The sequence below is a fragment of the Phytophthora cinnamomi genome, assembly GCF_018691715.1.
Source record: "Phytophthora cinnamomi strain GKB4 chromosome Unknown Contig92, whole genome shotgun sequence".
NCBI classification, from domain to species: domain Eukaryota; phylum Oomycota; class Peronosporomycetes; order Peronosporales; family Peronosporaceae; genus Phytophthora; species Phytophthora cinnamomi.
In genome coordinates, this window is record NW_027151025.1 from 1,161,633 (window position 1) to 1,220,726 (window position 59,094).

Genomic DNA, 59,094 nt, shown 5'->3' on the forward strand with positions numbered 1-59,094 from the left:
ACTTCGTGTTGTACGAGTCCTCGAGCACCTGCCGTTCGATCACGACTGGAGTGCACAATCTTGGTCCGACGAAGAGATAGAGACAATTCCGACAAAGTTCAAGTCAGACAGGGTGGTTGTGTGCACATGGCTTAGCAAGCTTGTGTCTCGCAGATGGTCTGGATTTATCAGTTATGTTACGGGGTCTACCGGCGCGAACCAGCTGGGTGTCCCCGAAAAAAGACCAAGTTCCATAATCGGGATCCTGCACGAAAGTCTCAGTTTACTGTCGATACACTGATTAAACGACTCGTTGAAAAGCGTGCTAGCGTGATTAACGGGAGCGTGTTAAATGCATGGGTATACACTAACGAAGAAAGACAGAATGTTGAATGAAACTTCGTCGGTAAAATCAAACTGCCTTTCATGAGGGGAGGAATGCGATTTTGGGAAATGGGGTACGAAGAACACGAGGAGATTTCCACGTGGGTGGCCGATGTGTTGGCGAGGGACATCAACTATTCAGTTCGCACGGGGCACACCATTGTTCCCAACTAGCACGTCGACTAGAGCTGTAGTACTAAAGCCTTGTCCAGCTCGCACCTTGCCACTTAACTTTTGGATGTTTGTCGAAGCGTATCGTTTTGTGCATCCAATTGCACGTAATCACAAGAAGAAGAAGAAGACACTAAAGACAAAGACACATGGAGTGTCATAACAAACTAAAAAGGGGGGAAGTAAGAAAAAAAGAATGCACGGTACTTATAGGGTAGTACTAACTATTTTCTAATACATGTCCCACTTCATCTCAAAAACGTTGCTTACATTACATCCAACAAATATTAATCGAAGTCATCAGATGGATAAATTCAAGTCAAAAGTGCCATAGAATTGATCGTAAAAATATAAATTACCCGACCCCATAGTACCTAATTCCCCTGTGAATTTGCTAATGAATTCAAAATTGTAAGCATGTGTCGCACTTTTCCAACTCACTAGTAGTGAGCTGGAAGAGTGGATGTGGTAGCACTTAGGCAAAAGAAGTCTTGTTGTTGTTCGTGGAGGTGCCCGAGCTCACGTCTTGAAAGCACTCCGATGTGTCACTTAGGTATCCGGGATTTGTTTCCCGAGATCACCAGGTGCTTGGTCAGAGCAGGGTGACTTTATTTTCCTCAGTTGATTCCAGAATGAGCGCTGCCGCTCATTCACTGTTTTCCTATTCAACTCTGCCTTTACATGCATCCCTAGATATCGATGGGTTCACTCCAGTGGCTGGTTCACCTTGAGGTTGCTCGTCAAGAGCCCCGCCCCTTCACAGGACTGCTGCTAATGTTGCTCTAAACGAACTTACCATCACCTTGGCGCTACTGCAATATTCACCGTAGCTAGCCGCAAATACACAATTTCATTCATCTCGCGAGATTTTACGAGAATCTCGTGACAGCATGTTTAATGCGGCCTGGACGTGTCAGGTTAAGCGATATCTTCAGGTATGAAGCTATTTATCCAGCCTCTTTGAAAGTCTCCCAAATTAAAGCACGAACACTCACCAAAGCAAAATCAAAGAAATGATTGCAGGGTCCAAGGAGCTGGTTTGATCGCAGAAGCTTTCTACAGTACTCAGTCATTGACTTGTATCGCGTTACAGTGAAGTATTCTGGAAGGTGACGAGGCTACATGTATTGGCGCGATACTCTAACGGTTTGTCTGATGTTTCGCACTTGCGATTACTTTTGGCGTCGTTCGATGTTGGCCTAGCTACGTAGAAACGCTTGTAGCTATTTTTCCTGTTGTTGCGGTCAAAGTTAACGGAACAGACGAGCCGCCTCGAGGCTTGCGTTGAAGTTCACGTCGATGAAAGGGACCTTGGCCTTTTCCCCGAAATTTGTTTGGCTCAAAGCGTTGCGTGCCTCGTCAGTCATTTGTTCCCACATAATGAGATCCTGGAACTCGCCTTTGCTCCTGTCTGTATTCAGAGTTACCGAGTTACCATCGCCGTCGTAGTCCTCTTCGTATGCGAGCATGACACTGCTGCCGTTGATGACGTCAGTGAAGAGTGGGGTGCACGACCAGCGATCACACACTTGTGGGCCGTTCTTCAAAAAACGATATCTCCCGTTCGGTTTTGAAGCCGACACGGCGAGAATCTTCGGCGTCTCGACAGCAGGGTTGTCAAGCCACACAACGGCGCTTGCCCAATTGTGTCGGTGACCGTTCTTGGACCAGACCCCGTAGTAGACGACCTTGGGGAAGTACCAGGCATACATGATGGCCCAGAGATCCTTGAACCAAACAGCTCGACCGTACACTTGCGAGCCTAGAGGTGACTCCTTGCAGTCTCCATCGCGTTCTCCGGACCCCTTCAGACCCCCACTCGTCTCCCCCGCGGCATTGACAGCAGGGTATGGATGGCACGCTTTTTTGATATGAAGACTTGGTTTGAACTTGACGGCGGCCTTTTCAGATATGGTGGTGGGTTCAGGCTGTGCAAACGGCTGCACTTTATCGTGACCGATAGGGTCGGCGACTACGACAACGCTGAGCGTAGCGGCGGTAATGGTGATGAAAAGCAGCGAATGCAGGTTCATGGTGTGCAGTTCACAGGAGGATTGAAACTGAAATGGTCTCCGAATCGGAGTCTGATGGCTGTGCTAGCCAGGACCAGAAGAGAATCGGTTGTACTGTACACCCGCGACACTTTGCCAGTTGGAAAGGTACGGGAAGGATCTTCCTTAGGATGGGACCTTGGTAAGTTCTATTTCTGCCAAGCTCCGTAGCGAAGTCAGTCTTGCAGCAAGACTGACTTCGCTTTGAGCAAGATTATTGTTCAAGCGCGGTACTAACTATTTTAATGTGTTACACACTTGTATTTCGTCGAGTCGTAGTAATGTTGTACTGTGGTAACGACTACGCGTGCCAACACGGCGAGGCACAATCAACAACATCAAGCTTATACTGGCTGAAACACAACGATCAAGAGAACCCTTCGGGGCTCGCGGCCTCGACACTTTAACATCTATGGGCAGCTCTGGTTAATAAACGCCGGAGCACAAGGACGGATGTCAGAGACGTCTGTCGTCAAGGTCATCACCAGTCGTTAGCTCAAAGTAGTTTAAGTGACACTAATGTACCTCAGTTCGAAACGAAACAAGTAGACTTCGAGATGCGATGCAAAAAATATGTTGCAGCAACTATTATACAAATGTGACCACTGATACCATCATGATAATCAGTGATTATTACCGAATAACCTGTGGTATCACATTCTACTATATATGTTCTGGTATACACCAATGATACAGCCAATCAGAGTTTGCGCGGGAAGGACCTCCGTGCACCACATACAGGCCTCGAACTGTATGTTTCCGAGTTCATTTTGTCATCCGATGGCTCGCAAGCAGCCCCGACGTTCACAAGACGACCTTGTCTGCCAGGCGGCGAAGGTCGTAAGGCGTGGACGCACACTGTTTCATCCTTCCCCGCGTCACACAGATAAACCTCTTAGACCATTTGGTTGCCTACAAGGATATTGAGAAGACTAGCAACTACTTCTATCCTGAGCAGCCAGCGGCTAAATTGGACGAAGTCCTCAGTGCAGGATGTCTAGATAAGACTGTACGTGCTTTCAGCCTAGGCGATGATTTTGACCTTATGTTCCGAGATTTATTGTGGTTTGCAGATATTTTGTCGCTCGGATTTAGGGCTTAGATCGATCTCTGAGATAAAATAATTCGAAGACATAAACATGCGACATGGTAGTAAATCGACCTCCAGATGTAGGTAAGTCGCACCACCTCTTCCTACTAAATATAACGGGCGCATCGTTGGTTCTCAGGACACCGAGGTAACGTCGCCGGCCACTGCTACTCCGATACGGCTCTGTTGGACGTGTTTAACGGCTCGTTAGCTTCGTCTGTGAGTGCACTAGCGGCTCCTGTATCGCTGGGCTTTCCGCTTGTCTGTCGCGCGAGCTGCACTCCGCCATGTAAGACCGCATGTCGATGCTACGCTACCATACTGAAACTTAGTGCGTCTCCGGCCCTTGCGACTCTAATACTAATCTGTTGAACGTGTTTGATGGCTCGTTAGCTTCGTTTGTGAGTGCACTAGCGGCTTCTGTATCGCTGGGCTTTCCGCTTGTCTGTCGCGCGAGCAGCTCCCCGCCGTGTAAGACCACATGTTGACACTACGCTACCATTTTACTTTAGGAAAAGCGTTTCGTATGAACTGCTGTAGCTTCTCTAAATAAAATGTAGGGTGGGCTTTCACGTACTTTCGAAAACGGGTGACCACGTCGTTCGGCCAACGCGACGAGCGGTTAGTTCGATCTCCTTCATCAACCACACCATCGGTCAAAAACAACTTGTACCAACGTTGCAGTGCTCGCACGTTAGGCTCAAATATATCGATAACATACTGCATACATATTCCATACACATGCATAAGAAAAACGGCTCGCCAACGGTAGTCGAGAGAGTACATGCTGCACTTGTGCACGATGAAGGTTTTCGGAAACTGCGGTGCTTCGACAGATCAGCAGCGCGATCTGCCGACCACTCGTCAGGTGTCCAGATGTAAGTGTCCAATTGCATATGTTATATATATAAAGCGCGGCATTATAATCCGTACACAGACATCGCGATTTAAACCAAATCGGCCCGAATTTCGTTTTTGGATCGGCAATTCGACCACAGATAGCGTAAAGCGAGATCGATATCGAGGCTGGCGATTATAACTTGGAGGATTTAATGGCCATCTGTTTTTATATCGGGCGCCAGATATGATAACTCGGGCAAAACAATAGGTGAAAACGACAAACGCATTGCAAAGCATAATAACAGAGCTTAACATTCAATAGATTCCATTTGATTCCTCCCTGCATTCAATCGTACGGTTTCGATAGACAAGACATCAAATATCTGGTCTATGTTGGTACGCTAAAGTATATGTGATAACACAGGTTCTTCGGTAATCACTAAGGGCATCTCCGCCCGTCTCGTCGTCATTTGATAAGTCCCGTGGTCACATGCTCACTTGGGCTTATAATATAATATTCTACTTGTGTCCGACATCGCTGGCAGCATGGTTGAAAATCTTGTCCCATCCCAGTTGTTTACTGGTTGGTTGAGTACTCTAGGTGTGCAGTAATCGTGATAAAATAAAACATCGTGGATTGGCGAACATGCGCCAGTCCAAACAATGGCCGACAACATACCGTATTTCCGTAGTCCTAGACGACAACACACCGACAAGAATTGCCCTCATATGGTTAACAAAAGCTAGGAATTACAGTAACCTGCTTAATTATATTAGTCTTCGCTATCGCTGCAGCTGCATTCACTTCCGATGTCGTCGTCAGAGTCGTCTTCCTTTTCAGCCAGTTTGTAGCTCTTCAGCAACTGGATTAGACCCTCCGTATCCGGTTCAACGGCTTCGTCAGCAGCCACAACGCGATCGTCCATTAGCAATCCCGCCCTTGCAAATCCATTCAGTGTGGTTGAAGTTGACAGTGCAAACAAACTTGATGTGATCCACTCTGTGACATCGGTTCGAGAAGGACCCGCCACCTTCAATGACTTTTCGTCGTTTTGCTCACGGAGCCCGGCGACTTTTTTTTTTTATCAACACGCCCAGTGGTCAATGGGCGACCCATGGCGCACGTCAATTTACCAGCACCGAAACGCAAAAATAGACGATGCCATATGGTACAAATCCAGCAGTGTTGTTGGATAGACCTTAAGAAATAAACGTCCCCTAGGTCTACGAAGATACGGCTATTACCATGATGGTACCGGTTGTCAAGTTGCTGCAACATAATATTTCCAACGGTGCCGATAGAGTGTGCCATGTACATGTATTCCAATCCTACTACAATTATACATGTACCATGTGGCTCAGAAAATTAGTGGCAACGGATTTGAGCAAGTTTGCTGCTTGGAGTAAATCGTTGGACAACGTTCAGCGAGTACATATTGGATTCCCACCTCACTCACTCAAGCTACATCTCTTCGCAATTTGCATTCGCAGCTTCACCTGCTCCATCAACCTCTGCTTCTGCCCCAACCTGTCTGCATCTAGGCCCGACGCTGACGCTGCAGCAGACCCTTGTAATCTGTAGCGAGCAGAGGGAGCTTTCAGTTTTACTCACTTGCCTGTCCGACCACCGGTGCAGACTCTGCACTGCAAAGCTACCCCGGTTTTTACACGGTCGCAGCGTTGCCAGCATTCATTTTGAGTAGATCTACCATACGGCTAATATGGTATAATATTTTACGTTTAGTTTTATGCACACCCAGTGTACATAGATGCCCTTAGGGTCGTGATGGCGCATGTTTGCCAATCCATGATGTTTTATTTTATCACGATTACGACATGCTAGCGTGCTGTACAAACAAGTAAACTTCGAGATGCCACGTGATGACATCGAAGTAAGCCTCGTTGAGTTGGTTCTGGCGGGTTTGCGCGCTAAGCCGGAACGATCATTCATCACGAAAAGGAGAAGCTGCTTGATGCAGCCTTCGGTCAGTGACGCAACCGTAGGCTGCAATCGAGCAATTCATTTACTTCGAAGGTATATGTAGGAATATGAACCGAGATTTACTGGTCGGGGGAAATCCGCTAAAGAATGGGATTATTTTCGAAGAAATCATTTGTATCTTCGCGTAGCGGTGGCGCCCGGCTAGTGGATTCAATTTGTAGGAAGACTTTGATATGTAAATGTAGGTCCGTGTTTGAGCTGGTAAAATCGCTATCATGTAAGACAACTGTGCTTATCAAAGGTATTCGCTCACTCTGATCTCGCCCAGGCTTCAGAGCTGTATCCTACATGTAAGGCTACTTTCATTCATCCATTCCATGGTCTTGTATAATAAGCCGACAACAAACACAGGCTTTGGGTGGCAATTATGATTCCCCCGAATGCGCGGTTTCTTACGCCCACGAATCCAGGATTTCCGCTGCAAGTTTTCATTTTCATGATCGAACACCTCCACAGCGATTCCAGGGAAGTTGCTATCGATAAGCGCCTTCAGCTGCGGGAGATCCTCCTTTGATGGTGTGTATGTGCGTTGTCGATAATGAGATTGGGCTCGCCAAATAGGTAGTTGTCGTCGCGGAACTCGCCAGCGTACTTGCGCACGGATTAACAGTGGCAGTTCACGAAAAAGACAGCAAAGAATAGACGTCCAGCGAGAACATTCGTACGGAGAACATGTACAGAACCGAAAATGCGGCACCCGAGAAATGAACCAGCTTCTCTTTCACGTGCGTATCTTCAGTCTCATGACTCCAGATGATAAAATTGATTGCGTCAAAATGCGCATGGAAGCTGAAGCGGAGGCGGGCATGTGTGGCGATGGAGGAAATGACTGCGGAGCTTTGTACATTGCTCACGCTGGTATTGCCTTGAGCGACGCGGATGCATCAGTAGTGTCGCCATTTAATAGCAACCCCAGACCGTTAAATCCGTGGTGGATACTTGTCGTGAGGGAAGATGCAGCCTAGCCACGTCGTCTGCCTCTGCCAAATTCCTCATCATGTACGGCGTCATCGCATCCACACTACGCCTGTTCCGTTGGTAAAACGCCACCATTTTGTCCGAGTGGAGCTTCATCCTGGCCGATGGTTTCACGCTCAGGGCTGCTCGATATGCAATTTTGCGTGTATGTCCTCGTTCAAATGGCGGTGAAATAGTTATTGTATTATTCTACAGGCTAACTGCGCATCTTGCGCCTAATGGCCTGGACACTCCCAACATCCCAGAAGTCTATATTGTAAGCAAGGAACATCAACACCTCCAGCGTGTTGACATCCATGCTCTTGCGCATGTCGGTGTAGACCATCTTTGCCCGCGAAAAAAAAAAAACTCTCGCACTCATTTGACGTCGGTGGCACACAAGCCACTTGCATATAGCTCGTGCGTGCGGTAGTCACCTTCTAAAAGACCGGCGCCAAAAAGGAGCGAGTCGTTTCCTCCGTAGGCGGGGCAATAGCTGCACACCTGAAGGTCTCGCACGCATCTTGTTCGCGAGTTGTCAAGCGGGCGCCAGTAATGATTTTCGTGATGCCGGTCTCCAGTGCTGGGTAGTTCACGATGGGCGTCCGGTGCCACTCTTCCCTTCATCGCTGGAAATTGACGCACCACCCAGTCGAACGCGGCAAGTTTGCGTGGAGATCGCCGAGTCGTAGCGAATTCGATCATGGCCATAGCTCGGCCAACCACTTTCCCCATGAATCGTAGCACGCAACGCAACCCAATCGAGTTATCGACTCCAACTTGCTTCGGGAGGATATTCACTCCTATGCAGCTAGTGACGTGGATCACTGGCTGGAGCGCAACAGTGATGAGAACTCTTCGGGGTTCGAGGCCTCCCCACCTTGACGGCTGGGGACAGCACTGGGTGTAACAACTCAGGGCATCGACGTAGGGAGGTTGGTTAGAGACGACCATCGACTAGGTCATCGCTGTCGTTAGCCAAGAAGTTAAGTGGCATCAATATACAGTACCTCAATGACAAAAACAAAAACTTTCCCCATGAATGCAAGGAGGCAGGAGAGACGGAGAATCTCGCCAGGCACAATCCCAACACAAGATCATTGTAGGGAGAAGGGGACTAGTCGACGTCATGACATAAAACTGTGTGACATTGATCCAGAGGACAAGCAATTGTTGTCGTGGAAAGTCGATGAGGCCTTAGCCATAAAGCTAGAGGTGTATTACTTTCCACCGTAACCTCATATTGTACATACTGTGCACGGACGTAAGCCTGTAGCAGATACAACACCACAGCGGCGGAAGGGGCTTCGTAGTGTCGGCAACAAACTTATTAAGTTCCTGGGGGAGGTGATTCAAGAACAACAGCTGGTCCACATAGTATGGACGACTAATCACTAGACAATCTTATTATAATAATGATCGACATCCGTTGCAGCAGCTTGCGTGAGTGCATCCGGTCACCGGCGTTCAAACAACTGCACACCGTAATCCGGTGTGCAGTTGTTTGGACAAAACAGCTCAGTCGAGTCCACGGTTCCCCCAAAGCTTGCGCCAAGCAGGTTACCGAAGCCGACCTCGGGATCATTTTCAGTCTGCAATTTTCCTGCTTCCAGCGAATACTCTCCAAGCCGACACAAGTCCAAGATTCCGAAGCATGTCGCTCATCAACGTCGACCTTCACGCTCTTGCAACCGGCGGCGCCGACTACCTCGCCTCGATTTACGCCGGAAACGCCACCAACCCGGCCCTCTCGTTGCTGTCATATGATACATCCTTCGCGGAAGTAATTGGCACCAACACCTCAGCCCAATTGGTCGCCAACGTGGACTGGAAGGCCTTTCACGAGGGTGGTGTGTACAATAAGAAGGACAACACCCTCTACATCTCGTCCAACTATGTCTCGCTCGCTGACAACATCAACATCACGGCCGTCTCGCTCGACGATTTATCCGTTAGAAGTACTCAGTTCGCGGGTCTCACGATGGCCAATGGAGGCTCATCGTACTACCCGCCCGGCGCCGACCTGAAATGTACGCCACCACAGCATGTTTGGTGCGACCAGGGTGACCTCGAGTCGTATGCCCAGCTTGTTGCTGTGGACGTTAACGCCAACACGTCTGAACCGCTGGTCATCGGCTACAATGGCCGTAACTTCACAAGCGTGAACGATGTTCGACAACATCCCGTGACGGGCGATCTCTGGTTCACGGACCCAGAGTACGGTTACATCCAGAACTTCCGCTCAGAGCCTCAACTACCCAGGCAGGTCTACCGTTTTGAGCCGTCGACAGGTGTTGTCCAGGTCGTCGCTGACGGTTTCCGAGAACCGAATGGTCTAGAGTTCTCCCCAGACTTCAGTACCCTCTATGTGTCTGACACTGGCGCTCGGGAATCGGACCTGGACCTCACTCGCCCAGCCACCATTTACGCTTACGACGTCATAAATAATAAGAGACTCGGAAGTAAGCGCATGTTCGCAGTGGCAGACAGCGGGATCCCCGACGGTGTGCACACGGACACAGACGGTAACGTCTGGGCTGGCTGTGGCGACGGTGTACACGTGTGGAACTCTGACGGAGTTTTGCTCGGCAAGATTTACATTGGTGAGGCGTCAAGCAACTTTGCGTTCGCCCCGGGCAAGGTTTTCGTGTTCGCCGATTACCGACTTTGGGTCGTCGAAGGTATTAACGCGCTGGGGCGGGAAGTGTGCAAGGACTTTGGCACCGACAGCGATCCGCGATGCTCCAAGCACTAAGTTGTGCAGTTTTGAGTCCCTATTACACTCAGCGCGTGGGTGGTCAGGGTTTTACAGTAATCCGACTGGGCAGTACAAAACAGTACTACAGTAGCAGTACTATTAGTATTGTAATCAGTAGTTTGCGCAATGTCGTACCATCTACTACGATAGTGCAGATAGTACTAAACTTTTGAACACCCAATACCCTTCCGATATGTTGGAAATATATAATCAATTGGCAGAGGGTTCTACAGAACAAAACCCGCGCTGTAATACCACATAACTTTTATACAAATGATAACCCTTCTAACCAAAGAGTGGTACTTTTCAAAAGCTTAGTACTATCTGTTCTTAGTAGTTCACCCCGCCGTCGGTACAGCACTATTTTGTACTGCTGAGAACCACGGGGAGTGGATGATTTGTGTATTTGTGAGGCTCACTCACTCATTCGTCAATTTTCCTCGCAACACCCAGACAGCCTTCTTACGTTCTCAACGCCCAAGTCTAGCTTCCAAGCGATATCCATGACCCTCATCTTCCGCCTGAGGTTGCGCCGTCACGTGCTCACCAGTGTTCATATGGATGAATATAGTGGTCTTCCGACTGATGCGTGCGCAGCGGCCGACTCTACGCAAATATTTGCCTATCATACTCCTCAGGTTGCAAATTCAGCCTATCAATTAAATTAGGGTTAGGGGTGCAGCTTCCTACACTTCCCTACAAATATTTGTCGGGAAAATATGGATATCGTCATACTGAAATCAAGTGTAGAAAATATTATGAAAATACTTTTGTGATTCTGACAGTCAGGCACGTTCCTAGTCTATGCGTAAGTTAATCTAGGTTGCACGACACTGGCAGACAACCACCAGTACCACTATAGCATTCGATAAAGAGCGTCGCGATAAGCATGAGCCTCTCTGTGTTTGTTCCCACGAACACCCAAAAGGCGCGACGGCGATCAGCGCGTTCGCCAGAATGCTGGAGGTCGAGGGTGTTAGCATGGAGTTGTTCCGTGCTAGCATGCTCGCGGACCCCTCCACCAAACGGTCGGCCGCCACAATGGACCGCTTCGGCTACTATCTCGCCACTAATGACGGCAAGAAAGGTAAGCTAGCTCGTAATACTGCGACATCGTATTATCGAAACGTTAAACTGTGGCTCTTTGTCGAGTTCCCACACCTGTGTTTGCCAACGGAGATGAACTTGTTAAAACAAGGAAATACTCTAGATAAGCATTGCTTAAAACGAGTGAAAGGAGGTATCGTTAACAAAACGCCACCACGTACTAAAGAGGACTTAGGTTCTCTAATTCGCTATGTTTATAGCACTGCCCATGTCAGTTCTGACTACCAAGACGCCGCGTTGGCATGCCTCATGTGGCACTGCTTTGGTCGCTCATCGGATGTAGGCTACCTACGCATGCAACATGTGTCAGTATCAGTGGACGGCGTATTCTACCTGCGGCTTCTCAGGGTTATGACGGCCGAAGAACAAGGGCTCACGCTAGTACCTGACAAGGAAGACTTCCTCACGTACCAGCTACACTCGCTCGCCGTAGCTCTCGTGATGCAGGCGGCGCCCTGTGCAGCACTGCTCAACCAGCTTCCTGAGCTTGTGGAGCCAGGCGAGGAGCCAATACAGTTTGGTGGGCCGCTGCAGGACTTGCTGACTGCGGACCCTTCTTCGCTCAGGTCCGCCGCGATGGTGCCCGCATCTGCTGTCACCACACCCGCCGATAGCCGCAGCACCCAACCTACAAGCACATAAGCACAAGTGAGCAGCACTGTGAGGTCCAACACAGGAAAGAAGGCGCGTGGCGAGGACGGAGTTCAGGCGTACGTCAACCGCCTCCTCAAGCGCGTAGCAGAGCCGGCAGGAGCCATGTCTAATTTGACCTCACACTCCTTCAGACGCGGCGGAGCCCAGCACGCCAACGGAGACGATAGCCTTGCCGCTCAGTGGATCTTCGCCCCGGCGGGTGGGACATGAGCAAAGTTAACAATGGCTTCGCCTACGTGTTCAACACGGCACAGGAGGGCCGGAAGGTTGCGCGAGTGCTGAGCGGGTGGGACGCTGACGCAGCTCCTGTCGTTCTTGTCGTTGCGGCGCCGGACCATGGAGCTCAGGAACGGCTGATGCGCTTGCGAGAATTCCTGCTTAGCATCTGCGCCGGACTCAAGGAACATAGCCTCAACGTTAGTAGCAAGGTCCTCACCGTCCCCACCGCGTACCTCGTTCGATACTACCCGCAGCTCAAGGCCCTTGCTCCTGAGCGCGTCGAGGAATGTTTGAGCTCGGCGGGGATCTCGACGGCTGATGCGCTGGCTTTGGCTGTGGTACTGAATGAACAAGGTTCGTCTGCTGGACCTGTTGAACAACGTGGGCGAAAAGACAAGACGCACGAATGCCAAGAATACCGTCACCTTCTGGCTGTCATTGATGAGCTTATAGCCTCGAACAGGGCCCTGTCCGCACGCCTTACTATCGTCAAGGCCACGCAGCTACATCTATGAGATCACAAGTAGCCGAGGAAGAACCACAAGCAAACGACACATTAGATCAAGAACCGAAGCCCTAGCGCAGGAAGAATGCAGCTACAAACCTGTCCGACGCGTGGTTCGTATGGTACACACGTGTACCTCGCGTCTGAGACTCCGTTGACCACCAGAAGAAGTCAGTGTTTCGCCATATCACCGCTTTCATGGAGCTTTTCTTGACAGAAGGTTTCGCACTTTACGGTGAGGCAGAGGCCTTCAAAGATCAAGTCCTTGAGCCGGACCACCGCGCGGAGAACGCAGTCCTCGCCTTCCCGAAGTCGCGCAGCGTCAGCGCGAAGGAAGCTGGAAGCGTCTTGCATGCGTTGCACCCACTCCACATCACTGACGACTCAGACGAGCGCATCGCCGCATACAAGGCGGTGCTCGCGGTCGGAAGAATCGCTGATCCCGCACCTGCTGACACCCAAGACATCCTATCCATCGTAGGCCACGTGTAAGACGGTTAGATCACATGCATAATACCCATTAGTCAAGTATCCAAACAATCAGCCAAAATGAAGAGGCACCGGAGCGACACGATCGTGTCACGCACGCTGCAACAGCCGTCACAGGCAGCACCGCCCAGCAGTGACACTTGCGCATCACCCCGAGTGACGACGCAGCAGCCAGGAACACGGTGCAGAAGCCAGGAGCACGACACAACCCAGCGCAGCACCGGATGAAGCACCATCTAGGGGTATAGCACAGCACGACGCAGCACAATGGATGGGGTAACCGCGGCGCCAACAACCCCCGATCATGAACACAATAACACCGGCCCGAATTGAACGGTCACCTCAAGACCGAATCCTTGCGCTCTTGCCATTGAACTACGGTGTGTGTGTGGGGGGGGGGATCCGGCCCGCGGTCGTTGTGTCTGCCGAGCTGAAGATGGCCGGAGACTTGATCGGAAGCTTAGGAAAAGTGTTACCCAGACCCGTGTCGGCGACTGACATCGCTCGGCAGACACCAAATTCTAATTCAGACAGGTGGCGAATGCTTATTGGCTGCTGACTGTACCAATCAACACTCTTACCAGTATACATGCCTCGGATTGGTCAATGGATTAACCAATAACAGACCGTGAAGGATGTTGTTGTCCCTGGAGTGCTTTTAATTGTGGCCCCTCTGCCCGCTTGGGGGCCTCATTAACGAATTTACCGGCTGCGGTGCACATTGCTCTGGGGCTAAAATGGTTGTGTGCACAAAATGCCGTTTTTCTCGGCCCACAGGCCTCTAGTAGCGATTTCCTTGCGCCTGTAAGCCCTGTATGAAAGCTGACTGGAACCTCCAAAGGGGCCCCTAGACCTAATTTACCGAATGTATCGTTTAATATCCGAATTACGCTACTATTTCCGATTTGGCCCAGTTTATCTACCCGCATCCCAACTGTCGGAAATTGTAGGGATGTCGGAACGGTTGCGATATGGGTATTTGTAACGGCGTTACATGGAATAGTGACCCCGACACTATTCCGTGATGTCTACACTAGGTCGCATCTCTGTGTAGTGACCCAAAAGGCCTCAGAGCCAACCGATACATTATTTTATAATACAAATCCGAAGTTCCTATAGTTTATCCTATATTATAGGATAAACTATAGGAACTTCGGATTTGTACGGTAAATGTTAGTACAGATTTGCAGGCCAAATCTGTACTAACCTATACATACATTTACCGTATTTCTGATCAATCCGTCCCCTTCGGCCAGGGCGCGTGACCTGCCGTCCACTGAGCATTGTATACTCTGGTAAGCACAGTTCCTCTGTGCAAGGTGCCCCGTCACACTTGGTAGAACTTGTAGTCAAATTTACGCCTAAGCGGGTAGATTAGACAACCTGAAACCTCTGTGGTCTCACCGAAAGAGCCAACATGGATAGAAGTCAGTTTCCTCACCTGAACGACTCGCACTTCGAGTCCGTTCAAAAGATGGCAGACATCTTTGGAGCAGATCATCTGCGTAGCTTAGCGGCAGCGACGCCGGCTGAGCAGGTTGAGGGCATCAGCGCGTTCGATACTTACGAACAAGCGCCCATGTTCAGGGGCTGTAGGCTTCTGGAGCCGCGAGTTGGGCGTAGACGCCCGAAACGACAACGCCGGGATGCTTTGCATCATCGTCCAATATCTGTGAGCAGCTGCGGGCCACGTTCCTTCCGGCGAACTATGAGTATCACCAGCGCTCGCGCTTCCTCACCTGCAAACACAGAAAGTGCGAGCTGCACGAGTACATCCAAGATGTGAGACTGATCGCATCCTCGCTGGCGGGAAACCTCATGCCCGAATACACCAAGGTGACCGTGTTCATGGACGGTCTGCGTGTTGGTCCAACCCGCACGCAACTGTTCCAGGTGCAAGCAAGCACCACGGAGGAGGCGATACAGATCGTCCTCCAGGAGGAGTATAGCCACAAACAGGATCGTACCCCCGCCATGACATTGTAAAGCAACCCTGTGCCGGGTGGTGCACAAAATGGTGATTCCGGCAATGGGACCTCCAACGGGCCAGTTCCCATGGATTTGGGCATGGCCAAGCAGAGCGACATACTCTGGTCAGGCTGTGGTAAGCGTGGGCACACGAAGCTTGCCTGTCCTGCGGGACGACAAACGAAAAGGTATTCTTCGAAGCCCTTTGGGTCTAAGGGTCGTTTGCAGAAGCCGCGGCCCAGGGACCAGGGGAACACAGGACACAAGTAGGGGCAGGGCGCCCTACTGGGGAGTACCTAAGTCTTCATGAGGGGCGTGCGGGAGGTGCACGCAATGGGGGCTTAGCCCCTCGGAGTCTACGTACTATTGAAGCGGAGAAGGGCGGCGGTGTGCTGCTCGTGAATCACGCGAGTGTACCGGGGTACGGTCATACCTTGAGAATCTTGATCGATTCTGGGCGTCAAAGAACTTTGTTCGCCGCCAGACAGTCGCGCGCAACCGCGACAGGTATACCCATGCTCAACGTGGCAGCAAAGGCAACGGGCTGGTCTCCATAAAGCAAGCCGACGGTACTGTAGTAGAAGTACCTCGGGTCCACATGGAGCTGGCTGTCAAGTTCGAAGGCGTTGATAGCAAGGAACTGTTCTTGGCCCTTGGTAAGGACAAGTACGACTCGACCCTTGACATGTCTTGGTCAGAGAAACACGGGCCTTGGATCGATTGGCGCGGCAAGGTCATCGGGGCAAGCCGTCCCCCGCGCTCTGACAGAGCTTTGGTGAGTCATATTCCCACCTCTGGCAGAAGCTGGAGTGCTTGCGAAGGCCGACAGGGCGCAGCAGCGCCCAAAGCGTTGTTGGAGGTCGTCGAGACTGACGACGACTCTGAAGGTCACCGAGCCGACCAGGCTCCGGGTGTGGAAGTGTCGGACGGCGCATACCAGGTGCGTAACGTAGGTCCACATGCGGGTAACAGAGTTCCGCGGGCAGCAAGTGTTGCTAGAGAAGGCGCCGTCAGCGCTGGCGTGGGTAACTTAGTTCCACCCACGGTCACTCAAGCCATAACTGATGCGGAAGGCACTACAGGCACTTCATGTGTGGGTAATGTAGTTCCACACGAGGTCACTCAGACCATAACTGATGTGGGAGTCGCCGAGAGCGCTCCTGGTGTGGGTAACTTAGTTCCACACGTCAAGGCGGGTAACACAGTTCCGCCCAAGAACAAGGCGGGTAACATAGTTCCGCACTACATCAAGAAGATGCGTGGTGCGTTGAAGTCGGCATCACCAGACGAAGCCACCAGTGGGTCACGTCGTAAGCCGAGCTTAGTCGCCCGTTCAGCGACGCCCACCGCCAAAGGATTGAGGTCATCACTCCAGGCTCCAGCCGCCGAAGAATGCTATCACATCTTCGACGGCGTGACCGGGTGCCAGATCAAGGCCGGTGCTGTTCTGCTTACGGCCCTTCCCGAGGTTTCAAAGTTACTGAACCTCGAAGAGCTCGCACTGGAGGACTTCTTGGCCGGGTTGAAGGCCGGGGAGCTCTCACAGTTGGTCCTCCTAAGGCCAGAGCCAACGTTAGTGGAGTTGAACACTTCCTCCGCCATGGACAAGGACGTTGTGGGGGACTTCCAGAGACAGCGCGCGTCGTGCATGAGCTCCGAGATCATCAAGAACCCACGGGATTTGGTGTATCCCTTAGTGAAGGATTTTGAGAACGTAGTGTCGAAAGACCTGCAGTCCCAACTCCCTCCAGACATGGGAATCAGGAACGGTAATGATCTCGTGCCTAGCACGAAGTACTGTGTCACGAGGCAATGTCCTCTTCCACGGGAGCGATGCGAAGTCGATGCGAAGTCGATGCGAAGTCATTGATGCTATCGTTGCCGCCAAGGCGAAGACAGACATGGTGCGGGAGTCGAAGTCTCCGCACTCGACGCCCACCTTTTCTGTTCGTAAGCTCAACGAACAGTGGCGTAGGGTTTATGCTTATAACAAGCTGAACAACGCGATGGTGCCAGCGCAGACACCGATCCCGCGGAAGGACGTGTTGCCCAACGACATGGCCGAATGCACATTGTATAGCGTACTGGATCTGGTGGATGGTTACTACCAGATCGTAATGCGCGATGGCGCCATTCCGATCACGGCTGTAAGTACGCCGGGCGGTATGCTCTGGGACTGGCTGGTAATAACACAAGGGCTATTAAATGCCCCAGCAACGTTCAATCGCTTGATCACACAATTTTTCTGATCTTTGCGTGCATTGGCACAGATGCACGTTGACGAAGTTTTCGTCTACAGCCGTGCCGTGCCGAGGCAGGCCAGACCAAGCGGCCATGGAGGTTCTTCTCCAGCACCTCTGGCGTGTGTTTGAAGTCATGCGGGTAAACAAGTTGTACGCCAACATTGACAGCTGTGTATTCGCACCTGCAGAGATTAACGATCTTGGCTAGGGTCCGTGCGGACTCGGAGACGGTGAAAGCCATTGCGGCTTGGCCGCCACCCCGGCCACAGAAAGACCTACGCCGGTGGTTGGACATCTCCAACTACTTGCACTAGTACAATGCTGGTAATGTCGGTCTCGCACGACCATTGTCGGATCTACTGAGGAAGGATGCCGACTGGCGATGGGAGCGTGGCCACCAGGATGCCTTCAAAGCGAGCTTACAGCGCGCCCCAGTCCTGGTACTGCCGGACGAGACGAAGACCTACAGCGTCGTCTGTGATGCATCAGACTTCGCCATTGGCTGTGCGCTCCTACAGGCCGATGGTGATGGCCATCTCGTTCCCGCCAAGGCTACGAGCTCGCTCATGTTAGTTGGGTCACGACGGATATTTACAACAGCATCCGGCTGGCGTCTTGTGGCGATGCCGACTGTGGGCCTCTCGAGCGGTTCTTAGCTGCTGGCCCAGACGCCGCTCACGCCTCGCCAACGTGCGCGGTTTCACCGCTGTGAGTGGGCCGATGGCCTGCTCCACTATACAGTGGAGCCCGAGGTTCCTCCCCGTATTGTCACGCCAATTAACGAGGATCTCAAGTACGAGGTCCTGGTGGAGGCGCTCGATGCGCCGTCCAATGGCCACCTCGTCCGTGAGATGGCGCACTCGTCAGTCTTTCAGACGTTCTGGTGGTATCACGTGTACAAGCAGGTCGCCACCTATGTCCGGACGTGCGAGATGTGCGAGAAGTGCCAGCGGGTAAAGCTTCCTGGTCACGACTTCAAGGTATTTTGTCTTGTACCTCCATCATTATACCGCGATAATTTGATAATATTTATCGATTCCTACTGGTGCCAATTGCAAAACGCGGTACGGGCCAATTTGCCCAGATGGATCGCCACAGCACCTATGCTCTCAAGCGCACATTAAAGACATGCTGGGGATATCAAATTCGGACGGTGCTCGGGAAATAAACAAAAGATAGATCTGTTGCAGCAGTGTGAGATCAGTCGCTATGTTCACTGACGAGTTGGTCGTGAGATTCATCAGGTTCTGCACTGCGTCCTAACTGACAGGGTAGATGGTTTCGAGCGGATTCAGCTACCTCGAATATTCCGCAGTCCGAACGCGCCCAGGATACACTTGCGTTGAGTTCACGGGTTGACACAGCATTTTGACCTGGCTCACCTCCACTACGGTTCTTAAGTGACAACAAGAATTGTCCGAAGTCGTCAGCGCGATGTAGATCGTAATTAAGAGGATATATATCCGGGTGCTCAGCCATGATGCGAGAATTGCAGTCCTACTTTAGTGACACAATACTCGAGTCCTCATTCTCCAAAATCACCGGCGCGCAAAGCACCTAGGAACCCATCGCACAGGACGCTTCTCTGATTCTCGGAAAGTCACGCCGCGTAGCTACATATTCCACGAGTGCACATATTCACAGTATTTTCTCCGATGACATTGTCTTTCATTGACTGACAAGGTCTTCAGCATCCTGATCTGTCGCCATTGTTGCCAATAGCTTCAACACTCGCACTCCACTTCGATTAAGTTCGAGCACAAGATTGTCAGATTGTCACACAAATTCTTGCTACATATGAAAGTCACAGACTTGTATATAGGAAACCCTTCATAAAAGCGTGTTAAACAGCACCTGCACCACCTCCCGGAAGCCTAGATTCTGCGTCGCAAAGTCATATTGGTTCACGGCCAGCAGCAGACTATCTTCTGACACGCGGCCGCGGGCCTCCTCGGCGCTGCGCTGCCCCAGGCGCGACGGCGACATAGCCTCGAAGCCCTGAGCACGGGCAGGTCCGGGCCGTTGCCGTCCAGCAGTATGCCTGAAATCATGGTCCAGCCATCGTGCGGATGTGTCGGTAGTGAGTCCTAAGTGTTCCGTCGTCCGCGTTCGAAACGATGGACCGACTGGTGGTCACATCCACCCACCCATCCACCCGCTCGTCGTCGCCGTTCGAGTCTTCATGTTGCCTCTCACTGTGTAACCCTAAAGCTCATGGAGGTTGATGTGGTGGGCTCGTGTGTAACTGGCGCGTAATGCCAAGGACATCGACGCAGCTGATGCTACTATTCGTCAAGCTGCGAGGCATTATGCAATAAACAATTAGCCTTGAACTGCGAAGCAACTCGAATACCTGAGTATATTAGAGACCTTACGAAGGTCGTTTTGGATCATAGTTGCAGGTTTGATGCACATAACCGCTTACTAATCCGTCTCGTCGTTCCGACAACTAATGTGGGAAAAGCTCCAAATTCGAACTTGTATCCCACACCTTTGTTTGATCCAGGAACCGCCTCAACGCGACAGCCTTTCACTTCAAATTAGATCGGCGCCTTTGTAATCTAAACGTTTTCACAGTTCACGTCTCACCCCTTACGATCGCGATAAGAACACACGCAGCTATCCATTCGCTTTCACGCTCTGCATCGCTTCCGAGTCTAACTCCAGCATCTGGAGCAGAGAAGTCGTCGCTGTCGCCTCATGGGTCCGAGAGCGGCTACTCCGTGGACAACCGGGATAACAGCAATCTTCTGGCGCAAAGGAGCGAAGAGAATGGAGCCTGTTCAAGACACCGAGCCAGATGACCATGCTGTCGACTCGGCCACTTATCCGGCCGCCACCCAAGAGCATGAAAATAGATGCTAGCTTGGCAAACGATGCTACTGAAGCGCGAGAGCAGCCGACAACCAAACGCTGCAAGCGACTCGGACCGAACAAAGACTACGATCTCGTAGTCCAGGGCACTAAAGATACCCCCATTTGCAGCTGAGTGCGGTGGGGTCCGAAAAGTGTGGCAGGCGCTAGCTGACAAGCTGAATGCAAGCCCCAATGTTCACATGGAGGTGATTAATGGAACGAAAGCTCAAGCCCGTTTCGAGGCTCTAATGATCGAACATCGATCCTTCGACGCAAGGTCGTCTCGCGACTCGAGAACAGAGGAAGATGCGTCTTTTACAAGTCCACACGGATCGTACAAACGTATGCAGACACAACACTGCTAAAGCACAGTCGGCTGCCGACGTTGCTGTTGCCGAACAAGCTAAAGCCCAGGCCGGTGAAGTTGTTCGAGCTGCCGCGGTTCCGCATCTGCAACTGGGAAAGCGACGCGCCGAGGATGGTGGAACAGTTGACGGTGACGATGCAACTCCGTTTCGTCGACAAAAGAATTCGTCACCGAAGCCTGTAGATAACTAGCCGACAGCAATTGAAAGCAGGAGGACAGAGCGAGCAAACATGTTGAACGAATTCGTGCAGATACAGCAGGTCGAGCTGATGCAGAGGCAAAACGAACCTGAGTTTGAGCGAGCTGAGCGTGGAAAGGTGCGCGAAGAGCGCCTGGAAGTAGTAGTCACGCTACACGTCCGTTTACAGATAGCAGCACGGCGCCGAGTACATGCGACGCGCAGGAGCCGAGAGAACGAGGCCGTCCACTCACCGCACGTGGCGTTTTCTTCTTTGTTCTTGACTGGAAAATGCGTACTATGGTATCGAGAAATTTAGTCGAAGTCGAGACAGGGTGCGGACAAGTCTCGAGGCGCCGGCTCAAACTGGCAAGTCACGAACCATCGCCAGTCATTGGACCAAATTCCCCGGTCGCTGATTGGCCTAAATAGGTCGGTGGCGGTGACTCGTCGACGGCCCAAGTCAAGCACGGGTGGTTGCTGTTCGTCAAGTACGAGTGCGAACTCCCGAACTTATGAGTCGATGGCGCCTGTCCCCAGTCAGTGATGGCCTTTCGGCCGCCGTTTGAGCCATCGGGAGCGTCGCCACATCGCAGAGAAAAGGCCAACGAGTCGTGGGTTACAACTGGCAGTCCAAAACGGACGCGGTCATACTTGATATTCGTGTATGGAGATAGGAAACATAAGAGAAGACAGATACGCCCTTCGGGCAAAACTTACACAACAGGTTTTCCTCCCAACCACGCAAATGCGACACCGATGCCTGCAGTGATGTCCTGCAGCTCAAAGTAAACCTGGTAGGTTGGATTATGACTGTCGGTTGGTACACCTAATAGTGTAGCTTGTGTTCATCCCTGGCAGGGCCATGAGAGTTAGTGGCTGGTGTATTGGTAGCGGCGAGTCGTCACCAGGTATTGGAGAGCGAGAGCGCACTCCATTTATTCTTCCCGCCGTAGTATAGCTCCGGTACCCTCGTATCACGCCGTAAAAACCGGGGTCCTTCCATCTGATGGCCTGCGAGGTTTTTGAGGCAACATCGAACCCGTGCAAGGGAAGTCCCTGGTACTTCAAGTTCTAACTCTAACAAATCCATTGGGTCGTCGTGACTTGATGAGTGTTGTCGGAGGGGAAGTGGGCCTTATATAAATTAGTTCGTATTCCTTCCTCCACGACAGTACTGCCTGTTGAACTGTGGTGAGTAGTCGTTCCAATATCCTTATTCACGCGCCTCTTACTGCCGAATCGCTGACATCATTGCTACTGGGTACCGGAGCGACGTATGATGACCCATCGGCATCCGAGTCCTCGGATTCGGAAAATGGAGATGAAGAGGATAATACAGCAAAGGTAAAATCCCGCCACGCCCTCAGCCGCTCGAATGACATTGGGAGCATTCCAAAACCACTATCAGACGGTTTGATCGAAAGTTTTTGGTGTGGTGTTTCGGATCTTTACTTGCTCAAGCAGATTCCGTGGTAAGTAAAACCTAGGCCAAAACCTCCATTAATAGCGCACTGTGTTGTTAATTGTGTCACCTATGGGTGTGAGCACCTTCATTCCACTGTGTGCTGGTAAATGGGGCAAAACGTATCTAGGACAATTTTCGTAAACAAATCTCTATTTGTAAAATTCCAGGAGGCGTAAAAGGTCGGAGCGATTCTCTCCGTGCAAACCAACCCTCAATTTTGACTCCATTGCTTCTTCTAGCATGGGCAATGTCGCTCGCGGATCATTGTGGTACTCTGAGCGGCTTCGCAGAAGCGCCGACGCTCGCGTAAAGAGCTTGCAGATCTGAAACGAAGGCTGCATGACGAACGCAGGTGCTGGGAATGACGGCCTCTCGTTCGAATGCGGCACTGCATTACTGTGAGTTGCCTTAAGGATCGTCCTGGATGGATACGTGGCGAAATGGCACCGACAAGAACATGATTAACGTGGCTGGCTTGTCTAGCTTGTCTAGGTAAGTGACTTCGGCCTTACTTCACTTATTGAGGCGCTTAACGAGCTGGTGTAGTGTAATAGGGTTTCATTCAACTTGCGACTATCACGTTTTGCGCCTCATTACGAAATTCCCGTATTCAATTCGAAGGGGGGACGGTCTCGGAAGCTCCAGCACCATCCCCAGGTGCTGGTGCTACTGCTAGCATTTATGTAGGCTGCGAACACCGTAGCAGGCTGTGTGTAATGTTTGGAGTGTCCCCCCTATCCTTACTCAGCTTTTGAATGCTGCGGAAGACGCGCTCACGGAAGTGCTCTCTAGTTTCGCACCGGGGATTGTGTGGCCGTCGCTCGCAAGCCAGAAAGTGCTAGCCCGTTTGGTTGTGACGAAAGAACCCATGCTTCAGTTTACTTGGGGGTCCCTAGACGAGAAAACAACACAAGGTAACTATATATTTATCAAGTTTCGATACGAAAGACTGACGTTTCTATTATATTTCGTTGTTCTAGCTGCAGCATCCTCCACAGCGTGATGTCCAAAATTCACACTACAATGGGTGGTTATGTAGTGTCGAACGCATTGCTTCTCGGCGGACGGCCTAATCGTTTGGGCGAAGTATAACTGCCCTGGGTCTTGGAATGATGGTATACGAGCTTGGACTTTCGATGCAAGCTGGTGTCGACCGAGTTCAACCCTGACCAACGTTATGGTGTAGTAGCTGACAGTGCTTTCCTTTGTAGCAGTGGTATGAATGGTGCGATTCTCACCCCATTGAAGGAGGGAGACGTCGGTCGATTAATTCCTTCTGTTTGTCCGGCGGCGAAAGCACTATCAAGTGCGATGACGTCTAATTGATGAGTAATGAGCGGAGCATGAGATCAATCGGGAAGGTTTATCATCGCCTACTGACTCCTCTACCCTACGACAAACTCAAGCGCCAGGAGCGTTTGAGCAAACTTTTCCGACTTGCTAATTTCCGAGCCCTTACTGCTGAAATCAGTGAAATACGCACTACGTTCGTCCACGGTAAAGACGATAGGAGATATGACAAATCGTACTAAGCTCTTGAATGTTCGTGGTATTTAGACATCAACATCTCCCGAACTGCTATTTGTTCTTCTGCAACGTGGAAATTAGTGAGGCGAGGCCGGTGAAACCTGAATCGCTCAGGTGTATGGCGGCAGCCTGGAGAAGTGGTTGTAGGCACTTCTCGGGAAGGTAAACCCTTGAACGTGGTCCTTTAAACCTTAAACGCATGTCTTGGGAGACCACGGACGAGGGTGGCGTGTCACCTTGTGAGTCCCTGTCGGAGTCGTTTATCTTCGGGGAGCCTGGATTGTTTGATGATTTGGAGGCCTTGGCCCGTTAGGCGTGACGTTCACTGACTTGAACGCACTTTCCAAATGGTCGGGAGGTCGGACGAGAGCAAGACCAGGGATACTACCACGAGTTAGAACCCCAGAATATACACCCTTCCAGATAACCAAATACAAATGCAGAGTTATACACACACAAATAGCCGCCACTTATTCTTAGACCCTCGGGCGGTGGGTCGTACGCCAGTCAACTATCAACGTTCAAGGCGCTGGTCAACCTAGAACGCTCTTCGTTCACGCGCGCCACTCTCCGAAGAGAGAGACACACAAACCAAATACAATCGCTCCTTGTACGCAGCCGATGAAACTATTCCCGGGGGTGGCTGTTAACTAACCACCCGAGATAACCTTGTGAACATGAAATGGGTAGCCACGCTTACCAACACGCAGTGGGCCCAACTGGGATATGGAATACGCGGATCACTTCAGCGCCGGAACAACCGATCCCCACGTAATTGGACTTTCTTGTGTCGAGCTCCGCGCTGACCTTCTCCTAGGCGATCAGCGGACCCGATTCCTGGCAGGCACTTCCTGCCACTTGTGCAGTAGGGGGTAAAACGAACTCTCTGTTTGTTATCTGCTAGACTATCGCTAGGGCTATGTAAAGGGTATCCTTCTTTGGTGTTCTTCTGTGTTCTTCGTCACGCGTCTGGCGAAATCTTGCTTTGATTATACTTGGGGTAGTTGTCTTGGTTTGAATATACCAGCCGTTTTTGCATTGACTGGATTATATCCATATCGGCTTGATTATACCAGCCAGCTGTTGACGTCGACACTTCCGGGCTGACTCTTGCTCAGCTTCAAGATGCGTGGCGTTGCGTGACTGGCTCCTCGGGGGCCTCGAACGTAACTGTGGGCAAGGTTCCAAGAATCCGCGCGTACTTGACACTGAGCTTCACAGTCAGCTGTCTTTCAATGCAAGTGTATCCGAGGTCTGCGTTCAGGGATATTTTGCGCTCAAGGGCTATGTCCTGCCTGAGGCTCTGCGGCCAAAGGTAGGATGACTCCACTCGGCGGCGTGACACTTGTCTGGGCTGGCCAGCGTTCTGGGCACGTGTACTTGTCTTCACCGGAACGCCTGGGCTCCGAGTGCACGAAATCTGTGTGCGTTTAACACCTAGGCGAGGCGAGACACCATGCACGATACGTTAGTGCAGGCGTTTTCGACGTTCCTCATTGTGTCAACCTGCTTAAGGACGGGGGCGGCTTGGGCGGAGATCCACGCTCAGGGTTTCTCATCTCAACGCGGTCTTCCAAGCCTAAAGGGTCCGTCCTAGGTTTCATCGCACTTCGTTCCGCGGAACACAGCCGAATTCCGGCTCAAAGCCTGTCGCACGGTGTACATCTGGGTCCGAGGACAACCCCAGCCAATCAGAATGGCGGATTTAGCCACGTCATCGACCGGGTCAGTAGACAGTTGGTGGCTTTCGGGAAAATATTATTCGGCCTCGTGTACCGTTCCTTCCAGTAATGGTCTGTCATAGAGAAATTTCCCTTCGAACTGGCACATCATTGCGGGACCCAAGGCCAACGGAGCTGACCTTGGACGCAGTTCGGTTGAACATGATCGTGGGCGGCTACCACACTTACGTATGCTTCTCTGCCCTTTCGCATCTAGTCAACAAATGTCAGCTAAGCGACCAAGGCATGCTCCAGCGGAAAGTCAAGTTCCCAAGTTCCATATCATAGCAAAATCATGCGACGCCGGCGCTCAGTCACTACCAAGGCAGCTTCTCGGCTATTCATGCAACGTGGCAGCATGGCGCCAGCGGAAGGGGGCGCGCCCAAGGCGCACAAGCAATCGGGTGACGCGCAGGAGCGCGACAACCAGTCAAGGGACGCGACAGACGCGCCTGGCTCGCGCATGGCGACGGAGGAGGGGCCTGCCCCGGTGACCAGCATCAGGAGAGCAAGCAGGAGGGCAGCGACGAAGAGAATGGTCGCGGCAGTGGCACCAGCGTTGGCGCGGACGGCGATGGTGCTATCGCAGGCTCCGGCAAGGGCGTCGAGTCAAAGGTCGACGACACAGGCTCGGGTGAGGATCTAGAGGAGTCCAAAGACCTGAGCGTGGACGCCCCAGCCTCAGACGCGGACAGCAAGCATCCTGACTCGCACTCGTTTCTTCGTCCGGGTGGCGAGAGCGCGGTCTCGTGATCATCGCGGAGTACGCTGGGATCTCTGCGTCTAGGCTGGTTCCTGAGTCCAGCTTTTCCTTCGTCGACGATGGCTGTCAGCGGCCAGCAAATTGGCTTGTGTCGCCCTGTTACGCGGACAAGGAGCCGCTCCAGCTCGTCGGTGTCTCGGCGTCGGAGAAGGCGTGCCGCAATGGGCTCACCAGCGCGACGGGTATTGCGGTTTGTAGGCGTTGCAGATTCTCGAACGGTCCCCCGACCGAGACCTCAATGACCTTGAATCAGTGCTCGGCCCAGGCGTTCGTTCAAGTATTCTTCAGCCCGTTGACCAGCCGCCAGCAAACAGCAAGCTCGCGCTCGGGTTGGGATCACTCACGACGCAGAGACAAATCGCGTCGGTCCTTACCGCATTCAATCCTTGGATTATCAATGAACACGCTGTCTTACTTGAAGCGACTCCTAATTCAGTATCATCACAGCAAGGCTGCGCTCGAGTCTAGCAGAGCTGCCTTTGCTCACGGTATGATGGGTCTGCAGACGGACAATGATTTGAATGGGCTGCGATGGAGGCAAACTGGCAGTCTCAAGTCGCGCGCGTCGAGAGCGAGAAGCAGGGCGTGGCGATCCGGGCCAAGTAGAATCTCATCGCCCAGGAATAAGATCACCAGTATCGACTGGCATGCGGACCAGATCGCTTAGTTGAAAGAGCAGCGGGAGCCCAGCGTCATCGCCTCTGGAAACTGGAAACGTCTGTAAGAGTTGTTCGCACACTTCACGGCCGGCGGCTGACCTCCTTCAGCATGTATCACGAACATTCACGTGCTACCAGCGAACCAACCGCAATGTGTGTGCGGTGATTGCAAGACCGAACGCAAGAAAGGTGATGATGGCGACTCGGCGTCTAAGCCCAAGCCTCCACCCAAGGTTTGCGACCTCACTGGAGAATTAAAAGAGTCCAAGAAAAGCAAGTCAGGTTCGTTGCGGTCCACGTGCAATAAGAAACCAGCGTCCAAAAACAACCAGCGCGCGACCAAAGACAGGTCTTGGGAGGCGTGCAGTGCCAGCATGCAATTACGACTGAGCACGCACAAGCCTGATGCTCAGTTGGCCCGGCCTGCGTCGAGCGCATTGCAGCAATCTGAAGACAAAGCACGCGCCGCTCTGCTCGGGCCACAAGTCTGGAAAAAAAAACTTCGGCGCGACATTCGCTTGGTGATGCAGGCTGGGTTCACGCATGAGGACGCGTTGGAGCTCGTGCGTGGAGATCACTTGGTTCACCCTCTCATTCCACGTGAGCCCTTGGTCGAGATGTTGGTCAGCATGATTCGCAGTGACGAACTGGATTCTACTTCGTGGACTAGTCGCGTTCCCGAGATGTAAAACCTCTGCGGAGATTCGGCTTGAGAGCATGTTCGACCAGGGTGAAGACTTTGAACCGTGGCTACAGCTGGAAGAGGACTCCGTTCAAGATGGTCCTGAACCCATGTCCTCCAGTAGCAACAGCAGCAGTGGAGACTCAACATTCGACCCTGAAGAGGCGAGCGCTACGCCCGAGATTCTGGTCTCCAAGAACGCGTCAAAGAGCATCTCTCTCGGGGCCAAGTGTAGGTTGGAATTGCTTGAGTCGGGGTCCGAGGGCAAGGGCACGTCTTCAACGCTTCGGCATTCACCTAGGACCAAGAAGGCCAAGACCAAGTCCAAGTCCAAGCGTACTCCGGCAGTCAAGGAGTCTCGCACTGCCTGCAAGGTCCTTGGGCAGTTGATTGAGTCGCCGCGGACATCTACACGCTTGGCCCAGATTGATTCGAAGATCTGACCCTCGTGAGATCAAGGTACCATTATAAGAACCACACAATACGAAGGTGACAAACGCTTTTGCCAAAGGTTCATCGACGCGCTTGACAGCGACAATGGCGGAGACGTATCCCTGGCAAGAGAGGGAAGTCCGCGGTTGCATGGTGCTCGTTCAGCGCCCTACTCTCTATCTCATCGAGGTTCTCTCTCCTTTACTGTACCTCTTTTGTAGTATGTACGCAAAATGTACCTCGTATACAATATCATCATACAATGGTATTACTGCTATATGTGCTCGTTGCTATGTGACGGACCAGTGTGTTACGATGCTGATCGTGTAATTTGTGGTGGTGCAATTTGGTGCGTGCACCACCGGGTCGCAGACAAGAGCGATAGTGACGAAGGCCACGGAACGAGGAAGATCACAGTAGGAACAGAGCAGGCCAGTCACAGTTTGTCTTTTGTTTAGTTGGAGAGAAGCAGACTCAGAAAAATCGCAGTCGTGGTCGAGGTGTAAGTCGCAGTAACAAGAATTGGTCTGCTTCCTACTGCAATCGGCGTGCCACTTGTCGTACTTCGTAACACAATACGTCAATACAAACGCAATGGTATACATTCGAATGTACTCTAAGTTTCCCTCTGGTCTAAGCGTTCCGTGGTTGGTTGGCTACGGCGGACGGTAATTTAACACTACTTATTAGTGCGCTCTCCTGTTAAATACGCATGACGGACGTATTCTGGATGTAGTTCAAAATTACGGACGTAAATTTATTATTTAAAATATGTAATTGTAATATACGCAGTATCAATGATACCAATACTACAATATATTATATTATATGTTATATTAAATATAAGAACTCTATTACTTAGGTAGTAGTATTTTGATATTAAATGTAATACAGTCAACACATTACAGTTAGTACTTCTGATCCGGTATTAGTAGTTGTCAGGTTTAGAATTAAAAAAGCACATACTGTAAAACCTGTAATAGTGCCTCATCCCTTTAATAGTACCCACCCCAAATTTTCTAGCGACTGGGTGGGGATTTGCGACAGTGCCCCATCCCTTTTTTAGTACCCCATCATGATACAAATTATCAGAATTATCAGAATTATCAGATGATGGTAGACAGCACAAGCAAGAATCAACTTTGGCGCTTAAAACAAGGTCTCGCCGGTTTCGTTCGATCTCTCTCATTGTCAAATTTGAGTCGTGGCAATGAAGCGTAAGTTCACCGTGGAAGAGAAGTTGCAGACTACCTGTGGTTCAACCCTCTCAAGGACAACATTATGGCATGCATTGACGAGGGAAAATGAGCGGCAACCTTCAGTACACTCGTGGTGGTAACGTGAAAGTACCGTGAAACGATGTGGTTCGAAGCTGGTGGACCCTTGCTTGGAAGGCTGTGTCCAGCGAGACCATCACTGTCGTTGTTTCCTTGGAGCGGATGATTAACTCCCTCTGACCACGCACTCCATTTACGGAGAGGCTTTTGTGGCTTTGTTGGCTGAACATCGTGCGGCTGCATCTACAAACGACGATGTAGTTGTGAAGCTGAAAACAGCAGCGAGTCGACGGTGATTCGTTCACCGACATCATCGGAGAGGCTGATCTCTAAGCAAGCACATGCAGCTTTTAGGACTCTTCCTAAATCAACACGACTCTCACATGACTACTATAGTGCCCCAACCGTTCAATAGTACCCCCTTCAATAATACCCCACCCTAGCAGGGGGTACTAACGGAAAGCCCCATGGGGCACTATTACAGGTTCTACAGTAACGGATAATGCCGAATAGAGTACTTTTCCAAATAGTATACCTAGACCAAATTGTGTACCGTTTTGGCGGTACTCAAATAATAGTGTACCGTACCAAATATAATACAGTCACCACCAGCCACCAATGACTAGAATCATCAATTATCTTGATCGGCTCTCTTCGTTCTGCGTTTTTCCAGTCCCTACATCTCCAAGATGGTGAAGGCTCGGTGCACCGCGAAAGGGGTGCAGATGTTCGTCATCCCAGGCGGATTGACACCCTACGGGCAAGCGGGAGATATCGGGATCTACAAGTCGTTCAAGGACAAGCTGTCGCCCATCATTGACAGCTGGAAGAAGTCTGATGCTGTGCTCTACACTCGCGGATGAAATCCAAAGCCGCCATCGGTTGAGACCGTGGCGAACTGGGTGAACATCGCTTGGCGCGATGTTCCAGCTGACGTCGTTGAGCGCTCGGTGGCAGCAGCTAGGTTTTCTCCAAAATTTGGAGATTGGCATGTGGCGAGACACGACGTTTACAGCGAGCTCTTTAGCTCAAAGTGGAAGAAACGCATTGGAGAAATGCTAACGACGTGAGCGACAACGGAGGTGCCCTCAGTGAGGACTGTTTAGATGAGTTTACGATTTGGGATAGCGAAGAGTCTGTGTAGGGCTAGAATTAGTGTACCGATCCAATTTGAGTACCTTTTGGTAACTGAAGGTATAATACAGGAATTGTGTAGCGTATACAAATTGGTATTATCCGTTACTACACTTTTGAACAATTAGCAGTCTCCACGAACAATCCCCCTGATAAATCAGAGGGCCTGTATGGATCGAGTCGAGTCGCCTGAAGCTGCCGCCGCTTTCGTGCTTCTCTACCCTATGTCAAGACCCCTGCGCCCGTTCATGTACATGCCGAGTGAATCGCCAGCACATACAACCAGCCTTGGCCGACCGTGCCCCCATCTCGCGACCCGCTCTTATTTTGGAGGGGTCCTAGAACTCTTATGACTCCGTACTGTCGCCACTCAGCCTGTACTGCGAAGTTCGTGCAGCCTCGGCAAGGTGAGATCATTCGTCAGAGCCTGTTCACCGAAGCCACGCTGGGCTCTGCCTGCCTGTGAATACCTAAAACCATATGCGGCAAGGCTCTCACCTGATCTTTTCGACACTAACCTGATCCATTGAAATGCCCGATCAAGAGCATGAAGAGTCGCTGACTCGTCACAATTATGCTCCTTTCATTTTGAATGCCACGAGTTGGATTCAGTTCGATGTACTGTAGCAAGTTGCTGCTAAAGCAACTCATGCGTGTGTACATGCATATAATAGGGGTTGTCAATGCCCTATTTTTTATCAAAATGTTTATTGACCAATCGCGAGCAGAGAGCTATGACCACCCCATTTTTACTCTGAGCAGCAGCAATTCAAGGTTTCAGTTGCCACGCCTTACTGCTCGCAGCTTTAGTCATTGTGCTAGGGGGCCCTTTCCTCTTTCGTATGCTTGCGCTGAGGCCGTGCGGTGCGCCTTTAGAATCGCGTTGTAGCAACGCTAGCTGCACACAACCCGATCAAACGAGCCCTTGGCGTCGAATGACACGAGTAGAATGGAGACAGATCTTATGAATGCTCTGCTCGCAACTGCTGACATCGCAGGAGTCTTCAGTGGTGGTCTTCTCCACGCGACGGCATGTCTTTGTTGGAACATTTCACCACAAAGTTCACACGCACAAATACAGCTTGTTCTTGGCGGTAAGTTGGGGAATGGCCGCAGCCAAACTCCTTCCTCCTCTCTCCTAGACGTGCATTCAACCGTTAGACTACACTACCTCAACTGCCTCGTCCCTTTATCTGCTCCAGAAGTACTTCGCTGCAACTTCATCAGCAGCAACTTGCAATGTTTTCCAACAGTCCTTCCATTGCCTTGACGGTGTAGCTTGGAGATATGCGGTTGGCAAATCAAACCCAGCTAGCTTTGCGCATTCCGTGTGCACATGCCAATCTTGACAGACAAACTCTCGAACCTGGCTTTCGCCAGTGGCTTCGTAAATGAGTCCGCGGGGTTGTCCTCAGATCGAACCTTCGATACGTGTACCTCCTTCTTGCGTACTTGCTCCCGCACGTAGTGCCACTTTAACTCGATATGGCGTGTTCGGCGCCCAAACGTGGGGTTAGTCACCATTACACAGGATGAATGGTTGTCCACACCTAAAGTAATCTTACGCTTCATTTCGGGTAGCATTTCATCCAAAATGTTCGTCAAAGTTTTGCCTTCCATTTCTTCATCACATGCTGCAATGTACTCGGCCTCTGCAGTCGATTGCGCCACGATCGTCTGGCGTCTCGACGCCCATGAAATTGCTCCACCCACAAGCGTGAAGACGTACCAAGTGGTACTCTTTCGATTATCCATATCATCAGCCCAATCACTATCGGAATGTCCCTGTAAGTACACCCCGATTTCGCAAGTCTCGCTGTCCCGGTAAGTGATCCCTTTTCCGACAGTACCAAGTAGATAACGTATCACACGCTTTAGCGCACCAAGATGCTGCTCAGTAGGGTGGTCTACAAAGCGATTAAGCTGACACACCGCAAACATCAGATCTGGCCGTGTTCCAGTTACCAAATATATCAAACTTCCCACTGCTTCACGGTACGGCACTTTGCCGGGGGAATGGGTGCAGTTTCCTTCGTCTGTGTGTTCACACTTTCTTAATTTCGTGGTAGTCTCCATAGGAATGCCGCTCTTGTTCGACTGTCCCACCACCAGTTCAAACCGTTCCAGGATTTCTCGAGCATAATGTTCCTGGTCCAGCACCGTTTCCGTTTTCTTCTGACGGACTCAGATGCCCAAGTAGTTCGTTAGCAGTCCCAAATATTCGAAACCATAGTCCTTATCCAATGCGGCAAAGAACTCACACTTGAACGCTTCCGAATTTGTCGTAATGACTACATCATCAACGAAGATCAAAACGAATGCCATAGCATCTCTTGGCGTAGCAGTACAGGCACGGCTCCGTTTCACACGGCATGAAGCCATACTCTTCATCCAGCCATCTAACTCCTCATTCCACTCCCTGCCTGACTGACTTAAACCATACAATTCTTGATCCAAACGGTACATTTGGTTGCCGAAGCCTTCAATTCCTCCTAAGTATTGCTTTATCTTCAGCTTTGCATTCAAGTATGCGTTGTTCACGTCTCCTTGCCAGATCTTCCATCCTAGTTCTCTTGCTAGAGCCACCAGCAATCGGAAACTCGACAGTCGAGCCACGGGTGTAACGGGGTTACACACACAAGTGACAACAGTCACTTGTGCATAACAACGGTCACAAGTGACAACTGTCACTTGTGCATGGCATTTGTCACTTATGGTTTAACAGATAATATCTGTTAAAGGTTTTAGATCCTTCCTCACATTGGTGTAAGGCACACCAATGGATACATTGAAGTGGGCCACCACAATGAGTGGTCCACACCTACCCAAAGATCCTATTGGTAGAAAGCAGCATCTTTCTACCAATCAGAGACATACGTATTAGCGGGGCTCTGACAGCCAGCCGCTGTCAACCCCTTTCATAGATGATAAACAGTTTTTAGCAGGTTTAGGAGGAAGATCAATTTACAAACAATACAGTTCTCATTTTACCTTAAACTACCTACTTGGTGTTTTATTTGATTTATATTATACTTGTGGACTCAAGTATAATTAATTCAAGTTATTAATAAACTCCTACGCTTCCTGATACACGTAGCGCGACGTGTAAGCTAAAGTAGTGAGCCAAAGTAGGCCCGCTACAACGGGTGAGAATGTGTCCATGAAACCCAAGCCAGGCTTTGCTTGAATCCCTTTGCTACAATGCGTGCACGAAAGCGCACGATAGATCCATATTCATCCACCTTTCGATCGAACACCCACTTGATTTCCAGTAAGTTCGCACCGTTAGGTAGTTCATTAATAGGCGTCAACACGCCTTTGTTGATTAGCGCTTACATTTGGGTCTCCATCACGGCCACCCATTCATTGCACTGCGGCGATCGCATCGCCTGTCGAACCGTGTTGGGGATCTTCACCTCACTCGCCTTCCATCTTCGCTGACCCATCGGTTCCGGATGCAGGGTCGAGTCCTCCAGATTTTTCGGTCTCTTGCGCTCACGAGGTTCGTACCGCTGTCGCTTATCCTCCCTACGTCCAGCAATCGAAACACGACCACGTTTCTCACGGTACTTTGGCTGCTCGCTAAACGACCGAATGCGATCTACCCTTTTGCGCTTCTCAATCATCGTGGTTTCGACGTCGTCGTCTTCCAGACCGTACGTCTCAACGTCAATGTCCTGCGGATATTCATCTGCTATCTCGTGTTCAACATCTGGTAAATCTCCCTCATTAACAACATCTTCATAATCACGCAGCACGTCTTCATTATCATTTTCATCATGAGTCTGCTAGTCCTGTGATGTTACCGATTCCGTTTCATCGATAGCTTTGGATGCAGCATCCTCACCAACAGCAGAAACATCGCCATGTTCAGACTCATCGACCGAATTGTCATTTTCTCCACCAGCTGCATCCCACACACTCTCGTCGTCCTGTACATCTTCACTAGATTTTCTACTTCCACTTTCTTCCTGACCGTTGTCGTCAACTTCGTGTTCATTGGTGGGTTCATCTGCATTTTCACCTGCCATCGGACGCAGAAACACTCGTGGATGCTTCAACAATGGCTCACGTCTCGTGTCCTCGTCGTTCTCAGCAAGGCCTTCCTCATCTCCATTTGCATCGGAGTCCTCCTCGGTATTCTCGCTCGGTGTTGAAGATACTTTATCATTTTCATTAGACGACACAGTTTCCAAATCTGCTTCCACCAAGCTCTCCTGGTAGTTATCATTCTCGTCATCATCGCTACTGCGTTGATCGTTATCACTCTCGTCATCTTCACTACCCCCCCCCTTCAACATCGTTTGTTGATCATCGGGCCATCCATGATCGACCGACTTGGGGATCGAGTGTCGACCACGATAAAGGACATCCTCGTGGACTCTCACTGTGTACACAACACGCGATATACGGTACTGCGGGAAGTACACCTTACACCCCATGCAATCTTCCAAACAACCATGGAGAAAACCAGCTGCACTCGTATTTGCCATTTTCTTTCGCAGGTGCTTCGGGATGTGTGCATGCACTAGCGATCCGAATGTCCGGATTCGATGGAATCCAAAGAACAGCTCGAAAGGTGTTCGCTTCGTTCCTTTGCAGAGAACGCGGTTTCGGAAGTAGGCTGAATTCTTCAGTGCGTCCGGCCAGAAACTCTGCGGAAGTCACGAGTCAATCAACATGGCTTTCTTTGTATTCCACAATGTCTGAATTGCACGCTCTGCATAGTTCACCGAAGAACCCGGTGCCACCAGAATCAAACTGATGCCTTGTTCCGCACACCAGGTGGTTCTTCGGCGAACTAACCCTGTTGGAATATATCACCACAAAGTTCACACGCACAAATACAACTTGTTCTTGGCGGTAAGTTGGGGAATGGCCGCAGCCAAACTCCTTCTCCCTCTCTCCTAGACATGCATGCGACCGCTAGACTACACTACCTCAACTGCCTCGTCCCTTTATCTGCTCCAGCAGCACGTCACTGCAACTTCATCAGCAACAACTTGCAATGTTTTCCAACAGTCTTTCCTTGCACGTGGCCATTGCGGCCCTATTGGACCTTTGGACTGACAGAAAAAAAATGAGCTGCTGCTGCCGATCGACCGGAACGACTTTTCGTTCCCTTAGCGGATTTTTTTCTGGTCAATCACAGCACCGGAAAAAATCCGACTTGCTGAATCGAAAAAAAACTGTGCAGACATTGACTACCCCTAATAGAGACCTTTTGAAGCAAGTGTTTTTTTTTGTGGTTTGTGGGATAAGAACCCAAAAAACGTCCACGCGCCGTTTCGGACCGATCGTATCCCACAGATGCTTCGTGAAAAACCGGCGTAGTCGCCCCTCTATCCAACATCATTGTTGGATATAAAAACCTCTTCGAGGTCGCTAAACTCCTATGTTTGATACCCCGTACCGGTAGTCAACCAATATGTTATTGAAGTGTTTCATGGGGCCCTTGAGGATCGCCTTCGCTCCCTGGCAAGGAGACCATGGGCAGGGACTCCCTACTCGTAGGCCGCTGTGCCGAGTGTGGCGACGATGAGCTGTACCTGGACCACGTCCTGCTCGAGCTCTTCTCGTTGAGCGTGTGCGTGGCCTGCAGGCAGGGCCATACGCTACGCGACGGCGCGTTCGAGCTTCTGTCCAAGCCCCGCTCCAGGTTCGCACTACAAGAACCCCACTCGGATAAGGTTGCTCTGATCCACGAGCGATACTCGAGCGCGCTGCACGCATGATGAACCTCCTCAATCTAAAGCCGCTATATCTACGGGTGCGGTGGATTTACGTGCGGACTGGACAGCCAGCTCAGGCAGCCCCTCAACACGCAGCAGCTCTGAAGAGAGCGAATCTGAGAGCGGAGCACTACGATGCCGGCTACCACTCGAGGCGAGCCAGACCGCGAATGCAAGTCAGGCTTCCACGGAGACGAGCGCACCAACTACGAGAAGACGGTGGGGGTAAGAACGACAGTGCCAGTACGCCTAGCCGTCGCAAATCAAAGTCAGGATCCAGCCGACGTCCGAGGTGAAGGCGGTGACCGCCCTCCGAAACTTCGCCAGCGATTTGGCCCCGAAGATGGCTACCTTCTTGCTGTTCAAGTAAACACCGGTGATCTCTATGCGACGAGAAGAGCATCTTCGACGTCGTCTAGGTCGCCGAGTAGGGGAAATAGGGCACCCCCTGTTCCATTTGGAGCGGAGATCTTCGAGGTGAAACTGACTCTCCTTGGGTTGTGATATAAATGTAGCGAAGTAGTCGTAACCCACATCCAACACAATAGAGCTTCGGAATCAAATTACAGGTTTTGTCGGTTGTGGTTTGTGGGATAACCACATCCCACAAACCACAACAAACTGTCGCTTCGAAAGGTCTTTAACCCTTTGACCACCAGCCGGTTGGAGTGATTTATAGGTCCCTATGGACCCATAGGGACCTATGAGAGGCCTAATCGCAAGATGCGATTGGCCAAAACTAAAAGCTACGAGACGACAGCAAAGTACTGTAAAACCTAACAGGTCTCCATGGACCTGTACAATGCTTTACCGCAGGAGCCACAAACAGTTCGTGTGACCTGTCATAGTTGTTTTCTCGTCTAGGTAGCAGCCCCCCCCTCCCCCTCCGCGGACAAAAGGTCTTAGAGGTACTGTTCAATGTAGCCGACGACGACACGTGAGACTGGGAGACCGACACGGATCCTGGCCTGGAAGGGTGCGGAGCAAGTTCGAATATATACGAACTAATATTCAAATTCATACATCAGGCAACGCTACAGAATCCTAACCAAACTAGATGAGCTTACAGTGATATCGTCATAGCAAACCAATGTGAATATTACACAGGATTGCGTGTGCAGGAGTGCGAGCGGTTGGCGGATGTAGATCGGGAACTGCTACTACATGGGGTGCTTGGCTAAGCACGCATACTTGAGATAATGCTATAACGAAATGACGCTGATTCATCGCACTGGTCGGGGCTGCCCAACATTATCATATTGGGGTGCCGCTCACGACAGTAAAGGTGGGGTAGGAGTTCTGATTAATCCTTATGGGTCTTTCAAGGACGTGCATCCACTTTGGAGCGATGACTGGTCGCCACTCTTGGTGGCTGTTACTGGTACATTGGACGACAAGGAATTCGCTATAGTGAATATCTATGCACCCATTGATCGTGTGCAGCGTGAAAAGCTTTTTCGGGATCTCTGCAAACTACCTCTTCCTGCTCATGGCAGAGTTCTCTTGGGAGGCGATTTCAACTGCACACTTTTCGCAGAATTAGATCGCTCGTACCCGACCGACCGAGCCACGCACGATTCGGCGGAACTACGCCTACTACTCGAAGCCTGGGGTGCACGTGACTGCTTAACTTACGCCATGCCAAGCTTAGACGACCAAGAGAGGCTCCACAAGTTTCATCGGCACCACCACACATACCGATACAAAGTACACGATGAGCACGAAACCAGTCGACTTGACCGATGGTATAGTACAACCTCTGCTCATCCTTGGATTGCTGCGGTAGATGTTGTGCAACCTGCAGCGAAGGCGGACCACGACGGTGTCCTACTCCACCTTCGTTCCCCCACCAACGCACTACGTGTCAACAAGCCCCCTAGAACTTACCCTGTACCAGATTATGCGGCCAGCACGGTCGACGCGTGTACTCGAGGCATTCTTGATGCATTATATGACCGCATCACTGAGGAAGTTCCGACAGCAGAGGAAGCTGTGGAGCTTTGGGAAACTGCCAAACGCGATGTCTTCCTGGGAACGCGAAGGTGCATGCGCCAAGCACGACGTAGACTCAAGCGCACATATCGGCAGAAACTGGCTCGGCTGCTGCGCCAACTTCGCGCAGCTTTGCATGACGACCGGTGTGGAGCTGACGAGATGGACTCCATAACGGCACGCCTAGACGCTTTAACACTCGAAGACACAGGACGAGGCACGCGAGTGGACAAGATCAAACGGGCTATCGCGGAGCTTGGCATGGAACGGGGAATGAAGAAGATGAAGCGATTGTTTCAGAAGAGAGCGTGGCACGAAGGCAAGACTACTCGTCCTCTGTTTCAGTCTACCTCGACAAAATTTACTGATAACGCTGTTCCTACGCTAGTTCCGAAGGAGGGGCTTCCACGCCGAGGGGTGCACGATAAAGCAAACACCTTTGCGGGTGCCTGGACCACAATTTTTAACCAATCTGAAGCGTCAATCGGGAATATTGATGTTGCGCTCGAATGGACAAAACAACATCGTGTGGTGGATGACTTGCAGGATGCGGTAGCTGCAGCACTCACCGAGGCCGATGTAGCTGCTGCTGTTGATGCCTGTGACGCTGGGAAGGCGTGCGGTCCAGAAACGCTTGGCAATGACTGGTACCAAGATTTCAAGGAGCTCCTTGTCCCTATCTTGACCATCCTGTTTAACATTTGGTACAAGGCTGGCATTTTCCCACCCACTTTTCTGGAGGCCGACATCTTTTGTCTAAAGAAAAAGGGAGATCTATCGAATCCCCTAAATTACCGGCCGCTGGCGTTATTGAATTCGGACTACAAGACCTTCACTAGAATACTAGCTACAAGGGTCAGCAAGTCGCTTCCAGCTCGCATTCACAGCCATCAAAAGGGGTTCGTGCCTGGCAGACAAATTCATGACACAATTGATCTGTTCACAGCCGCTCAGCACATGGCTAATGTAGATGATGAGCAGCGAGAGGCGCTGGCAGTGCTACTAGATTTTCACAAGGCTTACGACTCATTGGGGCGGCGGTTTCTTATTCGAGCCCTTGAAGCACACGGATATCCCCCACAATTCGTCCGTGCGATTTACCAACTTCACGAGGGTACGCGAGTCCGCTTTTTGGTCAATGGAACTAGATCCAAGTGGGTCCCGGTCACCACAGGAATACGCCAAGGCTGCCCCCTAGCGCCTTTGCTCTTTATCCTGGCATTGGACCCGTATTACCGAGCGATTGAGTAGGCTAAAAGCCTCCGAGGCATCAGGCTTCGCGCAGCGGGACGGGAGATCGAGTTACGAGTGGGCGGGTACGCAGATGACACGGCAGCTTATTTGACATCTCCGAATGACATTCCTCATTTGCTAGACATCACGCGACAGTTCAGCATCGCCAGCGGGCTGAACGTTAATGAAACGAAAACAGTTGTCATCGCCCTTCATTCCCAGGGGCCTCCCCAGTCCGCTAGACTACCCGGGTGCCTCGCTTTCCAAGCCGTGAATGAATTTACAAGATACCTCGGGGCACAAGTCGGCAGTCAAGAAGCTACAGACTTCACTTGGCGCAAAACGATGACTCAATTAATGACGAGACTGAGACTCGTTTCAATTAAGACACTGACCAAAGGATCAACGTGCTACTGTAGCTGCTGCAATCATCATCCCGAAGATCACTTTTGTTGCTCGACACGCATGGCCAACCGCAACACAAGTGCTGAATTTACAGAGCCGCATTCGCAATGTTGTGTGGTTCGGTGATTTTGACGAAGCCGGACCTTTCGGGCGTGCATGGGTAGCTGCCGACATTGCTAATCTCCCTCGGCGTCATGGCGGTATTGCTATTCCTCAAGCCAGACTCGAGCTACTTGCGCTGGCTGCGACGGAAGTAGATCGCTGGGCATTAACTAGCGATGACACGATGCTGGTTGTTGGAGATCTCCTCCACCACCCTGGGCGCATAGATGACAGCGCATCTTACGTCTCTGTCAGTCACTCTGACCGAACCCCCATGACCGGGCATTTTCCCCCATCATTATGGACTGCAGGTAAGACAATGCTTGCCTCTGCTGGGATAGATCAGCAGTTCCCGCCCCATACGCCTTTGTTAGTACAGCTTTTCTACACAATCTAGGCGATCCTACCCAACCTCGAAGAGGCACGTGCGTAATCGACGTTCGTCAAGTGAAGGGACCAGTGAGTGCGCCCCTGCGTGCATGGAGTAGAAGCAAGAACGGTATTTTTTGCGCGGAATGGCTTCCTTGGATGGAGATTCGATAAATTAGAGAGTTTTTGCAAGTTTTCCTTTCCCATTCCCAGATAGTCTCTCAGGTGTGGCTATGGGAGATCAAAACCACTTTTCGCGGTTTCCCAGTCCCAGCAAATCACCTTATTAAATAGCATGTCATGCTTTATAGAAGGCTCAAGCTGAGCCCCTTGCTTCCTGAACAAGTGAAGATGACGTCGGACGAGATTCTTCTGCTGTGCGCTCTACTCGAGGACACAGGATGCAGTGACGCCATGGTTCTTATGGTTGCAGCTCTCTATCGCCCGCCCGTCGAGCGCCCTGTCGTGCCTAACATCCGCTTCTGCATCACTGCTACGACGGATGTGGACGCCGAGTTCGACTTTCGTTTCGACGTGGCGGGCATATTGCAGCTGTCTTCGCTGTTCGATCTGCCCGGCGAGCCACAAGCGACGCTGCCTCGTCTCGCTCGCGCTTCTTCTGTTCGTTTTGCTTTTTGCATTCTTGCTCCTGTTTAGCATCATCGAGGAGCTCTACAAGCTCATCAAGCAGCTGGTCTCTCTCCGTGACCTCCTCCGTCACGCCAGACAGTAGCTCCGCCTCCTTCATCGCCTCTCGGTGAGTTTGAACAAGCTGGTTCATGCGTGACTGTGCGTTCTTGCCACTTAGCTTACTGCGCGAAAAGGCCGGCGAGGCTACGAGCGTTGCAGCAAGACTGTCCCAGTGCTGCATGACCTTTGCCCCGTGGCTTAGCAAAAGGCCGGTCAAGCAGCACTTGGCGAAGCAGAGCGACATCGTCTTCTTCGCTGTAGTTCTTACGGCGTGGTGGGGCTGTCGAGCGAGGTGGCTCGGTGGCAGGCTTCGAAGCCACAGTCGTTGCAGCCATGAGGTCGTGTGGGAGGCGGCAACTCTGGGAATGGGAAGGCTCCCACAGATTTCCGAATTCTGTGGGTGGCGGAGGGGGTTTCCCATAGAGGTGCCCTTTTTGTGTTTACTTTGCTGTGGGAATGGCAATAGGAGCCGCAGCGAAAACTCTCTATTGTCTTATTTGATTGTACAGGTAGTACTACGACTTCCGACACCAGCTGTTGTGTATTTTTCATGTACATGAAAAACTATTGCAGGATTTAGCCACTACAGACTAATTGACGCCACTTTGAGCATCAGATCGACAATCTCGCCGTCAGCATCGCCCTCTTCAACGCCCTCGTCCTCGCCGTCTTCGTCTAGCTCGTCGTTTCCACGAAGGGGAGTCGCAAGACCTGTCTTTTGCCAACAGTGCGCCACCGTCTTGGCCTCCGTAGACGACCACAACAGCGAGCTCCATTGCATCGCCTGAAGCTGGTCTATTTTGTATGCAGACTGCCCATTAACATTTGCATCAACCTCAAACCTTTCGATCCCGTGGTCAATCTGTAACGACCTAAAGCCAGCCAACGGAGAGTCCGACATCGAGCGCAGGCCCGCCTACATCTTCTCGAATCTGCTCGGCCTTCCTAGTGATAGCTTTGCGGTTAAGACACAGCCCCCTCGCTTCTACGCTACCCACCCACTCCTCTAAATTCTTTTCTAAAGCAGGCGCCTTTACCTTTAGCGGCTTACGCCGTTTGCCCTCACCGTACTCTGGTTTCTTGATAGTGCTTGCGTTCTTTAGTATGTCAGATACTGTGTTGCGGGCTGGGGCTTTGCGCAAGCGGAATGCTCGCTTGGACCACCGCGCTAGCTCTGAATGGGTCATGCCAGGCTCCGCTGCGCTCTTGTCAATCAGCTCGCGCTTGTTCTCGATCGTCAGCCAGCGTCCCATTGCTCCCTCGGAAGGGGGCCACAGCGCTCAGAAGCCAGTCTGCGGCGAGTGGTGGACGCGCGCTAAGCATCCCTGTTTAATCTGATAACGTATTATTAAGGATATTTTTTCTAGGAGGTGTCGGAAGTGGGAGTACAAGCTGTACTGGAGCACGGATAGTGCCTTCGATTTGCCACTCCAGTCTAGCGTATACCACTACTCGTATTGGGGATATCGTTCAGTGGAGTCACATCGATGAATCGCACATGGCCTTTCAGATTTTGAAGCATGGAGCCGAATTTTCGCACTCTTCTCATGTCTACAAAAGGCACGTCATTCAACTACTCGGCCTTCTTCTACTCAACATGCCCGAACTGGTCTATAGATCGACGAATAGCTCCAAGATTCGGCTGCTGACAAAACATGAAGATCATCCATATCAGTTGGAATTGCTGCGTTCTGACCCAAAGTTGGCTAAACTGTCAATTATTGGAAGCTCGGAGCCGCGCTACTTCGCGGTCTCCGAATCAAGCGGGTCACGACAGCTCCTAGCCGAAATCCACCGATCACTTGGATCCTCCTCCGAGATCGTTGGGCTGCAGCTGCATCCTCAAATTGATCGAATAGCATGCTTGTGGGCAGGGAACAGGCGCTGGAGCTGCTCACGGAAGCAACTCAAGGCACGAACTATGGCTCGTAGCATCACTGAAGCTAAGACAAAGTTGAACCAGCGAATGGGCTCCTGGAAACAAGAAGACCCTGTGTTTCACAGAGCTCTAGCGTCGATCTCCTGGACGCACATTCGACGCTGGCCCGGGTTGGACGCATGGGGAGAGCGGCTAATTTACCGGCTCAAAATTCGTGGGATTAAATGCTATGATCGTTTACAAAAGCGACTTGGGTGCCCACATGACTCGTGCTCTAGGCGTCCAAATAGCTCTCTCGCACATGCTTTCTGGTGGTGCCAATCGGCACAGACGCTATGGGCAGAGTTTATTGCGAGATGGACGCAACTCGGACTCGCGGCTAGCACACAAGAGCAAGCGAGCTGCTTACCTTCCAGCTCTCTCTTCTCCCTCAAGGTTTCAACAAGCGGGCGGGGGAGGAATATTTTTGGCTGTCACCGGAGGACCGGGAGTCTACACACCTGAACTTACATGAAGCGGCCGAGGCCTGCTGGAGGCTCGGCGTTCTCACAGTTTTCCGAATCATATGGAAATGGAGAACTGATCATTTTGCTAACGTAACTTCGCTGACAGCAACAAGGTACAAGGCCATTCCAAGAGCCCGGCTTCGGGACGCGTATTACACCGTTGAAGCTGCATATCAAGCGGCGGAACGATCACGAGCTCACAAAAGGGCGATCCACTCAGTCGTGGGCGCACTAAATGGGCGGTGGGAGCCAGCACTGACACAACTAGATAGCAATTCGTTGCTGTATGTATTGTTTTTTTACGGTGGTTCCCGGGGGAATCCTGGACCTGGGGGTAGTGGAACAGTCATCGTGAAGGTGGACAGCACCTCCTCCGCAGGCGGCGTCATCTGGGCAGCTAGCATGTCGTACGCTGCACCAACCACTACTAACAATCAAGCGGAATACAAGGGCCTGCTTCAAGGGCTGCTTCTTGCTCTGAAAACTCCTAATTTGAGGCCAATCCACGTCGTTGGGGATAGCCAACTCATCATACGGCAACAATTGCACCGAACCCCACCAAAGGCGGCACATTTACAGCTTGTACTCCCACTTCCGACACCTCCTAGAAAAAATATCCTTAATAATACGTTATCAGATTAAACAGGGATGCTTAGCGCGCGTCCACCACTCGCCGCAGACTGGCTTCTGAGCGCTGTGGCCCCCTTCCGAGGGAGCAATGGGACGCTGGCTGACGATCGAGAACAAGCGCGAGCTGATTGACAAGAGCGCAGCGGAGCCTGGCATGACCCATTCAGAGCTAGCGCGGTGGTCCAAGCGAGCATTCCGCTTGCGCAAAGCCCCAGCCCGCAACACAGTATCTGACATACTAAAGAACGCAAGCACTATCAAGAAACCAGAGTACGGTGAGGGCAAACGGCGTAAGCCGCTAAAGGTAAAGGCGCCTGCTTTAGAAAAGAATTTAGAGGAGTGGGTGGGTAGCGTAGAAGCGAGGGGGCTGTGTCTTAACCGCAAAGCTATCACTAGGAAGGCCGAGCAGATTCGAGAAGATGTAGGCGGGCCTGCGCTCGATGTCGGACTCTCCGTTGGCTGGCTTTAGGTCGTTACAGATTGACCACGGGATCGAAAGGTTTGAGGCTGATGCAAATGTTAATGGGCAGTCTGCATACAAAATAGACCAGCTTCAGGCGATGCAATGGAGCTCGCTGTTGTGGTCGTCTACGGAGGCCAAGACGGTGGCGCACTGTTGGCAAAAGACAGGTCTTGCGACTCCCCTTCGTGGAAACGACGAGCCGGACGAAGACGGCGAGGACGAGGGCGTTGAAGAGGGTGATGCTGACGGCGAGATTGTCGATCTGATGCTCAAAGTGGCGTCAATTAGTCTGTAGTGGCTAAATCCTGCAATAGTTTTTCATGTACATGAAAAATACACAACAGCTGGTGTCGGAAGTCGTAGTACTACCTGTACGCACATTGTATCAACGATGCCGCGTGTTGGCTGATAAATGTGGCGTCCGATCGTGGACCCACCATTTGCGAGCCTTCAACAAAACGGCTGATGCTTTGGCGAATATGGCGATGGGCACGGGCCGCAGCAGGCAGACCACGTTTGCGACTGGTGGGGAACCGAATGCGCTCTGGACATCAGCTTTGAGCCACTTTAGTAACGACCTTCAACACTGGACGAATGGAGCTGCACATACAGAAGGATCAAATTAGAGCGGATTAGTCTCCCCACAAGGGACTACACCCATGAAGGGTGACAGCTTGCAGACGACGCAAACGAGCGGAGGCAAGAACTTTGTATTAGAAGTCGTTAGAGTACCTAAGTGACTACAATACAAATAAAAAAAATAAAAATAAAAAAATAAAAAAAAAAATGACGCTGAGTCGAGAGCGCGCGGGCTCCGATGCCGCCACTCGGAGGTCAGCATCCTCAGTGGGCTCGCCGTGATGTCCACCCCAAACGGCTCCTACTTCCGTAGACCATTGCCGTTGTAGCGACACTGACCAGGGCGCGACCGCATGTAGCTCTGCCTCCCAAACTTTGATTGGAAGTACCGTGAAGTAAACCAGCATCGCCACGTGTAAAGATTAGTGTTTTTGATTGGTCGTTTTTTTCCTGTGCGTTGAATTGATTTGCTAGAGCCATAGGTCCAAGGAGACCCGTAAGAAATCTCTGGTAGTGAAAGTCTCTCGTGAGACTGGTGCCTGCGTTTCCGCGTTCTACCGCATGGCGGGTCCTGTCCGATTGGCACGGGGCCGATCGCAATGTGACGTTGGGCGGTGTATCTTGAAGTTTCGGGGGCCGAATAGAAATGCTCTTTGCAGCGCGGTGCAGAAAGCGGCCCGTGCGTTTCAGTTGACAGCGGAGTCAAGTTAAGCGGGCGGTCTCCACGAGCAATCCTCCGGTGGCCCTGATTCAGGCCAGGGCCTGGATGGAATCAAGTCGAGTCGCCTGAAGCTGTCGCCACTCTCGTGCTACTCTACCCCATGTCAAGACCCCTGCGCCCGTGCATGTGCATGCCGAGTGTATCGTCAGCACATACAGTACAACAAGCATTGGCCGGCCTCAGTCGCTACCCGCTCTTACATTTGAGGGCGTTCTTACTTGTCGACTTCGGCACTCGGGAATGGGGGTAGCCCTTCCGCAGGGGTTGGCGTCTCCTGCTGCGGAGTTTCTGCAGTCCTGGCGTCGGTTTACACCGAAGTCACGCTGGGCTCTGCCTGGGAATGCCTAAAACTGTATGCGGCACGGCTCTCACCTGATCTATTCCACACAAACCTGATCCATTGACATTGACATGTCCAATCAAGATCATGAAGAGTTGCTGCCTCGTCACATATGCCACTTTCGGCTCGAAATCCACAACTTGGATTCGGTCGGATCTACATGTAGTAAGTTGCCACACATAGGCTGCTCACAACTGTATACATGCCCAGGTGCAGCACCAATTCATAGCGTGCACAATTTGTCACCCATAAAGATACCATGCAGACGGCCCACGGCAGTTATAATGCTACACTTCATCGGGCATCGTAGATGCGCACATTAGTGCTTGCTTCCGCTGAGATACAAACCACCTTTGCCGCCGCTAGCCACCGCAAGAACCAATCACGATAACGAGCCACTGACAGGAATGATATAACCGAGTTAACCACTCCATCGAGTGGGAAAAACCAGCAGCAACAGCAACCTGTCCGAGCAGAGCATACTACAAACAATTTGCTCTTGAAGCAAAGCAACACCAAAGTACTACAGCGTAGATCATAAAAACAAAATATATTCCTACCAACGCTCGATGCCCCAATGGTCGACAGATCGACCAGTTGATCTCTCGGTCGAACGAAAGCTAACCTGACACACCACTGCCCACAACTAGGTACTGCCGTGCCGCTCGCTCTACTGCTCGCGGCGCGAGTCGTACTCGGCCTGGATCTCCTCGGCCGACTTGCCCGACGTCTCCGGCACCAGCTTCAGCGCCAGCAGGTAGAAGATCGCCAGCAGCACCACGAACGGGACGTACGCGTAGTCATTCAGAGCGTCCGACACGTACGGGTACGACACACCCACGATGAGGTTGCACAGCCAGTTGATGCCGATGCACAGCGACGACGCACTGGCGCGGATCGAGTCCGGGAAAATGTCGGCCGTCATCACCCACACGAGCGGGCCCAGCGTCACGCCGAACACGATCACGTACAGCGCAGTGAACACGATGGACAGCGCAGACACGTCCACGATGAACGCCACCGTCATACCGATGGACATCACCACCATGCCCGACAGGCCCCACAGGATCATGTTGCGCGCGCCGAAGCGGTTGGCCAGCACACCCGTGAAGAAGGCGGGCCAGATGTTGATGAAGTCGATGATGAGCGTGCCCACGCGCGAGTCCGAGATACCGGCGTCCGAGAAGATGCTGCCCGAGTAGTAGAACACGGCGTTGATGCCGGACAGCTGCTGCGCCATCGACAGCATGATGCCGCCCAGAAGCTGCAGGCGGTAGCGAGGGTTGAACATCGACTCCTTCTTGGGCGCAGAGTCGATCAGACCCTCCTCGGCGCTCGCCTTGTTCACCTCCAGCCACGACAGAGCCGTCTGCACGTGCTCCTCGCCGTACAGACGAGCGATCACCTGCTTGGCCTCCTCCTTGCGGCCCTTGGTCAGCAGCCACGCGGGGCTCTCCACGCACATGGACGGCGCCAGGAGCAGGTAGATCACAGCCAGCACCACCGGGAACGCAGCCAGGTAGCGCCATCCAGAGCTCGTGTTGGCGAAGAAGAAGCAAATGGCCGGCACCAAAATACCGATGGTCGTGAAGATCTGCAGGCCCAGGCCCAGCGTGTTGCGCATGTGCGGCGGCGACAGCTCGTTGATGTAGCCGCCGATCGTGGCCGTGGCCGTACCCGACGACAGACCGGCGATGAGACGGCCCAGGGAGAACAGCCAAATGTTGGACACGGACGCCTGCACGACGCCGCCCACGATCATGAAGATACAGTTGCCCATGAGGGCCTTCTTGCGGCCGTACTTGTCGCTGAAGTGGCCGCAGCACAGCGAGCCCACCATGGCGCCGAAGATCCACGCGTTCACGGCGAACGTCCACTCCAGCTTCGAGTGGCCCGGGAACATGAGGCACGTGTCCTCGGCCACGGGGCGCGCATTGCACTCGTCCGTGTCGTTGTATTGGGACAGGTTCATCTGCGAGGTGGACCAACCGCTCTGGAACGGCTGCATCCACGACAGGAGCGCGCTCGTGTACAGGATGGTCTTGGGCTTGATGAGGCGCGCCGCGGCCTTGTTGGCCTCGTCGAACGCCGTGGCGTTGGCGGTCTTGGGCGATGCAGCTTCGGCGTAGTTGTCCGCCATGCTTGCTTGCTGGTTGCGAGACGGTCTTGTCTTCTTGCCTGGTGCTTGTCCAAATGGAAAGTGAGGATCGGAAGCCGGCGACTCTGACCGATCGGGTGTGACTCGCTTTGCGCGTGGTGCAGCAAGCGGTGCGACGCGGGCCGTCGTGGCTCTTAACGGGACGAGAGAAAGCCGAGTCCGCAGCGCTTCAAGTGCTGGGGCGGGCTGTCTGGGTCGCGGGGTCACTTGATTCACCTGATTGATTCCGAGTCGCCATTCTGCTTGGTCCCGCTGCTCTCTCGTGAGACTGGTGCCTGCGTTTCCGCGTTCTACCGCATGGCGGGTCCTGTCCGATTGGCACGGGGCCGATCGCAATGTGACGTTGGGCGGTGTATCTTGAAGTTTCGGGGGCCGAATAGAAATGCTCTTTGCAGCGCGGTGCAGAAAGCGGCCCGTGCGTTTCAGTTGACAGCGGAGTCAAGTTAAGCGGGCGGTCTCCACGAGCAATCCTCCGGTGGCTCTGATTCAGGCCAGGGCCTGGATGGAATCAAGTCGAGTCGCCTGAAGCTGTCGCCACTCTCGTGCTACTCTACCCCATGTCAAGACCCCTGCGCCCGTGTATGTGCATGCCGAGTGTATCGTCAGCACATACAGTACAACAAGCATTGGCCGGCCTCAGTCGCTACCCGCTCTTACATTTGAGGGCGTTCTTACTTGTCGACTTCGGCACTCGGGAATGGGGGTAGCCCTTCCGCAGGGGTTGGCGTCTCCTGCTGCGGAGTTTCTGCAGTCCTGGCGTCGGTTTACACCGAAGTCACGCTGGGCTCTGCCTGGGAATGCCTAAAACTGTATGCGGCACGGCTCTCACCTGATCTATTCCACACAAACCTGATCCATTGACATTGACATGTCCAATCAAGATCATGAAGAGTTGCTGCCTCGTCACATATGCCACTTTCGGCTCGAAATCCACAACTTGGATTCGGTCGGATCTACATGTAGTAAGTTGCCACACATAGGCTGCTCACAACTGTATACATGCCCAGGTGCAGCACCAATTCATAGCGTGCACAATTTGTCACCCATAAAGATACCATGCAGACGGCCCACGGCAGTTATAATGCTACACTTCATCGGGCATCGTAGATGCGCACATTAGTGCTTGCTTCCGCTGAGATACAAACCACCTTTGCCGCCGCTAGCCACCGCAAGAACCAATCACGATAACGAGCCACTGACAGGAATGATATAACCGAGTTAACCACTCCATCGAGTGGGAAAAACCAGCAGCAACAGCAACCTGTCCGAGCAGAGCATACTACAAACAATTTGCTCTTGAAGCAAAGCAACACCAAAGTACTACAGCGTAGATCATAAAAACAAAATATATTCCTACCAACGCTCGATGCCCCAATGGTCGACAGATCGACCAGTTGATCTCTCGGTCGAACGAAAGCTAACCTGACACACCACTGCCCACAACTAGGTACTGCCGTGCCGCTCGCTCTACTGCTCGCGGCGCGAGTCGTACTCGGCCTGGATCTCCTCGGCCGACTTGCCCGACGTCTCCGGCACCAGCTTCAGCGCCAGCAGGTAGAAGATCGCCAGCAGCACCACGAACGGGACGTACGCGTAGTCATTCAGAGCGTCCGACACGTACGGGTACGACACACCCACGATGAGGTTGCACAGCCAGTTGATGCCGATGCACAGCGACGACGCACTGGCGCGGATCGAGTCCGGGAAAATGTCGGCCGTCATCACCCACACGAGCGGGCCCAGCGTCACGCCGAACACGATCACGTACAGCGCAGTGAACACGATGGACAGCGCAGACACGTCCACGATGAACGCCACCGTCATACCGATGGACATCACCACCATGCCCGACAGGCCCCACAGGATCATGTTGCGCGCGCCGAAGCGGTTGGCCAGCACACCCGTGAAGAAGGCGGGCCAGATGTTGATGAAGTCGATGATGAGCGTGCCCACGCGCGAGTCCGAGATACCGGCGTCCGAGAAGATGCTGCCCGAGTAGTAGAACACGGCGTTGATGCCGGACAGCTGCTGCGCCATCGACAGCATGATGCCGCCCAGAAGCTGCAGGCGGTAGCGAGGGTTGAACATCGACTCCTTCTTGGGCGCAGAGTCGATCAGACCCTCCTCGGCGCTCGCCTTGTTCACCTCCAGCCACGACAGAGCCGTCTGCACGTGCTCCTCGCCGTACAGACGAGCGATCACCTGCTTGGCCTCCTCCTTGCGGCCCTTGGTCAGCAGCCACGCGGGGCTCTCCACGCACATGGACGGCGCCAGGAGCAGGTAGATCACGGCCAGCACCACCGGGAACGCAGCCAGGTAGCGCCATCCAGAGCTCGTGTTGGCGAAGAAGAAGCAAATGGCCGGCACCAAAATACCGATGGTCGTGAAGATCTGCAGGCCCAGGCCCAGCGTGTTGCGCATGTGCGGCGGCGACAGCTCGTTGATGTAGCCGCCGATCGTGGCCGTGGCCGTACCCGACGACAGACCGGCGATGAGACGGCCCAGGGAGAACAGCCAAATGTTGGACACGGACGCCTGCACGACGCCGCCCACGATCATGAAGATACAGTTGCCCATGAGGGCCTTCTTGCGGCCGTACTTGTCGCTGAAGTGGCCGCAGCACAGCGAGCCCACCATGGCGCCGAAGATCCACGCGTTCACGGCGAACGTCCACTCCAGCTTCGAGTGGCCCGGGAACATGAGGCACGTGTCCTCGGCCACGGGGCGCGCATTGCACTCGTCCGTGTCGTTGTATTGGGACAGGTTCATCTGCGAGGTGGACCAACCGCTCTGGAACGGCTGCATCCACGACAGGAGCGCGCTCGTGTACAGGATGGTCTTGGGCTTGATGAGGCGCGCCGCGGCCTTGTTGGCCTCGTCGAACGCCGTGGCGTTGGCGGTCTTGGGCGATGCAGCTTCGGCGTAGTTGTCCGCCATGCTTGCTTGCTGGTTGCGAGACGGTCTTGTCTTCTTGCCTGGTGCTTGTCCAAATGGAAAGTGAGGATCGGAAGCCGGCGACTCTGACCGATCGGGTGTGACTCGCTTTGCGCGTGGTGCAGCAAGCGGTGCGACGCGGGCCGTCGTGGCTCTTAACGGGACGAGAGAAAGCCGAGTCCGCAGCGCTTCAAGTGCTGGGGCGGGCTGTCTGGGTCGCGGGGTCACTTGATTCACCTGATTGATTCCGAGTCGCCATTCTGCTTGGTCCCGCTGCTCTCTCGTGAGACTGGTGCCTGCGTTTCCGCGTTCTACCGCATGGCGGGTCCTGTCCGATAGGCACGGGGCCGATCGCAATGTGACGTTGGGCGGTGTATCTTGAAGTTTCGGGGGCCGAATAGAAATGCTCTTTGCAGCGCGGTGCAGAAAGCGGCCCGTGCGTTTCAGTTGACAGCGGAGTCAAGTTAAGCGGGCGGTCTCCACGAGCAATCCTCCGGTGGCTCTGATTCAGGCCAGGGCCTGGATGGAATCAAGTCGAGTCGCCTGAAGCTGTCGCCACTCTCGTGCTACTCTACCCCATGTCAAGACCCCTGCGCCCGTGTATGTGCATGCCGAGTGTATCGTCAGCACATACAGTACAACAAGCATTGGCCGGCCTCAGTCGCTACCCGCTCTTACATTTGAGGGCGTTCTTACTTGTCGACTTCGGCACTCGGGAATGGGGGTAGCCCTTCCGCAGGGGTTGGCGTCTCCTGCTGCGGAGTTTCTGCAGTCCTGGCGTCGGTTTACACCGAAGTCACGCTGGGCTCTGCCTGGGAATGCCTAAAACTGTATGCGGCACGGCTCTCACCTGATCTATTCCACACAAACCTGATCCATTGACATTGACATGTCCAATCAAGATCATGAAGAGTTGCTGCCTCGTCACATATGCCACTTTCGGCTCGAAATCCACAACTTGGATTCGGTCGGATCTACATGTAGTAAGTTGCCACACATAGGCTGCTCACAACTGTATACATGCCCAGGTGCAGCACCAATTCATAGCGTGCACAATTTGTCACCCATAAAGATACCATGCAGACGGCCCACGGCAGTTATAATGCTACACTTCATCGGGCATCGTAGATGCGCACATTAGTGCTTGCTTCCGCTGAGATACAAACCACCTTTGCCGCCGCTAGCCACCGCAAGAACCAATCACGATAACGAGCCACTGACAGGAATGATATAACCGAGTTAACCACTCCATCGAGTGGGAAAAACCAGCAGCAACAGCAACCTGTCCGAGCAGAGCATACTACAAACAATTTGCTCTTGAAGCAAAGCAACACCAAAGTACTACAGCGTAGATCATAAAAACAAAATATATTCCTACCAACGCTCGATGCCCCAATGGTCGACAGATCGACCAGTTGATCTCTCGGTCGAACGAAAGCTAACCTGACACACCACTGCCCACAACTAGGTACTGCCGTGCCGCTCGCTCTACTGCTCGCGGCGCGAGTCGTACTCGGCCTGGATCTCCTCGGCCGACTTGCCCGACGTCTCCGGCACCAGCTTCAGCGCCAGCAGGTAGAAGATCGCCAGCAGCACCACGAACGGGACGTACGCGTAGTCATTCAGAGCGTCCGACACGTACGGGTACGACACACCCACGATGAGGTTGCACAGCCAGTTGATGCCGATGCACAGCGACGACGCACTGGCGCGGATCGAGTCCGGGAAAATGTCGGCCGTCATCACCCACACGAGCGGGCCCAGCGTCACGCCGAACACGATCACGTACAGCGCAGTGAACACGATGGACAGCGCAGACACGTCCACGATGAACGCCACCGTCATACCGATGGACATCACCACCATGCCCGACAGGCCCCACAGGATCATGTTGCGCGCGCCGAAGCGGTTGGCCAGCACACCCGTGAAGAAGGCGGGCCAGATGTTGATGAAGTCGATGATGAGCGTGCCCACGCGCGAGTCCGAGATACCGGCGTCCGAGAAGATGCTGCCCGAGTAGTAGAACACGGCGTTGATGCCGGACAGCTGCTGCGCCATCGACAGCATGATGCCGCCCAGAAGCTGCAGGCGGTAGCGAGGGTTGAACATCGACTCCTTCTTGGGCGCAGAGTCGATCAGACCCTCCTCGGCGCTCGCCTTGTTCACCTCCAGCCACGACAGAGCCGTCTGCACGTGCTCCTCGCCGTACAGACGAGCGATCACCTGCTTGGCCTCCTCCTTGCGGCCCTTGGTCAGCAGCCACGCGGGGCTCTCCACGCACATGGACGGCGCCAGGAGCAGGTAGATCACGGCCAGCACCACCGGGAACGCAGCCAGGTAGCGCCATCCAGAGCTCGTGTTGGCGAAGAAGAAGCAAATGGCCGGCACCAAAATACCGATGGTCGTGAAGATCTGCAGGCCCAGGCCCAGCGTGTTGCGCATGTGCGGCGGCGACAGCTCGTTGATGTAGCCGCCGATCGTGGCCGTGGCCGTACCCGACGACAGACCGGCGATGAGACGGCCCAGGGAGAACAGCCAAATGTTGGACACGGACGCCTGCACGACGCCGCCCACGATCATGAAGATACAGTTGCCCATGAGGGCCTTCTTGCGGCCGTACTTGTCGCTGAAGTGGCCGCAGCACAGCGAGCCCACCATGGCGCCGAAGATCCACGCGTTCACGGCGAACGTCCACTCCAGCTTCGAGTGGCCCGGGAACATGAGGCACGTGTCCTCGGCCACGGGGCGCGCATTGCACTCGTCCGTGTCGTTGTATTGGGACAGGTTCATCTGCGAGGTGGACCAACCGCTCTGGAACGGCTGCATCCACGACAGGAGCGCGCTCGTGTACAGGATGGTCTTGGGCTTGATGAGGCGCGCCGCGGCCTTGTTGGCCTCGTCGAACGCCGTGGCGTTGGCGGTCTTGGGCGATGCAGCTTCGGCGTAGTTGTCCGCCATGCTTGCTTGCTGGTTGCGAGACGGTCTTGTCTTCTTGCCTGGTGCTTGTCCAAATGGAAAGTGAGGATCGGAAGCCGGCGACTCTGACCGATCGGGTGTGACTCGCTTTGCGCGTGGTGCAGCAAGCGGTGCGACGCGGGCCGTCGTGGCTCTTAACGGGACGAGAGAAAGCCGAGTCCGCAGCGCTTCAAGTGCTGGGGCGGGCTGTCTGGGTCGCGGGGTCACTTGATTCACCTGATTGATTCCGAGTCGCCATTCTGCTTGGTCCCGCTGCTCTCTCGTGAGACTGGTGCCTGCGTTTCCGCGTTCTACCGCATGGCGGGTCCTGTCCGATTGGCACGGGGCCGATCGCAATGTGACGTTGGGCGGTGTATCTTGAAGTTTCGGGGGCCGAATAGAAATGCTCTTTGCAGCGCGGTGCAGAAAGCGGCCCGTGCGTTTCAGTTGACAGCGGAGTCAAGTTAAGCGGGCGGTCTCCACGAGCAATCCTCCGGTGGCTCTGATTCAGGCCAGGGCCTGGATGGAATCAAGTCGAGTCGCCTGAAGCTGTCGCCACTCTCGTGCTACTCTACCCCATGTCAAGACCCCTGCGCCCGTGTATGTGCATGCCGAGTGTATCGTCAGCACATACAGTACAACAAGCATTGGCCGGCCTCAGTCGCTACCCGCTCTTACATTTGAGGGCGTTCTTACTTGTCGACTTCGGCACTCGGGAATGGGGTAGCCCTTCCGCAGGGGTTGGCGTCTCCTGCTGCGGAGTTTCTGCAGTCCTGGCGTCGGTTTACACCGAAGTCACGCTGGGCTCTGCCTGGGAATGCCTAAAACTGAATGCGGCACGGCTCTCACCTGATCTATTCCACACAAACCTGATCCATTGACATTGACATGTCCAATCAAGATCATGAAGAGTTGCTGCCTCGTCACATATGCCACTTTCGGCTCGAAATCCACAACTTGGATTCGGTCGGATCTACATGTAGTAAGTTGCCACACATAGGCTGCTCACAACTGTATACATGCCCAGGTGCAGCACCAATTCATAGCGTGCACAATTTGTCACCCATAAAGATACCATGCAGACGGCCCACGGCAGTTATAATGCTACACTTCATCGGGCATCGTAGATGCGCACATTAGTGCTTGCTTCCGCTGAGATACAAACCACCTTTGCCGCCGCTAGCCACCGCAAGAACCAATCACGATAACGAGCCACTGACAGGAATGATATAACCGAGTTAACCACTCCATCGAGTGGGAAAAACCAGCAGCAACAGCAACCTGTCCGAGCAGAGCATACTACAAACAATTTGCTCTTGAAGCAAAGCAACACCAAAGTACTACAGCGTAGATCATAAAAACAAAATATATTCCTACCAACGCTCGATGCCCCAATGGTCGACAGATCGACCAGTTGATCTCTCGGTCGAACGAAAGCTAACCTGACACACCACTGCCCACAACTAGGTACTGCCGTGCCGCTCGCTCTACTGCTCGCGGCGCGAGTCGTACTCGGCCTGGATCTCCTCGGCCGACTTGCCCGACGTCTCCGGCACCAGCTTCAGCGCCAGCAGGTAGAAGATCGCCAGCAGCACCACGAACGGGACGTACGCGTAGTCATTCAGAGCGTCCGACACGTACGGGTACGACACACCCACGATGAGGTTGCACAGCCAGTTGATGCCGATGCACAGCGACGACGCACTGGCGCGGATCGAGTCCGGGAAAATGTCGGCCGTCATCACCCACACGAGCGGGCCCAGCGTCACGCCGAACACGATCACGTACAGCGCAGTGAACACGATGGACAGCGCAGACACGTCCACGATGAACGCCACCGTCATACCGATGGACATCACCACCATGCCCGACAGGCCCCACAGGATCATGTTGCGCGCGCCGAAGCGGTTGGCCAGCACACCCGTGAAGAAGGCGGGCCAGATGTTGATGAAGTCGATGATGAGCGTGCCCACGCGCGAGTCCGAGATACCGGCGTCCGAGAAGATGCTGCCCGAGTAGTAGAACACGGCGTTGATGCCGGACAGCTGCTGCGCCATCGACAGCATGATGCCGCCCAGAAGCTGCAGGCGGTAGCGAGGGTTGAACATCGACTCCTTCTTGGGCGCAGAGTCGATCAGACCCTCCTCGGCGCTCGCCTTGTTCACCTCCAGCCACGACAGAGCCGTCTGCACGTGCTCCTCGCCGTACAGACGAGCGATCACCTGCTTGGCCTCCTCCTTGCGGCCCTTGGTCAGCAGCCACGCGGGGCTCTCCACGCACATGGACGGCGCCAGGAGCAGGTAGATCACGGCCAGCACCACCGGGAACGCAGCCAGGTAGCGCCATCCAGAGCTCGTGTTGGCGAAGAAGAAGCAAATGGCCGGCACCAAAATACCGATGGTCGTGAAGATCTGCAGGCCCAGGCCCAGCGTGTTGCGCATGTGCGGCGGCGACAGCTCGTTGATGTAGCCGCCGATCGTGGCCGTGGCCGTACCCGACGACAGACCGGCGATGAGACGGCCCAGGGAGAACAGCCAAATGTTGGACACGGACGCCTGCACGACGCCGCCCACGATCATGAAGATACAGTTGCCCATGAGGGCCTTCTTGCGGCCGTACTTGTCGCTGAAGTGGCCGCAGCACAGCGAGCCCACCATGGCGCCGAAGATCCACGCGTTCACGGCGAACGTCCACTCCAGCTTCGAGTGGCCCGGGAACATGAGGCACGTGTCCTCGGCCACGGGGCGCGCATTGCACTCGTCCGTGTCGTTGTATTGCGACAGGTTCATCTGCGAGGTGGACCAACCGCTCTGGAACGGCTGCATCCACGACAGGAGCGCGCTCGTGTACAGGATGGTCTTGGGCTTGATGAGGCGCGCCGCGGCCTTGTTGGCCTCGTCGAACGCCGTGGCGTTGGCGGTCTTGGGCGATGCAGCTTCGGCGTAGTTGTCCGCCATGCTTGCTTGCTGGTTGCGAGACGGTCTTGTCTTCTTGCCTGGTGCTTGTCCAAATGGAAAGTGAGGATCGGAAGCCGGCGACTCTGACCGATCGGGTGTGACTCGCTTTGCGCGTGGTGCAGCAAGCGGTGTGTTAAGGTTTTGGATCGGACATGTTAGAGGAAGGAATAGCAGAGGAATATAACAGCGGAGGACAGCGTGAAGGTGCCGAAGGAAGAGGTCTTGGAGGAGGAAGGATGCCCGGAGGTGCTTGTATATTAGCAGTCAAAAGACGGAGTGAGGACTGGTGGTCCCTGGCGGGGGAGATAATCCCCCTTATTCTGCAACTAAATCAGTGGTCTACATTGTACGGGACAGCTCTGTGAGCGAGTCCCATGTTCTCCTGCAAAGCATCAGCACGTCGGAGATGCGCAACTTTAACAGCCTCCCACATTGAGGAACGTGCGTTGCTTGCTAGGTTTCAGCTTGCTTAAGTTTGGGCAGTATTATTATGACCTTAGCACGTGGCGTGGGCAATTTGTGCCTTCACCATTGGTGATCTTCTACCCCATGTGGCTTATTTCGCCTGTAGGGTGATATGCCAAAAGATGTTGTGCTAAATGTACGGTCATTTAGTTTGAGCTTGTACTTGGCTAATCAGGAAACCTTTCTTGTGAAGGAGAAAACCTGTTCACCGATTATGTATGCTCTAAAGTGTTGTACGTATTGCTCGTGATCGCAGATATTTGCTTTGCGACTGTACGTGGCTAGTCAGGAAAACCTTCTTGTGAAGGAGAAACCTGTTCACCGATTATGTATGCTCTAAAGTGTTGTACGTATTGCTCGTGATCGCAGATATTTGCTTTGCGACTGTACGTGGCTAGTCAGGAAAACCTTATTGTGAAGGAGAAACCTGTTCACCGATTATGTATGCTCTAAAGTGTTGTACGTATTGCTCGTGATCGCAGATATTTGCTTTGCGAGTGTACGTGGCTAGTCAGGAAAACCTTCTTGTGAAGGAGAAACCTGTTCACCGATTATGTATGCTCTAAAGTGTTGTACGTATTGCTCGTGATCGCAGATATTTGCTTTGCGACTGTACGTGGCTAGTCAGGAAAACCTTCTTGTGAAGGAGAAACCTGTTCACCGATTATGTATGCTCTAAAGTGTTGTACGTATTGCTCGTGATCGCAGATATTTGCTTTGCGACTGTACGTGGCTAGTCAGGAAAACCTTCTTGTGAAGGAGAAACCTGTTCACCGATAGTTTGCATGTACTAGATTTTGTAGGTGTGTTTTGCACGTATTCACCTTTTTATTTGCATCTTTGCGGTTTTGAGTGGCTACTCAGGAAAACCCTTTTTCTGGTTGGGATAAAACCTGTTCGCCGAGCGTACTTTTACTCGAGCTTCTTGCTCGTGGATATTGAATGTTTTGCTCTTAGTTTTGTTTGTGTCTCCTTTCGGAAGTCTTGGTAACTTATTTTGCTACCGATTCTCTCCTTTTACATGAATTGTTGAGAGGACTTAGCCATCTCATCGGGTAGGCTTATGAGCCTCCCAGTTTGCTCAATCTGGTCAAAGTATTACATTTTCAAGGCTTTGAGCCTCCCAGTCGCTTTTGACTGACAATTGCAACATAATATTGTTGACAATGTGATTTTATTTTTAAAGCTTGTAGATTTTTCCTTACAGCTCAGCGACTTATAGTTCGCTTAGAGTAAATTACTTTGCCATTTGTAGAAGCATGTAGCTCTAGAGGTATGGACTGCATCAACTTAATATCTTCCGTAACAACACAACTGTCCGCTTTAAATGTGCGGGGATCACATCTTTGGGAGGTATTTTATTTGTCTCTCCCTAGTGTCCTTATCGAGATGTTTCTCGTTTGTGAATAATTATGCTTATAGCATGCACTAGGGAAGTATGTGTGCGACTGAATCCATTGAGAGATGGTCTATTTAGAACCTGACATTTTGTATATGTCTCAT

General features: G+C 52.6%; 11 protein-coding genes across 12 annotated transcripts; 6 read left to right on the forward strand and 5 right to left on the reverse strand.

The window, feature by feature from the left end:
* Positions 1 to 1,784: 1,784 nt before the first annotated feature.
* On the reverse strand, positions 1,785 to 2,567 carry IUM83_02904 (necrosis inducing-like protein NPP1 type; the record flags this gene model as incomplete). The annotated part of the gene is made up of 1 exon (XM_067926863.1): positions 1,785 to 2,567. The coding sequence occupies one exon, from the start codon at positions 2,565 to 2,567 to the stop codon at positions 1,785 to 1,787; it is 783 nt and encodes a 260-aa protein (XP_067784137.1).
* Positions 2,568 to 9,128: 6,561 nt separating this feature from the next.
* On the forward strand, positions 9,129 to 10,229 carry IUM83_02905 (SMP-30/Gluconolaconase/LRE-like region; the record flags this gene model as incomplete). Its single annotated transcript, XM_067926864.1, has 1 exon — positions 9,129 to 10,229. The coding sequence occupies one exon, from the start codon at positions 9,129 to 9,131 to the stop codon at positions 10,227 to 10,229; it is 1,101 nt and encodes a 366-aa protein (XP_067784136.1).
* A 960-nt stretch (positions 10,230 to 11,189) lies between these two features.
* IUM83_02906 (Glycoside hydrolase family 30 protein beta-glucosidase/xylosidase) lies at positions 11,190 to 11,981 on the forward strand (the record flags this gene model as incomplete). The annotated part of the gene is made up of 2 exons (XM_067926865.1): positions 11,190 to 11,319; positions 11,650 to 11,981. The coding sequence occupies 2 exons, from the start codon at positions 11,190 to 11,192 to the stop codon at positions 11,979 to 11,981; spliced, it is 462 nt and encodes a 153-aa protein (XP_067784139.1).
* A 218-nt stretch (positions 11,982 to 12,199) lies between these two features.
* On the forward strand, positions 12,200 to 26,287 carry IUM83_02907 (Phospholipid:diacylglycerol acyltransferase; the record flags this gene model as incomplete). The annotated part of the gene is made up of 3 exons (XM_067926866.1): positions 12,200 to 12,566; positions 18,159 to 18,397; positions 26,033 to 26,287. 3 exons carry the CDS (start codon positions 12,200 to 12,202, stop codon positions 26,285 to 26,287), a joined length of 861 nt encoding a protein of 286 aa, XP_067784138.1.
* A 1,386-nt stretch (positions 26,288 to 27,673) lies between these two features.
* IUM83_02908 (uncharacterized protein) lies at positions 27,674 to 28,081 on the forward strand (the record flags this gene model as incomplete). The annotated part of the gene is made up of 1 exon (XM_067926867.1): positions 27,674 to 28,081. The coding sequence occupies one exon, from the start codon at positions 27,674 to 27,676 to the stop codon at positions 28,079 to 28,081; it is 408 nt and encodes a 135-aa protein (XP_067784132.1).
* Positions 28,082 to 35,970: 7,889 nt separating this feature from the next.
* IUM83_02909 (DNA repair protein) lies at positions 35,971 to 36,216 on the forward strand (the record flags this gene model as incomplete). Its single annotated transcript, XM_067926868.1, has 1 exon — positions 35,971 to 36,216. The coding sequence occupies one exon, from the start codon at positions 35,971 to 35,973 to the stop codon at positions 36,214 to 36,216; it is 246 nt and encodes an 81-aa protein (XP_067784131.1).
* A 4,449-nt stretch (positions 36,217 to 40,665) lies between these two features.
* IUM83_02910 (Kelch domain-containing protein 4) lies at positions 40,666 to 40,971 on the forward strand (the record flags this gene model as incomplete). Its single annotated transcript, XM_067926869.1, has 1 exon — positions 40,666 to 40,971. The coding sequence occupies one exon, from the start codon at positions 40,666 to 40,668 to the stop codon at positions 40,969 to 40,971; it is 306 nt and encodes a 101-aa protein (XP_067784393.1).
* Positions 40,972 to 46,792: 5,821 nt separating this feature from the next.
* IUM83_02911 (putative glucose transporter) lies at positions 46,793 to 48,262 on the reverse strand (the record flags this gene model as incomplete). The annotated part of the gene is made up of 2 exons (XM_067926870.1): positions 46,793 to 47,009; positions 47,094 to 48,262. 2 exons carry the CDS (start codon positions 48,260 to 48,262, stop codon positions 46,793 to 46,795), a joined length of 1,386 nt encoding a protein of 461 aa, XP_067784394.1.
* Positions 48,263 to 50,511: 2,249 nt separating this feature from the next.
* IUM83_02912 lies at positions 50,512 to 51,217 on the reverse strand (the record flags this gene model as incomplete). 2 transcript variants are annotated; one of them, XM_067926871.1, is made up of 2 exons in its annotated part: positions 50,512 to 50,530; positions 50,589 to 51,217. In XM_067926871.1, 2 exons carry the CDS (start codon positions 51,215 to 51,217, stop codon positions 50,512 to 50,514), a joined length of 648 nt encoding a protein of 215 aa, XP_067784390.1. The 2 variants fall into 2 exon arrangements, with proteins under 2 accessions (XP_067784390.1, XP_067784391.1); XM_067926872.1 differs by lacking the exon at positions 50,512 to 50,530 and having other exon boundaries at positions 50,566 to 50,612; positions 50,755 to 51,217.
* A 1,485-nt stretch (positions 51,218 to 52,702) lies between these two features.
* Positions 52,703 to 54,172, reverse strand: IUM83_02913 (putative glucose transporter; the record flags this gene model as incomplete). Its single annotated transcript, XM_067926873.1, has 1 exon — positions 52,703 to 54,172. One exon carries the CDS (start codon positions 54,170 to 54,172, stop codon positions 52,703 to 52,705), a length of 1,470 nt encoding a protein of 489 aa, XP_067784392.1.
* A 1,484-nt stretch (positions 54,173 to 55,656) lies between these two features.
* IUM83_02914 (putative glucose transporter) lies at positions 55,657 to 57,126 on the reverse strand (the record flags this gene model as incomplete). The annotated part of the gene is made up of 1 exon (XM_067926874.1): positions 55,657 to 57,126. The coding sequence occupies one exon, from the start codon at positions 57,124 to 57,126 to the stop codon at positions 55,657 to 55,659; it is 1,470 nt and encodes a 489-aa protein (XP_067784389.1).
* Between the last annotated feature and the right edge of the window lie 1,968 nt (positions 57,127 to 59,094).